At 47.0% G+C, this 69,989-nt stretch overlaps 3 protein-coding genes across 8 annotated transcripts in view; 2 read left to right on the top strand and 1 right to left on the bottom strand.

Annotated features, from left to right (window-relative positions):
- The first annotated feature begins 3,218 nt into the window (after positions 1 to 3,218).
- C24H6orf89 (chromosome 24 C6orf89 homolog) lies at positions 3,219 to 28,268 on the top strand. Of its 3 annotated transcripts, none has more exons than XM_050715276.1 (8): positions 3,219 to 3,353; positions 7,395 to 7,602; positions 8,908 to 9,073; positions 20,291 to 20,445; positions 20,789 to 20,928; positions 22,304 to 22,430; positions 23,077 to 23,200; positions 23,607 to 28,268. In XM_050715276.1, the coding sequence occupies exons 1-8, from the start codon at positions 3,229 to 3,231 to the stop codon at positions 23,690 to 23,692; spliced, it is 1,131 nt and encodes a 376-aa protein (XP_050571233.1). In that variant the 5' UTR covers positions 3,219 to 3,228; the 3' UTR covers positions 23,693 to 28,268. The 3 variants fall into 3 exon arrangements, with proteins under 3 accessions (XP_050571233.1, XP_035426469.1, XP_035426470.1); XM_035570576.1 differs by lacking the exon at positions 3,219 to 3,353 and adding an exon at positions 3,602 to 3,681; XM_035570577.2 differs by lacking the exon at positions 3,219 to 3,353 and adding an exon at positions 5,569 to 5,648.
- On the top strand, positions 23,818 to 39,588 carry PI16 (peptidase inhibitor 16). Its single transcript, XM_035570578.2, has 7 exons — positions 23,818 to 23,918; positions 30,536 to 30,781; positions 33,284 to 33,502; positions 34,148 to 34,257; positions 35,067 to 35,155; positions 35,933 to 37,996; positions 39,578 to 39,588. Exons 2-7 carry the CDS (start codon positions 30,626 to 30,628, stop codon positions 39,586 to 39,588), a joined length of 2,649 nt encoding a protein of 882 aa, XP_035426471.2. The 5' UTR covers positions 23,818 to 23,918; positions 30,536 to 30,625.
- Positions 39,589 to 65,881: 26,293 nt separating this feature from the next.
- The window catches only part of MTCH1 (mitochondrial carrier 1), a 12,660-nt gene continuing 8,552 nt past the window's right edge, over positions 65,882 to 69,989 (bottom strand). For 3 of the 4 annotated variants that reach the window (XM_050715371.1, XM_050715370.1, XM_035570609.2), the window contains 4 exons: positions 69,774 to 69,821; positions 69,511 to 69,578; positions 67,885 to 67,960; positions 65,882 to 67,279 (listed from right to left, as the gene is read on the bottom strand). In XM_050715371.1, the coding sequence (XP_050571328.1) occupies positions 67,025 to 67,279; positions 67,885 to 67,960; positions 69,511 to 69,578; positions 69,774 to 69,821 (447 nt within the window). In that variant the 3' untranslated portion in view covers positions 65,882 to 67,024. Of the gene's footprint in view, positions 67,457 to 67,884; positions 67,961 to 69,510; positions 69,579 to 69,773; positions 69,822 to 69,989 lie in introns of all 4 variants that reach the window. The other variant, XM_050715372.1, reaches the window with a different exon arrangement.

Genomic DNA, 69,989 nt, shown 5'->3' on the forward strand with positions numbered 1-69,989 from the left:
CTACACAAACGTTTTTATCTGCCACATAAATGTGAGGAGTTGAGGCCGCCGAGGCTAAATTCTCCCATTAGATGGCAGCAAATACAGCAATACCTTCAAATCGTGCAACTTTGCTGCTCCAGGGAAAGAACAGAGGGCTTGAACAGGGCCCAAAACAGTGATCTGCAAAAGAAAAGGCTTCACAGAGCAGCAAATAGAAAGAAATGTCTGTTCTATTTCACTGGAAATATGTCTATAAAAGAGGATTGACTTTGTGCCCAAAGGTGTTGCATAAAGCAAATGTTACAGCTCTCAAATCCTCCTCTTCAAACTTTGAAATGAATTTCTCATTGAGAAAAATACTAGAAAGGCATGAAATATTAATTTTGTTATCCCAGCAACATTTGATACTGTTTCCCACAGCATTCCCCTGAAGAAACTGTCTGCTCATGGCTTGGGCAGATGTACTGCTTGCTGGGTAAAAACCTGGCTGGGTGGCCAGGGCCAAAGGGTCACTGTGAATGGAGTTCCATCCACTTGGTGGCCCATCACCAGTAGTGTTCCCCAGGTCTCTGGACTGGGACCAGTTTTGTTTAGCATTTTTATCAACACTTCTGATGAGGGGATCAAGTGCACCCTCAGTCCGTTTGCAGACAACATCAGGTTGGGCAGGAGTGCTGATCTGCCTGAGGGTAGGAAGGCTCTGCAGAGGGACCTATCCAGCTGCATTGATTGGCTGAGGCTAAACGCCAGTTCTGCACTTAGGTCACAACAACTTCATGCAGCAACACAGACTTGGTTAAGAGTGCCTGGAAAGCTGCCCAGCAGAAAAGGAGCTGGGGGTACTGGTCAGCAGCTGGCTGAACAAGAGACAACAGTGTGCTCAGGTGGCCAAGAAGGCCAAGGGCTTCCTGGCCTGCATCAGAAATAGTGTGGCCATCAGGACTAGGACTCCCCTTGTCCTTGCCCCCTTGTACACAGCACTGGTGAGACCGCACCTCAAGTACTGTGTTCAGTTTTGGGCACTCACTGCGAGAAAGTTATTGAGTTGCTGGAACACATTCAGAGAAGACCAACATCTGGGAAGGAATTAGAAGATGAGTTATGAGGAGTGTCTGAGGGGGCTGGGGTTGTTTAGTCTGGAGGCTGAGGGAAGACCTCATCGCTCTCTACAACTACCTAAAAGGAGGTTGCAGCAAGGTCTCTTTCCTCAGGTGACAAGTGGTACGACACAAGACAATGGCCTCAAGTTGCACTGGGGAGGTTTAGATTGAATATCAGGAAGAATTTATTTGTGGAAAGTGTGTTTCAACATTGGAACAAGCTGCCTAGGGAAGTGGTGGAGTCTTAAATACCTGTAGGTATTTAAGAAATGTGTGGGTGTGATGCTTAGGGAGATGGTTTAGTGGTGGACTTGTAATGTTAGATGGATGGTTGGACTTGATCTTAAGGGTCTTTTCCAACCTAAATGATTCTATTCTATGCTTTTCGTGCCTGAATCAAAAGGATGGCTCATTTGCTAACACATGCATGAGTATTTGGAGGAGGATCAAAGTCTAAAAAATTAATAGCAACAGGGAAATACACATTTGTTTGAACCACAGGAATATTTTTAAATCAGGTTGTTTCCCTTTGAGCATAATTCCCATAATTCCTCAAGGCACCTCACCAGAAATAGAGGAGCCACCCAAGTTAAATTAATAATGCAGATCTCATTCACCAGCCCCAAGTCATCAGGCATCTACCACAATGTCGCTTTGTTGTGTGCACCTTGAAAGCAGAGAAACATGATGCGATCCTGACAAGCTGGGACAAATTGGCATAAACTTTTGGTGCACCAGTTGCCAGGTTTAGCTGGCCCCTTGCCAAATTATCTGTTTGCCGTTGTTTTGTGTCGACAAGTTGTTGTATTCTGGTTTGCAGATAAAAACTAGACCAAAACAGGAAAAGTGGCAAACTCAAAATAGCAGCTTCTCTTCTCTTCTCTTCTCTTCTCTTCTCTTCTCTTCTCTTCTCTTCTCTTCTCTTCTCTCCTCTCCTCTCCTCTCCTCTCCTCTCCTCTCCTCTCCTCTCCTCTCCTCTCCTCTCTTCTCTTCTCTTCTCTTCTCTTCTCTTCTCTTCTCTTCTCTTCTCTTCTCTTCTCTTCTCTTCTCTCTTCTCTTCTCTTCTCTTCTCTTCTCTTCTCTTCTCTTCTCTTCTCTTCTCTTCTCTTCTCTTCTCTTTCCTCTTCTCTTTCCTCTCCTCTCCTCTCCTCTCCTCTCCTCTCCTCTCCTCTCCTCTCCTCTCCTCTCCTCTCCTCTCCTCTCCTCTCCTCTCCTCTCCTCTCGCCCTGCCCTTCCCCACCCCTCCCCTCCCTTCTCTTCATGGCTGAAAGCCTCAAAACTCTTTCTAAAAGAGGTTCACAACTTCACTCTTGTGGATGGGGAAACTGAGGCAAGCAAAAACAGCATTTGCTTGCCCATGCCTGGCAGCATCCCCAAGAATTTCACTCTAGTCCTTTTGAAATCTGGATGTGGAGACCTTCCCACTTTACAAGCTGGGATTGGAAAGGCAGGAAATTCAAACCTGATAAGAGGATGTCCTTCTTCTCACAATGTTTAATTAAACTGCAGAATTCATCACTGCAGGAAGTTGTTGAGGCCAAGAACTTAAACAAGACTGAAAAGGGACCAGAGAGCTACAGAGATACCAAAATCACTTGTCACAGCCACATCCAGGAAATGGTTCTGAAACTGCATTCAGTCACGGTTGAGGACTGAAGCTTGCACCTGTGAAGCTCACAGGGTGAGGCTGAAATCCCTTTCTCCCACTTTTTTCCAAGCTTTTGATGCTGGGGATGGCACTGGGGACCTCTGCTTGCTCTGTGTCCCAGCCCTTTACTCCTTGAAGCCTTTCCCACAAATATTAGGGCAATAGCATCATTCTGCCCCCCCGTCTGGGATTAACACCCCTTGCTTTAGCTGCAGGGATGGACAAGGCTATACAGCCCCTAACACGCACGGTATTTGCCATCCAACAAGAGGACACCACGGGCATCTGTGTCCCTATAGGGGTAGGTGGGGCACACGGGGGCACTGGATGCATCCCCACGGGAAGCATGGAAGCAGCCCAGCAGGAGGAGGAGGCGAACGGGGACTGACGGGACTGATTTCAGCAGGGCCTGGGGCTGCTGGGGAGGTGTTTTGGGTGGCTGTGAGGACGACGTCGCAGTGGGTGCTGAGAAGGCAGGGTTTAAAGCAGGGATCAGAGATGCTTGGGGTTGGAGGAGGGTCTTGGGAGTGCTGCAACATCAGGCGGAGGAACGCAAAGGGGGTGATTGGGATTTCCGGGCAGGTTGTTGGCGGTGGCGTGTCTCGGGGGTGCTGCGAAGTCCGGTGGGTGCTGGGAAGGTCTTAAGATCGTTGGGGGTTCTCAGTGTGCTGGGGCGGCCTCAGGGTGGTTTTGGTCTCAAGTGGGTGCTGAGTGGGCGGTCTCAGGGGGAACTGGGCCCCGGTGGGTGCTGGGGACTGTTCTGAGGTGCCTCGGGGCCCTCAGCGCGCCGTGGGCTCTGACTGGCGCTGGGGGCCCGGGGCAGCCAGACGGGCTCCCCCCGGCGGTGCTGGGCCGAGCCGGAAGCAGGAAGCAGCGGCCCGGCCCCTCGGCCCGCCTCCACCGCGGGCGGGAGGAGCCCGGAGCCGGGCGGCGGAGCGGGACAGCCGCCGGGTGAGGCAGGGGGCGGCAGGCGGGGTGGGCAGTGGGGTGCCAGGAGCTCTGGGGCAAGGGCCCTGCGCTGGGCGAGTGGGCCCTCAGCCCCCTCCGGTGGTCGTGGCCCGGGCGGGCCGGAGGGGGCTCCCCTGGGCCCGAGAGGCTAGCCTGAGGCGCGAAGGCGTCCCCCCGCCCCCCGGCTCCCGGTTGTGGGGATTGGGGTGATTTCTGCTTCTGTTTGTTTATTTGTTAAAACCTGGACGGAGGTTCTTAGAAATAAATAAGGGCGATAACGTATTACCGTGGCGGTGGGATGCAGGCTCCTTCCCGGAGAGGGCGGGGAGCTTGTAGGCCAAGGCTCCCCACCGCCCCCTCCCCTTCCCCCCTGTACAGGGGGCAGCAGAAATGGTGTTAAAGCAGATTAAAATTTTTCTCGTATATTGCTGTTTGAGGTTTACCAGATGGCATTAGCAATGCAAACAGCTGTTCCCATTTAAAGACTTCTCTAATAGCATTTCTTTCTAAATATTTGTCTTTTTAAAGCCTCAGTCCAAACACTCCGGTGTATGCCATGGAGGCAGAGCATATTCTCTGCAAAGCCCTGCATAGAGTTTGCTGCTCAGACCGGGTGCATGAATGGAAACCTTTCAGGCCAAGATCTGCTGCTAATTCTGTTTCAGGATTGGCCAGCAGAGAGGGGCTGCTTATTCCTCTTGAGTTGGTGGAGTTCATAAAAAATAGCACTAACCGTATGGGTTCTCTAGCTTAAAATGCCTGCCTCTGAGAGGTTGCTGTGTGGAACGACTCATTGTGTAACATCTAAGTGGTACAGTAGTCTCTTGTTATTATTTTGTTAGTCTTATTGTGCTGATGGGAAGGAATATAATGTATTGTTATTATTATTATTATTATTGAAGCCATCTGTTCTCAAAGCAGTGTCTTAGGATAATGCCTTATTTCCTAGCTGAGAACGTGTATTACTGTTGAATCTGTCAACAAACTATACAGGGTTTTTTAAATGACTGCCTGTGACTTACAGGCATTGTCCTCAAACATACTTGCTCAGAGCTGAATACATCTTAGTTCTCCCCACCTCTACATTTGTGTCTCAGCATTTTAGTATAGTAGGATGCTTCTGCTATTTGGAAAGGGGGAAACCATCATGTTTGACAGCATGTCTGTAGGGATAATAGTTTTAAGTGACTCAGGAGAGATTCTGCACACAGAGGAAGCTCACTGGATCTGCTGGAATTCAGCATGGGAAAGCTTCACATGCAAAAAAGCTTTGGCACATGGGAGTGAAAGAGGAAGCTAGGTAACCTTTCAGGCCATTTAGCACACCAATTGTAGTGTCAAGGCAACCAGTGTAATTCTAAAAGCTGGAAAAAAAAAAAGGGGGATTTAATATCATGCAGATGTGCTGGCTCTTGCTTCTTTTATGAATTGGGGTATTACATAAATGAAAGAGTTAGTAAAGCAATGTATTGTTTTTATAGAACCAAGTGCATGCCAGGTGCTTTACAGACCAGAAGAAAAGGTCCCTGCCTTGGAGAGCTTATGTTCCATAATGAGATATTAATCAAACCTGCCTTGGAATAGCTTTGCCAGCCCATGAAGCTGCTTGGGTAGTAAAATCTGGGACAAATATTTGCATAGAATGCTAGGAAAGGTGGCAGAACAGGGCCAAGAACTAATTAACCTGGCAGCGTAGTGCAACGTGTTCTCCTTGCATGCTTGGTGTTTGGTTTCAAATTGACATTTTACTCTTTTGTTGTTTCTAGGGCTGAAATCAGATATATGACACTAATGTTAAAGTAACATCTGACATTAACTACTTGAGTTGGATGATTAGGCAGTTGCTGACTAAACAAATGTGGGTTGTTTTTCAGCCAGATAATTTTCCTGATTCACCGTGTGACCACATAAATGTACAAAGAGCAGAACAGGGACTTGATCCTGGGAGAAAGAAGTAGTTGCTGAAGCTGGTAGTAATGTTGAAATTTTTTTTTTCTTCCCCCCCCCTCCCCCCCCCCGCAAACTACACCTTACCATTGCAGAAAATCATTAGAAATGTCATTGCTTGAGTTCTGACTTTTAGAAACCCAGGGTTTAGGGGGAGAACTGTCAGCCAATTCTTGAAAGGCAAATCAGATTTCAAGTTTGGTTGCCAACAAGATGATCTTACTTCATGGTATATACATACATACATTTACGGTTGATTTGTCCTGTGGGTGCAGCCAGGATGGATTACAGCAGAACCAGTCTAAGTTTAAATAACATGTTTCTCACTGCTTGTCAGCTTGTTCTCAAGTGAGCAAAATGGACCCGTGTTTTTAAAATGCAGGAAGTACTGTGAGGCACATGCAGAGAAAACCTGTGTGAAGTTAGGTGATTATTGCAGTACAGCAACAGACTTAGCAGGGCAAGGTGATGCACTGGGTGAAGCAGCGCACTGGGTGAAGCAGCACACTGGATTTGTGAGCTGTTACTGATGTCAGGTAGTACATAAAGCAAAAGGGGGTTGGGGGCCTGATTTCCATTTTCAGCTGTGAGCTGGATATATTGGTCGAGCTCCTTGAGTTTCTCTGTGATGGTTCTCAGCCTGTGCTTTCAGGGCAATGCCCTAAATGCCCTAAACTGTGACTCTCGAGGAGAAGTGTTGGTTTGATCCAGGTTAGAGTTTTCCCATCTCAGAAACAAGAGGCAAAGCGAGACCTCACAGAAAGAGAAGTACTCTTTCCCTCAGCAGTGTTTTGTCAAGGCTAAATGTCTGGAACAATGGGATTCTCACACTGCCTGCTATTTCCTTGTTCTGCTATTTCTTTGTATCTTTTCTTCAGCACGATCTGCTGCTCTTGATATTGTAAGGCTCGTCCTTTGTGGCAGGCAGGGGGAGTGGTAGAAGAACCACTTTTTTGGTGTTTTAATGTTGATTGCTTATAGGTGTGTTCTTACAGGCTTCCCTGTTGAAACTTCAGGATGGAAAGTAATTTGCTATCAAATGCCATTTTGTCTCTGTCCTGAGTTCACAATGCAGTTCTTACTGCAGTTTTAGTTACATTGCATTTAAGTATAAGAATGACCTGAAGGCAACCTTTCAGAGGAATGCAAGAGTTTTCTTTTTGCCTGCAGACCATGCTGCTATCTTGTAACTGTTACTCAATAATCAGTTGGCCTGGACATTAGGTTGCAAAAATTTAAACAAATTGTAAACTGTCGAACTTTGCCCTGCACATACTGCTCATTTCCCTGTTCTGTACTTAGTTGCTGACAGGGGATTTAATGAAAAGAAATCTACATTAAAATAAGTGACTACAATTACAGTGCAGGAGAGCTTTGCTTGGCTACGCTGTGTGATGATCAACTTTGTCTTGCTGGCTTTCATACTTGGTGAACAACACTTTATGGGACAGATTCATTTGGAACAGATGAATAAATGAACTTTCAGTGATTTCTGGGAAGTTTTGTTCATTTACATAATGTGAATCTCTACTGTTTTTTCTGTTGTCAGGAAATTTTACATATTCTTTTGTTCCTCTGGAGATACTGCACTACCAGAGATTATTAGGATTGCAGCTAATGTTGTGTCTTTGTCAGTGAATGGGTGTGCTCCAGAGAAGCCTTCCTTCTTGTCTAGACATTCTGGTGTTCCTGGGATCTCTTTGCACATGCTGGTGTTGAGCTGAATGACTGGGGTATGTTTTCTGTTAATATATCAAATCTTTCCACAGGGATTTTTCATCAGAGGCCATGGAGCTTTCAGCCACTGACCTCAGCATCTATGACAAGCTATCAGAGACAATTGATCTAGTGAGACAGACTGGCCACCAGTGTGGGATGTCAGAAAAAGCCATTGAGAAATTCATCAAGCAGCTCTTGGAAAGAAATGAACCCCAAAGGGGACCTCCACGCTACCCTATCTTAGTGGCTGTCTACAAGGTAAGGTGTCTTTTGTGCATGCACAGGCTATTTGAGGATCTGAATTTCTCTTTTGGCACCTGAGCCTTTTGTTTCCCATTGCGTTTTCCTGATTAATTTTTCAGAGTCCTTTATTCAAAATACTGTTAAGTGTAGCTTCCTTCCTTCCTCCCAGAATTTGATTTGAAAAAAAGAAGACAGCTGACCAAGATTTGGAATTGCTCATGTGAATTGAAAGTTGAATATGTCAACACCTCCCTTTCCTTAGATTATTGAAGAACAAAGCCTTTGGATTTTTTTTTTTTCAGGCATTGATTCCAAGTGTCAGCACACACAGTGGAAATGTGAGGAAGGAAGGAGATTCTTAAAGTTCAGGGTTGACTAATGAAGACATCCAAGTTCTGTTTCTGACCCTGTCATGACCTTCCACCTATCTTTATTCTCCTTCTAGTCTATAAAATGAATCAGCTGCCATGGTGCTTGATGACAGAAAAATATTTTGAGGACCATAGCTAGAAGACATTGTAAAAAGCGTTACAGAGTGGGTAAAAGGATTCCATTCTCTTAGGTAGCTTGGAGATATTACAAGTATGTAAACCTTCCTACTGATATAATATTCCAGAGTGTTTTAGTGTTGTCTTTGCAAAATCATCACAATGGTTTCTATTCAGAAAAAAAATCCATCCCTTCTGTCTTCCCTCCGTCATATAAAAGATGTAAAAATGTGTCAGGAGAACAAGAAACTGGAAGTTTGAACTTTCAGCTTCTGTTCTTGTTTTTGCTGTTGATTCACTCTGACTTTGGCTGAGGGGGAGAAATGCATAATGTCATCTCCTTAAGGCTTATTTTTAAGGGTTTATTATTAAGGGTTCTGTTACAGGGGAGGGAGCTGGCACCAGCACTGCCGAAGTGTTTCAAGGCTTGGCGGATGTTTGCAAAAGGCTTTGAAAACCTTGTGTAAGAGGCATGGTGGAAGTGCAAGCTTTTATTTGGTTAGGTGGGAGGAATTGAAACCATCTGTAGATCATTCTTGCACTGGTGCTGGATTATTCACAGTGCTAAAATAAATGAATGGAACTGCATGGGTCTGATTTGAAGGCTGCTTTACTTCATCTTTGGAACTGCCCTAACAATGAAACTGGGTGACAACCCTCTGTGTATGTAAATAGAATTGCAGTTGAGTGAGGAGCCACAGTGAAAAATTTGAGTGTTCATCTTACAGCGCAGAGCCAAAGCTCTTTGATAACAGCCAGAAGGTGTGTCCTGTTCTGAAAACACATCGGGTCACTGCAATATAATTAATTACATGGCTATTTTCTCTCACAGGGCCTGCTCATGCTGGGATTGGTCTTGCTAACCGTTTACTTCGTGATCCAGCCGTACAGCCTGCTGCCACCTGAAGCTCCACTCTCCAGAGCCCATTCCTGGGGCTCCCTCATCGGTCACCTCCGACTGCTCTCTCTACCTATTGCTAAGAAGTACATGCCTGAGAGTAAGGAAATGATTTTTCTGCTGTAACGTAACCCTAGAAAGAAATACCAAGTTAAATACCAGCCATGCGAATCACTTGAGTGTCTCCTTAGACACCAAATAACAAATGTGGTATTGGCATGGCACCATGATTTTCTCTTCCCCTACCATGGTACTTAAAAACAGCATCCTGAATTCTAGCTAGGGTACTTTCCCTTCTATTCACTGGTGCCGAGGCATATTTTCTCTTAAATTCATCATTTTCTTCTTGCACCCTCTTCCTTGCTTTTAACACATTTTTATCTTCCACAAGAGTTCTCTTTTCTCTAAAAATCTTCGCAGTTCTGGGAACTGTAGTGTGATAGCTATGCTGGATAAATGTCACCTTTCTTTCTGAGTAAGCAGGCAAAAACAGTTTGTCTTCATATTTGTGAACAGGGTGTAGAAACCTCAACATGTGACCTAGGTTTAAGGAAAAGTGTTTTTTAAAAAGTGGCATACTAGGAAAGAACTGTGGGCTTGAGAGCCTACAGTGTTTATAGCAGTTGAAGTAATGTTAAGCGTAATGTGTGTGAGGAAGCTAGATAACTTCATAATGAGATGGTCCCATCATGGGAAAGGAACATGACAGATGTTACTAGACTGGCATAATAGAAATGGAAAGTTTGAATGTTTCTCATTCTCAGTTAATCATTTCCATTGACTTAGGCTGGCAAGTGGCATAAGCATGGGCTCTGCCTCTCTGATAAAATACAAAGACTGTCAGTAATGACAAAGCTGTGAATTATTTTGAGCAGGGATGTGGCGCAATGTTGATCGTCTGTTGGCTCACTGTAAAAACAAACTCTAGTGTCCATGCTCTTGGGTGGTTTGTATTTAACTTCTGCAGCTCATTGTGTTGTGGAGTTCTGTTATAGCTCTGACCTTCCTGCTGTAGCTAAAAAGGGCTCCCTGAAATGCCAGCACCATTCTGCATTTTCTGCATCTCCCTCTCACTTCTGCTGACATGTGATTTCTGTTGATTTGAGTTTGCATGGGTTGGTCAGGGTATCCCCCATTGTTCATTTTCTTCCTTATTCATTGGAATCTCTCACAGGGAGGAAAAAACAAAGGTGAAGGGATGGCTCTTATAGCCACTTGACTTGAGTAGCCTGCTTATCTAGTACATGCATTTCAGTGTTGGCATGAGTTTGTGAACCCTCCTATACTATGGAGAAGGAAACCAACAGAAACTTCTGTTGTATTTGTTCAGTGCAATTTTGTTCAGAAAGATGTCAGATTCTTTTTTTCAGATGCTGCAGGGTCACCTTGGATGGGGAGAGCCCAATTAGTTTCCTCAGGATAGCAGAAAGTTTTAGGATGGGGCTTTTGGAAGTCTTGAGCATGTTGCTGTGAAGATAAGAGCAGGAACAGGCCTGGGCTGATGTGAAAAACATCTGACTGGAGAGGAGATAGGGAAACATCCAAAGGGAACAAGGGAAAACAAGGGGTTCTGGGAAGGCAGGATTTGAGGTGTTGGTTTAAAACCATGTAAAATCCCTCATGCCTCCATAAGTCCTGGAAATCTTTTGAAGTGATTAGCAATACGGTGGGCAGTGAGCCAGCTCCAGGAAAGGAGGGGAGGTACAGAGGGGATGACGCAGTTCCCTCTCTGTTTCTGCAATGTGTTAGGTGGTGGTGGAAACCATGGCACATCCCAATTAACAAAATCACTAGGGATGGCTCAGGTAACTTTGATCTAGCCTCAGAGAAAGAAACTGAGTTAGAGTCTGGCTATTTGAATGAGAGAGTGTAGCACCCAGGCTGAACCCCATCTGGATTCCTGTGGAGATCCCTCATGTCCTGGCTTCTCAGAGAGCAGCTGTGGCTACCAGGCCTTTCCCAGTGCTGGCCCAGCAGTGCTTGTGTCACACTGCTTGCTGCTGGATGGAGCATGGTAAAATCATTCATGAGGGGTAGATAAAGGGAATGGCATGGGACTGGGCTGGGTGGTCTCCATCTCTCTCTCACTACTTCTTTTGCAGAATGTAATGTTTTTCCCTTCCTTTTGGCCTTATGGTCTCCTGAAGGGAGTGGGTAATGCTACCATTTGTCGTCCTGTTCGTTGACAAGAATGTGAGGATAGGAGGTCTTGTAAGCAGGTCTAGTATTTTTCATTTGCAAATAAGACACCATGCAAAGAGTCTGCGCAGCAGAATTAAAACACTAGCCAAGGGACTCAACGTACGTACTCTTCTTCCGTTCTTGTGTATATACCTGCTGGATTAATTTTTTGAGGGGGCTGAGGATGAAACTTGAAGCTTTCTGGGCTCAGACACCAGTTCAAATCCAGCCTGGGCTATTCATGTTGAAAGCCACCTGTTAGCAGTTTGGAGGCTATATTGGCCCACCAGCAGTGCTGGCAGAATTCCCCTGTCCACATTGCTTTGATGAAGCCTGGCCACAGTGTGTGTGGGTGGCTCATTTTACTTCCTCTGGGGCAGGCAGGGGCAGCCTGCCTGTGTGGGGCTGCAGTCTGGGGTTGTGCTGTCCCTGCTGGGCCTGTTCTGGAAGCATAGATTTTGGGTAAGTTTTCTTGTCTACAGGATTGCAGGTTGGAGCATCTTCCATGGCTAGATGTGGGCTGAGCAATCAGGTTTGTGGGCAGGTTTGGACACCTAGTTTTGCCAAGTGACAGATCCCCAAGCTAGGGTGGTGGAGGGGCTTTGAGACAAGCAGGGATACAGAATGCTGCTCTTCTCTCCCTCCAATTCAGGGTGACCTGCTTTCCTCCTAACCTTCATCCTGGTCCCTTCTACCCCAGGAACTGTGCTGTGGATGAGAAAGGCTGCCTGTCTGCCTTTGGATGTGGGAGGACTTTTGAGCTGTTACAACAAAGACAAGGTGAAGAGCAGTGCACACAAAGCTGCAACTATTGCATTAGGTTTGTAGGATTAGGTCCAAAGTAAATTTCCTCTTTGCCTGTCTTTCTGTTCTGTTGCTTGCTTGCTTTCTTTCTCCTCCGTATCAATTCCCATATTAAAAGTAATGTTCCCAGTCTTTGTGTCTTCAAAGGTGACTCTTAGATTCTTGGGTTTGGCCTCTGTGCCTCTTTTTCAGCTGTTTTCCCAGGGCTGGGAACCAAGGTCCCTTTGGATGGGGAAAAATTCTACGGAAATGTGGTTTGCATTTGCTCTTCCTGAACTTGTGTTTACGCAGAGCTTGTGAAAACCCCAGTGCTGGGTCATGCTGCCTGCTCTGGAAAGGGTGAATGCCTCTCATCATGTGAGCATGTTTCTTTTGGCTGGATAACTTGGCACTTCACGTTGCACTGCTCCCCATGGAGGCTGTAGATTTGCAGACCTCTGGGCTCAACCTGTTGCATGCAACACAGAGAATTTTGATTGGGCCAGTGGGTTAGCACAAAACTTCCTAGGAGAGAAAGTGGAGCCTGTGTAATCTGGATTCATTTCTCTTTTCTGAATAGGTTGGGATGGACAAGTCAATCCCTCTGTGTTTCTGTTCTGTGCCTGCAAAATAAGGCTACAAGTACTTCCCTCTCTCCTGCAAATGTTAGGAGGAAAGATGAAAGTGGAGCTTTTGGAGCATATAGTAATATGAGCCAAATGAAAAGGGATTTTCTTTCTTTAACAGAAGTTTTAAAACCATAACGGGGAACACTCTACATATTTATTAGTGGTTCTTCCTTTTGTGACAGTATGACATCTTTATAGCTTTGTTGATATCTAAATATTAATTTTGATGTCATGTTGGTAACTGTTCCCTGCCAACCGCACAGAGCATTGATGAGGATTTATGTTGCTCTTACATTAACTCATATGTCTGCCTATGATAAGTACAGTAAGTCCTTGCAGCTCAAAAACCTCCACAAAGCATGTTGGTCAATGATGAATGAACTGGCTTTCATCAAACAACTTGACAATTCATGTTCTGATAATAACCCCTGTAATGACCTAAAGGAAAATCCACTTTGCTTCAGTAATGAGACCCAACCCTTACCAAATACACAGCTTAAAATCAACTGGATCAGTAGCTGCTCAGCACCCCAAAAATCAGATGCAAGCACACACACCTATAAAAGTGATCCTGTACAAGTTACCCCCAGTTCAGAGAAGAGTTATGTTAAAAGCTCCCTTCTGTATAGACCAGAATGGCTAAAAAACATGTTTCTTGGTTTTTATACAGAACCTATTTTAGAGAAGTGAACCCTGCTGGAGGAGTTGTGTTTAAGCAACACCTTGTAAATGGCATGTCACTGACATCCTGGGGCCTGTCATGTGCCTCTGAGAGCTATTTGTGGGGATGGGTCACAGCAGGCTGGGTTACTGGAGCTGCTCAGCTGGGAGAAGACAGCAGCCTCTGCCTCTTGGCTGGCCACCTTCAATTTAGCTTGAGGCTTGCCTTGGTGCCTGGCCAGGCTCTGGCTTCTTTTTGCAGTTAACCTTTTGCAGGCAGCCTGTGATGGGCCGGCTGCTGCCAGATTTCTCTCTGTTTCATGTTCATTGCCACCCCTCTTATTGTAGCCCTGAAGTATGTTTATCCTTGGCTCAGCTCTGTGCAGAAAGGGAGCATCCAGTGTGCCTTTTTTTTTTTTTTCCCACCTGAGGGGGGATCTTCTGCTTCCTGAGCTCCCTGTGGGCTAAGCATCTTAGTATTCAGACTGCTTTTCCCAGCAGGTTTTGCAGCCCATGCTGCATCTGACCTGCTGGGTTCACTGATGTATGAGCCCAAGGAACATGGGTCTTCTCTGAATTAAAGGTTTGAACAAGAAAGCTGCTTGGGGCATAACTCAAGGTCTGATTTCCAACTTCTTGCACATTTTAGTGGTCTAATCACTAACCTGACCTTTTTTCCTGCCTCCAGCATAGCCTTCCCCTCTTGCTTACAATGGATCTTGCTTTTTTTCCTAAACCAAATGCATTTTGGCCTATTCAAGCTGTTTTGCTCTTGTGTTTTTACATACTCTCATGTTTCCACTTCAGGGGCTTGAGCATTTTGAGGTGTGACATGGGTTGCAGACAGGGCTCCCTCTCATCCCCATGCAGCTACTAATTTATCTGATTTGTGTGTGTGTGTAAACAACCCTTAATAATGTAACGTGAGACTGACCGACAGACACCTGTGTCACTCATTCAAAGGGGGGGGAAAAAAAAAGGCTGATATTGTTGTGTAGGGTGGTGCCAAACTGTTTTCAAATACTGCTTTACTTTGGTCTTCATTCAGCCAGTGGACTGTTTATTTGGATTTGCTAACAGTAAACTAGCTCAAAATAATTGCGGTACTCCAGAACCTTAAAAACTCTTCCTTTTATATTTGGATGTCTCCAGAATTTGTTTACTCATTAGCAGAGCAAGTGATTTCTCATTTTGGTTTGCTTCCCTGGAAAGAGTGATTGTGCCATATGTGACCTCTTGCAGAGGCAGAGCTCTGCAGACTAGCAGAACTCTGTTTGCACTAGTAATATGGGCGTGTCAGACCTCTTGCAGACTCAAGTCACTGTCAGGCAAGTGAAAGAAACTGAGAGGGATTTGCTTCAAATGCATGCTGTTCCTCCAAGCCACATTGCTCACGTAGACACTGCCAGAGCAGCACAGGCTGCCTTCTAGGGCATGTAACCAGAGGTGCAGGCTGGAGTGGACTTCGAAGGATTTCCTGACAGCTTAATGCCTGCCTTCAGTTGTGCAGATTTCTCCTGGAAGTAATGCTCTTTTGTCCCAGTGGTCTGAGAGTTTCTCTTGGGCTAGGCTGAGCAGACTTGATTTCACAATGTCTTGTTGGATCAAAGTCATTTTTGTGCTTTGCTAGAGATTGACTAATCATCCTTTGGTTGTTTGACCAGCCGTTACCCATTAGTGAAATGAGCGAGTAGTTATTTGAGCTGTTGACTTTTTACCCAGAACAAAAATAAGTGTTTATTGATGGGCTTACTTGTAGTTGTTATTTTGTTGCTAGCTTTTCCTACAAATGCTCTGAAGCCAACTGAGAGGTACTTCTACAGGCATAAATACGTTAAGAAAAGTCAGAGCTACAGACGTGTTCAATATGAAAAAGAGGTGAGGGTCTTGTGCGGAACAGAAACTCTCTGTGTGGTATATTATTCATAACCCACTGTGCTGCTTTCCTTAATCGGGATTTCCACACTGTAATTAATAAGCACTCCTGATTGTTGCTTTCTGACTTACTGAGGAACCTGTTGGTTTAGCCTGAATTTGACTTGACATGTAATCGTGAATTGATATCTGTAAATGGCTTTGAGTTCTTAAAACACAGTTTTATCTTTCCATAAAGTCCGGGAAGGAGGCACAATGATAAGTTTATAGTATATCTGCTACAATGACATAGCTCAACAACATGCAAACTATTTACCTGAGGAGTGTAGTATCTGTAAGCCTGCAGTGGTCCCAAAGCAACAAGAGGCTAGTTGTATCTCAGGAGCAAGGATGACCTGGCCTGTAATATTCTTTGGCTGCCAAAGCAATAACAGTACATTATGAGCTGCAACTTCACTTTAAGGTTAAGGGCTAGACCTTGCAAATCCCTGTCCTAAAAATAATGGAAAGCAGCATTGTAAAATCCAGCATCTGGAAGCTAGATATTTCCAAATGGAGGAAGAGCTGCAGCTTTTCTGTAGTGGTAGTAATTGGAAATCAGAGCACTGAGGATCTCATGGGCCCTACATCACTTGGAATTTTACAACTGGGATTGAATGTCTTTTAAAAAGCTCTGCCCTGCGTCAGCAGTAAGAACTAACTCGTGGTTGGGCCTTAGCTACAAAAATGAATGGAGGAGGTATCTTTCTGTCAGGTGCGTATCCATAAAGGGTCTTTTTAGCCAAGGGCAAAAGTATGGTCACAGCAGAGGGTAGACTGAGGTCTTAACCGCTTCCTTTTTAAGGGTCTTTTCAGATCCGCATTGAAAATCCCTTGATTTTGACAAATGTGAGGATACATGGCAAATGTGGAGATCAGCATCTTCTCGTTGTTGCATCTAGCACATAGGAACAAGACTGTGGCTGAAGTGCAGCATCATCAATGAGGCAGTGGGCCAGGCCCAGGTGAGTCCACCCCCATCCTGAGCCTACCTTTCAATTCTCCAATGTTAGTCATGCTTTTTCTGAACCCTTGGGTTTGCCTGCTCACCCACCCTGCTTACAGGTGTAGTTCTTGATGGTATGTTGGATCCTGTGAGGGGTGGTCTGAAATAGTTGTGGGTGTTAATGGAATATTCGCAGCCATACAGTACAGCCAAGCTGTACAGTAGACTTACAATAAAGAATAGAGAAATGTCTTATGACAGTTCAATGTATAGACCAGTGTATAGTCTTTTCTTGAGAGTCCTGAATTCATTCTAGGCTTGTTAGAGTTGTTCATATATTCCTGGAACTGGTCTCCAGCGAATTATGTTGGAGGTCTAGGGAACTGTGTCAGGCTGAGAAAGATGAATTGAGGATTTGGAAGCAACCTTTGCAAGTTGTGGAGCTGCTTAGTACATTAGACAGTCCTCTGGGAAGCTTTCTTTTGTAGGTGATGGTGGCAGAAGATCTAGGGTGGCTGCGAATTCTTGGGAGAGGCCCCCATCCCTTGGAACAGATCTTCCTGTGCAAATTTAGCTGTCACTTGCCTAGTAGAGATTTCTTCAGCCTGAGTGCTGTGAAGCAAACCAGCTTGTTGGAGAGCCAGCAAGCTGCTTCCACACCTGTAATTCTGCAATTTTGTTTCCAGCACTTTGTTGGGGTCAGGAAGAGCCCTTGACTTCCTGCGTCATGCTGGAGCAAAAGGTTTCCTTGCTAGATGGCTTCCCTCTGAACTTCTTGCACTGGCATCAGACTGATACTTAGCCCTCTATAAGGTCCGTTAAGAGACCTGGCCCTTCTCCTGGTCTCACGTCAATGTGGGCAAGTTTCTGTAAGTTTTACTGCTTCACTGCAGCTGGTAAAAGCAGGGCCTGGTCTTCTCAGTAACCTCTTAGCCTCCCATCTGATTGTACACGCCCAGCATCTCTGGGGCTGTGTGCACACACCCCTCTGTAGATCTGGGGACAGCCAAGAAGCTTGGGAGATCCTCTGTGAAAATGGCCAAATAGGGTGGGGTACTCATTTTAAACTAATTGTAAATTGAAAATTATTTCCCTACACAATGGAAAGTACAGCTATAAACTCCTGCCAGCATTACTCAGAGATGCATTTTAAGGAAAGTTTTCATCTCTTTGTTTGTGCTACATTAGAAGCTGGAAGTCCCCAGCCCTGGTTCTGCTAGGAGCTATCCAAACACAAGGAAGAAGACATCTCTTGTTCCGTAGAGCTAATAACGTATAAAAGCAAGCATTAGGTGAGTGTGATCAACAGAGAACAGGTTCTGTGTAACAAAGTGAAGGCTGCTCCTCAAAGAGGGGTGAGAAAGCACAGGCGTGTAGGAGAGGTTCATTGGGTCTGGCCCACACTTCTGTCACGTAATGAATAGTTGTACGTGTCAGTACTACAGCTGCTTTCCTGCAGTCAAACTCCACAGGGATAATTGCACACGCCCAACAATTTAACATTTGAATGTGAGTGGATAGAACCATCGTGTGACAGTTGCATGTGATAGTTGCACTGAGATGAAGCGTGCATCTTTCTTTTCAATATCCAAGCAAACTATGCGTGCGCACAGTGTGCATGACTTAAACCAAAATAATCCCCCAGGGTGTCTGGGCAGGGTGGTAATGTAAAAGGAATGCAGGGAGTGTAATCAAAAGAGAGAATAAGCATCCTTGGTAAAACTCCTGCTCTGGTCCCCAATGTGCGGTTACATGCCCTCTGCTCTGTGTGCAGTCTCACCTCCCTCCCTCCCTGGTAAGGGCAGGCCCTTCTCACTGCCTGTACTTGTCATGCCAGTCACACACATGCTGGTGCACAGACTGACACCCTCAACAATAAATCTAAAAGATTAATTACAAAAAAAAAATAAAATCCCACAGTCTCACTTGCGGCATTTGAAATGCGTCTCAACTGTGCTCTGCTTGGGTTATTCATAGGGAAAAGAAATAACCTCCTGAATCAAGCAATTGAGAATGCAAATATACCAGCCTAGCTCAAAAGAGAAATCAAGCTCTATACTGTCAAAGCTGATTAGCATCCAGTTATGGGGTACTGCCCTGAGCCCAGAGAGAAAATGTAGGGACAACTGGGCTTAACACTGTGGGATGAACTTTCTAAATTTTGCACAGAAAGAAATTTTAGTAATGTTGCTCTCTGTATCATGACAGACCATAAGATATTTTTTCTTGTTCTCTTCATGGTGACTGCCCCTCCTCTGGAGAGATCTTTCAGCCTTTTGTTTCCTGTTGCTGACCAGCTGTTTTTTGTGCGTTGAGTTTTTTTGTTGTAAAATTGAAGCTTTCTGCAGACAGTGGAACAAAGATTTTCTTTTTTCTCTTGTGAACAGGGAGGGAAAGTGCGTTGGAGCAGTTTCTCATGGGACTTCTGCTTGCAATAAGGATTTTCCACTTTGTTTTACCTTTTTACCCGTTTCCTCAAAAACAGGGATGCTTTTTCCAGGAAGACTAGGAATTACGTCCTGATCCCTTTCAGTCCATATCCCAGCAGTAGGGTGGGAAATGCAGTATTTGTGAGTTGATTGGATGTATTCAGAGGAAAAAAAGCAAAACAAATCCCTATCTGCTCTCTGTTGTTATGTCCTGATGAACCTAAAACCCTCTATAATGTTACTCTTTGTATGTTGCAGATGCCAGATGGGAAAAATGAAACAAATGCTTTCCTGTTAAGTGGTGTTCATCAGTTATGACCCATGAGCAGGAGCGTCAGTGTGGCTGGAAACCATGATCGTAGTAACACAAAGGCTGCATGCCTGAAGAGCTGCTCTGTATCATGGTTTCCCAACTATTTTTCATACAGGCATCACTGTCCCTTCTTTCTCTTCTTTCCCATTCACTCTATTTCCCAAATGGGTGGCCTGCACAAATGCCCAGGAGACCTGAGCTGTTTTGACACTTGCTGGCTGTGCTGGCTCTGGACAGGATGGGTGAGCCTGTTATGAGGGAAGATTTCTGGATGTCTCATGTGAGGTGTGGCCAGGGCCTTGGGTTCCTAACCCACTCTGACAGATCAGGTGTTTGGGTGGGTTTGTTGCCACTGCCCAAGTTAAACGTCTTCCCATAGGATTAAGGCTATTACTGCCACTAAATCACAGCCAAGTCCTTTTAGTCTGGTGGCTGCAGGTGCCTTAACATAGAAATACATGGGATATTCAGCATTGTCTTCTCTTGTCCTGTTTGTTCAGTGCAGGAACAAGTCAATTCGGTTACTGTTTGCTTACTCTTCTGTGCTGGGAGAGCTGCAAGTTGGAGGGGGGAGGCAGGATATAGGCATCAAGTAATTGTTTCACGTAAAACTCATATTCTTGAAGTAGTAGATGTATGCAATGTTCACCGTAGTCCTGTTTAGCCGATGGTGGTGTAACAATGATTTCTGGAACTTAAGAAAGATATAGGTGTGGTTCAGGAGGAAGGTGGGGGGACTGTGTATCAAGTTAATAAGCTACATATATTGCAAAGTTTTTCCTCATGTTGGGACTTTTCTTCCCAGTTTATCTTCAAGTCAATGCATGAGATGAAGGAATAATATATCAGCACCACATCTTGGTGAAAACCCACATTTCCCAGCATCATCTGCACATCAGGGACTGGGCAAACTTTGCCCAGGACAGAGTCTTTCTAAGTTAATGCAGGTAGAAAAGGGAGGGTAGTGATTTCAGGGATGTCTTAGCAGGGCTCATGGCACCAGTACTAACCACATTAGAGTTACTATTTTCAACTTGGAGATACTTTTTTTTTCTTAAAGTAATTTTGTCTTCTGGATGTCTCAGTCATAAATGCTCTTTGAATTGCTCTATTGCTTGTGGAGTTGTTTCAACTTATTTGCACTATATATGGTGGTTGCCTTCCTCATATTGATAGTGAAAGGGTAACTTGGCCTGTATGCCTTATACATACAGAGAAGTGGAGTTTATATACAGCTCTCCCATTTCTCCGAACCATGAGCCAATTCTCCAACATCTTCAACCTGTGCTGGAAATGTTCCCTACCCCAGTGAAGCTTGCTTTTTTTGAGTAACTTACAGCCATTGGAAGCTATAAGTAATCTCAGTGTTTCATGTTGGGGATAATGAATTTATGTTTGAGTCTGTCTCCTTTCCATTTCGTTTTTGGTCTTATTAAACACATTTCTCTTGTTTCCTCCCAAGAATGCCGGGACTGGTGGGCAGCAGGTTGTAGACAAAACACTTCTACACTGTCTGCAAGTTGCACAGCATGTTCTTCTGTGAAAAGCCTTCAGATTGTGACAGACTTTGGAGATCTATCAGAAGAACTCCAGAGGTCTCAGCCTTTTCTAATCAAGGTAATGTCTGGATTCATAAGGCTGGATGCTTAGTCCAAGCTCTTGAATAACACCAGCTGAAGAACGCTGCCTTGTATTTTCAACCACAAACTCAGATTGTTTATACAGGTGGAACATATATCTAAGAATACATTTAGCCCCATTTTAAAGATATCAGGGGGTGGAGAGCTCTCTGCAACCTTAGCAAGTCGTTCCTCTGAGTAATAATCATTGTGGTTGAAAACTTAGCAGTCTAGATGGCTGTCACTCTTGGATGTTCTTCAGTTGGATGGAAATGGGAGAGGGGAGAAACCCCAGGTGCACAGCTTTTTTTTTGTTTTGTTGTTGTTCTGTGCTGTTTAAGACAGGACAGCATCTCTCTTATGAAGAACTAAAGCACTTTCAGTCCCAGGATCCAGAACTGGCAGAGGTTGTAATAGAAGAAAATTCATCTGAACTGTGGAGCTGCCTCCCGAGACAGAGCTTCCCATTTTTCTTTCCCTGGTGAGTCAAAGATAAAGGATGTGATGGATGTATATATCCTGTCTTCAGGGGTACCCAGGCTTTGCCTGTGTGTGTTAGCAGGAGCTTGCAAGTTGCACATTTACTGGAGTGAAGGGGAAAAGGTGTGGGTTACAGGTGCTGTCCACCTGCTGACGCTGACTGGATCTGAGCAGAATACTTGTGCACTAAAAATGGAGTGTTATGCGCTGGGACTTCATGTGTTGCTCCCCTTTCAAGACAAAAATATCCCAGTGACTGCTCGGTCCTGTTCTTTAGGCCATATATTAATCATCTGGGCTGTGGTCTGATCACCTGTGGCAACTGGTTTACATTTCTAGTAACCTCTGGAAAATTTTCCACCCTTAATATCAACTGAGAAAAGGTACCATGAGTTTTGCGAAACACTGAGAAGTAGCAGAACACAAACGGATCCTGCAATTTGTGTTTGGTCTTATTCAGGAAAAACAGCCTGGCCTAATCCTGGACCTCTGTTAACTGTGGTACAGCTTTTAGAGTGACTACAAGACATCTGAACAATTCAGAACTCTCTAAGGTTGTGGAGCAACCCTGCATGTTAGCAAAGTCTTTTCATGTGGATAAGAAGTAACATGGGAAGGTGCCACATGTAGTGGAGCAGACTGCTCCTTTGCTGATACGAATGTGCCAGGTAGCGTCCTGTTTGGTTTGTGCAGACAGACTTGGAGAAGAAGGGCATGATGGATTTTGCATTTTTGAAATGCTTAGGTGGGATCTACCCACCGGACTTCTTGATCACAGCAATGGTAGTCAGACAATCAAAGTATAGCAGTATTAATCATGTCAAGCCACTTGACAGAACAGTAAAAATAACAGACCCCACCCTGCCTTTTCCAGCTACATTGCCTGGCCTAGAGGATATGCTTGGACATGCCACCTCCACTGTCACCCCCACTGCCTTGCCATGTGGTCTCAGTTATGGTTGCATACAATGCCACCTCTCTGCATTTTTGTAATTATTGGAGCTGATTGACAATTTGGATCATTTTGAGGGAAGGAGAGGAGGAGAGTTCTTAGGTATCCAAGGCAATGTGTTTGTTCCTTGTTTATATGGCCCTGCTGCAGGTACTAAAAGGAAGATATGAAGGAGCACAGGTTCATCGGCTGAAAAGTCCAATAGTGCTCTTAGGAGTGATGTTTGTGTTCTTTTAGCTTCTCTAGTCTCTGCCTCAGTCTCCCCCTCCAAAAAGGGGCTAGTGTATCAGCATTCATGTTTATCAAGCATAAATGTTTGTGAACAATTTTGATCTTGGATGTAGACTTAAATATAAGCATTGTCATAACGTGATCTTTCTCTAATACGGGTTGTTTTATTCTTGTTGGATTTTTTATTTTTTAGGAGGAAATCTGTAAACGGAACTCAGATTCTGCAGGAATTTTTCCCCACTTCCTCTTCATTGTCTTTCCACAAGACAGTGTCCCTAGAGAGTTGCTTTCTCATACGCCATCCAGATTTGGGGAATAAGGTGAGAAATTCATCCCTATCACATTATTTCCCTGTCTGTGAGTTGTCATCCATAAGCTTCACACCTTTAGGGGATTTGCAGGACATGTTCAGTGGATACAGAGTTGTAGCGGTTCTTCCCATCCCTGTGTAACATGGCATCTCAGAGTTGCTGCACCATCCAGAAGGAGGGAGGAGGTGTGTTGTGTATAGTTTTGTGCTGCTAGTATACTGTGTCCATCTCCCTTGGCAGTTAGAAATACCCATGGGATGTCCCAGCTCCACTCATATTTATGTCCTGGCCTTGCTCTGTAGTGGTGAAGGGATGGAATTTGTATGTGCAATGGGGCACAATTCACTTGAGAAGTGCTTTTTTGGAGCAGTTCCTAGCAGTAAGTTCCATCCATTCTGAGATACCTGCCATGGAGACACATCACTGAAATGGGTGCTTCTAGCCTGATCTCCTTTGTTTTCATGTGAGTTTTGTGGGTGTGGAGGGCCTGCATTGCCTTGGAGAGTTTTGCCATGATCTACTGGTAGCTGGGGGGAGCAGCAAACCTGTGATTTGTGCTGTCTCACCTTGTTTCAGGGCAGTGATTTGCTCTCAATTAGACAGACTCGAGAAAAGGGTCTGGCAAGGCTTCTGAAATATTCTGCTCTCATCCTAGAGCTACAGCTTGCATGGCCTCTTTGCTGTTGGAAGCGGACAGCTCACCCTGACTGTTGTACCTCTGGACAAGTGCAGAGGACACTGTGAGATGTTCAAGGTAGAGCTGGAAGCTGGAGATTTGGGTGAGTATCTGCACTGTAGTATGCAGGGTATGGGAGATCCGTTAAAGCCAGGAGACTTCCTCCAGCTGGGTCTTTCGTAGCTGACACCTGAGAAGGTGGTGTGTGCCTTCAGTGTTTGCAGCAAGATATAAATGTGATTATTCTGAATGTGGGAATTCATGGTCTGGAACACAAACAACTGGATACTGTGAGATGCTGAATGGGTAGTTGGGGTTACTCAGAGATGCCAAGCACTGGGCAGTTGGGGTTAAACAAGACGGTGCTCTGCGAGGTGTTACAAACCCGGTGTGGCACAGAGGGCAGGCTCTTCACAAAGAGCATCTGCATACCCCCACCACTTCATGGGAAATGTGAGCAGTGATTAGGCATTGATTCATCTAATGTGTCTTCATTGCTTCTCCCAAAGGTTATGCCTCCACAGATTACTGGATGATGAGCTTCATGGCCAAAGGGACAGAGCCGGTGGTTGTTTGTTATGGAGCTGCTAGCTAAGGACAGTGGGTGGGAAAACAGAACTACTTCCAGGACAAGAAGATTTTCAGCTTTGAAGCCAAGGCAACATCTTGAAAGCGATAGACCTGGGGCAACTGTGGCAGGCAGCTTTGCCACCTTGCATGTTTACAGTGTTAAAAAATGACTCTTTTCCTGACCCTTTGACCTTCCTCAGATGTATTTTGGGAGAAGCTCAAGCTATTCATGACCTTCCCTGTCCCCTCAGGTAAGCCTTGGGCTGGCAGCAAAGGCTTTTTCCAGGAGCACCAGAGGGGTTTCTCAGGATGAGATTCACCTTTGTGGATTATGGCACTTCTGAATCTTCGTGGGAGGAGGTTGGGAGTGGAGGGGTGCGTGTGACATTTCTGTATACGTTCCTCCTGGGGAGGAGGCCTGAAGCCTGTGTTGGCAGGCCAGCTCTATAAAGGGAATTGATATGTCCCACCTCCGCTCCATCTCTCCATCACGTTCATGGCTGTGTGCCTCAACAGTGTGCCCTGCAAAGCCAGCCTCAGCTCTGTGCTTCAGGGTTGACACGAGCCTCCCAGCCTAGTGGCAGGGGCACTCACCCACAGCATTGTTCTTGTACCAAATTAATCTGTTCAGGCCTCTTTGTGTCTTGTGATCGCTCTTCTACTGTTCTCTATCAGCAGATTGTAGTTGAGTCAAATAGTAACTGTGCTTTTTTTCCCCTACTTCCTTTCCTATAAAAACACCGATGCAAGTTTTTGTTGTCATGGTGCCAAGAGTGCAGTAGTTCTGGATGGAGGTGGAGCTGGGTGCAAAGTAGCTTTCTGTAAGTTCATGTTCTGATTGTGCACCTAAGATACTGGGGTTGCATGACTGTTTTCAGATATATTCGTTGCTTTGAGAAGTACTGCCTGTGTTCCTGGCTCGGGGTACCTGCGGGAGCACCAGAAAATCTCCTTGTCGCTGGCTTTTTTGCACCAACTTCTTCGAGATCTGATACATTGTATTCAGAATGAATTTTGATTTTTTCCTGAGTTCCTTCCAAGCTGCCTTTGCATGCTTCCTGTTGCTTGAGCACTGCATTATCCAGTGTCCTGAGAGAGACTTGGTTTCAGTATTTGCAGGCTGTGGATGCTGCAGTCCCTTCCAAGTTTGATCCTTTGGGTCTGTTCCTGCTGTTGAAGATCATTTACAGATGTGTAAAGCTGAACTCATAGGCCAGGGCTGGGGTTCAGGACATACTCTCACACTTGTTACTGTGAAATTGGAATGGGTTTCGTTTGAAAGCAAGTTAACTCTGTTCTCAGGAGCAAGAACCTTTTTCTCTGTAAATATTTTAGGTACACTTAAAATGACTGATTGGAAAAATGTCTACCCAGCCTTTGCTTTCAAGCAAAAGCAGGCGAATGGGAGCAAATGTCTTACTAATCATATTAAGGACTGACAAAAGTTGCCAAGTTGGATGACCATGTCTGGCTCCTGCAGAAGGATAAGGCAGAGGACAGTTCTTGCTCCAAAGAATTTAGCCTGAGAGAGTTTAGTCTGCGTTACAAACATTTCTATGCATAACGCTTGTTTTTCTCCTGTAAGCTAATGAGAACAACCTCAGCACCTGTGTCAGTGTGTTTGGCCCTTGACACTGAACCAACATACATCAGATATAGTAGAACCAAAGAGGGAGAGACTGAAAAAGAACAGAAGATGACATTTAATTTGTAGCAAAGCTGTTAAAGGGAATTGGATTAATAAGAGTTTTATGTTAGTATTGTTAATGCTTGGGGTGTGTTTTAGACTTGTGACACTACACACAGTCCTGTACATGCCAAGACACACGCACCACCCCTCTCGCTCTTCTTAAAGCCTGGGTCTTAGTTAATGGAAATTTGGGAGTTCAGTGATGGCAGAATCATCAGAGGGCCCACATTAGTGACTGTTGCTATTTACGCTTTGGCAGCTTCTCAAGTCAAAAAGTCAAAGACTGACAAGGTTACTTCACCTCTTACTGTTTTTGTACCGGATCCATTTCATTTGGTTGGAGATGTATACGGAAAGAACCTGCTTGGACCCTTTGTTGCTGAGATTATAGGTGGTTTGGTGATGCTGTTACTTCTAAGTGTCCTTGAATGAAACTTGTAAAAGAGCTGCAGAGACAATTCTCAAGTGTCTGTGAAATGTCTGCTTTTTGTGAGTCATACTTAAGCCATTGTGGCTGTCTGGCTCCTTTGGGAAATAGCAGAGGAAATGGATCTATTTAAGGCTGCTGTTTAGGTTGGGGGTGGGGGGGCACTAGAGCAAGTTTGTGCCTGATAAGCAAAAGTGCTTTTAGATATTGCTTCTCCCCTCCTCAGAGTGTTACAGCTGGTTGGACAGATGGTGGTGAATCTGGACTGTTTGTACATCAGCTTTCCAAGTGCACTTTATGGTGTCTTCATAAGTTTCCAGATCTGTGTCTAGGTGATATATTGCATATGTCCCAACCTTACTCCCTTTGGAGTTTACATCATTTGTTTTTAAACTTCCAGTATATTTTCTCTTCTTCTTCTAAGGGCTGTAAGGAATTGGATGCTACACTGAAACAGGAGGGCAATTATTTGCTGGTAAAGAGCTGATTTTGGCCATAGCTGCTGCTGTCAAGTGTGGAGCCTCGATCTGTAGTGCAGCATGTTGAGTAGCTCCTGTGATCAGCTGCCAGAAAGGTAATGCTAATGCCTTCTGCATTATGACATGGGTAAGGAACTGGGTATGGACAACTCAGAGGTGAGGCCAAAGTGGGAAAACTAAGATTAAAAAAAAGAGGTTTTGACATCTTGGTCAAGTGGCTGCAAGTGAGTCCTGGCCATCTTCCTCATCAGGGGCTTCAGCTTCACACAACCTTACCAAAGGCTGTGGCCTCCCTAGAGAACTAGGCAACTCCTAATGAGCTGCTCAGTCTTGAGTAGAACTGGGGGGAATGTGTCTAGTTTCTCAGCTATCGAGGCATTGTGGCAACAAACATGATCTGGATGAGTCACAGAGGGTGTGTGTCCCGTCACAGTCTCCCTTGCCACTAGCTTCACTTTGGCACTTGTGTATCCAAGTGTGTGTGCTGTTTTGCATAATACCCCCCTTTACGTGCTGACCAGCTCAGAGGGGTGCCCAGTAAATGCGTGCATCCTCATTTTAAAATTCTATTTAAATGCTTCAGAGCGCTTTACCTCTAAGCTGGGAGAAGGATGTCTGCACACCTGACATCCCACAGACTGCAAAGCTGCTCTGAAATCACACTAGTGAGACCCTGAAACTGGTGCTACCCAAGAACCTAGTGGGTGGAGATGTGGAGGGGTCATTCTTCTGCTTGTCAAGCTAGAGAGATGGGCTGCCACCCGTGATCTGGACCTCAGGAGGATCGTGTTTTAAAGCTAGTTTCCAAAAGCAGGGGTCATTGACCATTGCTCTTAGTCAGTCCTGAACTCAGGGTAACTAAAAGGAGGAGAAAGGAGTATTGTTTTCTTCAGTACCAGGAAATCAGCATCCCCTGTGGGGGGCAAGCTGCCAGTTTCTGTTGATTCTTTTTTGTCTTTATTCCTCTCCCCATTGCCATTGTGCACACACATTCCTGTGAGGCAGCTCTGCAGATCCCAGCCCCAAACTCCCTTTGCAGTGCTCTGGAGAGCTTTCTAGGGTCAAGTTTCCTGTGTATCCTGGGCCGTTAACTTCCCCTGCTAGTCTTCTTGTTGTAATAGTCTGTCAGGGAAGCTGGTTTTACTGCAAGGAACAGGACTGGATCAAAGCACCTCCCTTCTCTTCTGGCTTGGCCTCCCTGACTTTCCAGCAGCAAGCCTTGCACGCCTTTCTCAGCAGTCCTGCTCACAGCGTGGGAACTCCCTGAGTGAGATGAGGTGGAGAGCGGCAAAGCACATTCCTAGAGGTGTGAATGCCAGCATCTCAGCAAGGTGATGCTCCTGCTCGCACCAGTAATGCTACTCTGGAGTGTGAAGTCTGCAGGATCTGTCCAATCCTGGGCTCAGTGGTCCAGGTTCTCTGGCTCCCACTTGGTTCCCTTGGGAGCCACAGAGCTGAGCACTTTCTGGGGCCAGATCATTTTGGTGGGCCTTGCGGTGGGTGTGCGGAGAACTTTTACTTCTGGGAAACCAAACTTTCTCCTCTTCCTAAATTTTATACGTAGAGTTATATATTCTCGTCTTCAGGAAACTACTTCTCGTAAAGGATATATTTAATGTCCTGCTGAGTTAAACAAGGGAGATGCTGGTCTTCCCCTTTCCTTTGAAGATTCAGACAAATGACAGGTGATTTATTTTTAGCATTCTCTTTGTCTATGGGGAGAGGAGGCATATTATATGCTCAGGGGTGCTAGGAAGTAAAGCTATATATGCATAAAGACTGTTTCAATGCTGTACACTATAAATTCAGTGGTGGATTAAAAAAAAGAATGTAAATATGCAATTAATGCAGAATTTTATGGATGGTCGTAATTTAATATATTGCAAACTTTGTAAATACTTGGGAAAAGCCTGTAAAGTGTGTAAATAAATGAGATTTGTATGTAGGGAAGAAGAATAAAAAGTTTTTACTTTTTGCAATTAAATGCAAGTGTTAATGCACCTTTTCCCTCTTCTGATTTTTGTCATGTTGTGTGTCAGCTGTTGAGGGGTTATTTAACTTCTTTTTAGGGCACTTTGTGGAAATGTCATTTTAACTTAAAAGTTGGAGCAATTTTGTTTGGAAAATGTCAAAAGAAATGCTTTAAAAACAGTTCGCCAGTTTTAACCTGATTCCCTAAGCAAAGGTGATGCAACAGCTACGTCTGTCCTTCCTTTCTCCTAGCTAACAGCCTCTGTCACTCCTTCACAATTCAGCTTATTTCAGCCAAACCTTGACAGAGAGTTAGAAGATGATGATAATCTCTTCCAGATCTGATAAAAGCAGGCAAGTAGAAGAGAAAGATCCCACTTCTACCAGGATAATGTGCTAGCTTTGTTAGACACCCAAGAAGCCATGCTGAAGACCCTCAGGATGTGAATCAGTAGGAAACCAGGCTTCATTTCTTCTGCAGTGCCTTTTTGGAGTCCACCAGTGTTGAGCTGAGCCCTTTACACCCCATCAGGTATCAGCGCATAGCTCCTGTCTTGTGCTGAGGCTGTTGGCTCCCGGGGGTGCAGTGGACTGGCTGTTCCTTGAGTGAGCAGTAGGAAATCTGCATTCTTCCTGCACTTACCTAATGGTGTCTGGACACGAGCTTGTCAGCTCCAGGGTGGGGCTTGGACCATTTGCTGTTAATCTCCATGTTTCAGATGCTGGCCTCGAAAAGAGCCGGTGGGGCAGATTGGGAAGTTGGGAATTGTTTCCCCATAAGCCACATGCCCTGGTTGTGACTCTTCCAGGCCTGTTTTCTCAGAGAGCACTGTGTCCCCTGATTTTTTTTTATTCCTTGTTGCTATGCTATATTCTGTAAGGCCTAGTCAGTGTGCTATAGTGCCAGGGACTACTTGCTGCTTGGCCCTTCATCTCTGCATCACTTGGAGACAATAGCAAGTTCATTGGCATCTTAGCACTGCCTTGTTCCTCATAGACAGGTCATAGTGAGCTCGCTGGTAGTAGAGGGGATCCAGTGTTTTTCCTTTCTAGCTGTTTCTCCAGAGATGCAGCAGCAGAGCTGCTGAGATGTCTTGTGGTGGAGACAGGTTTGCCTTTTTGCCTTGACCCAGACTCCAGGCCTGTAGTTGACCTTAGCAATAAATGTGAACCTCTCATTTGAACAAATGAGTTGAAGCCTCAGACCCTTCTTGCGGAAATTGTTGGGCTACTGAGAGCATGGTAAACCCTGGACCTAATGAAGGAGAAGGTAATGCACAGAGGTAAGAGATCTGGGGGGGCAGTAGGGAGAGCAATTGTGGCAAGAGAGGTGATCAGAGCGGTGCAAAGCAGGACGGGAGGGAGAGGCAGAGCAGACTGCGTGATTAACTTGGCTCTGCTAGCTAGGGCTGCTCACTCGCTGATCCTTTCTAATAGCCTGTGATCCCCAAAGACAGATCCAGGAGCAGAGCTGGAGTGATTGCACAATCGCAGATGGGGAGGAAGAGGTGGCAGGCATGTGGGATGGTCTCTGCCAGACAGTCTCCAAGGCAGGTGGTGTGGCATGCATTTTTGCAGTTTGAGACACCTCAGCTTGAGCCCTCCACGTGTCTGGCTAGGCATGGAGCAGTCTGTCCCTGCAGAGAAAATGGTCTGGTATTCCAGCCAGACCTGGAGCCTGCTAACTCCCCTTCTGGGGGCAATTTCAGCTCCACATCCTGTTCTTCCTTCCCTCATCTTCCTGATGGCATGGGGAAGGGGCATCAGCTCTCTGCTACCCCCTGCCTTCCTAATGGGCTGGGAGAGCCTAGGGGCTGTTTTCCAGCTGCCTGCTGCTTTCCCGTGGCATGATCAGTGTACAGATGCAGGGACTGGACAAGGTGGGGTCTGACTCCCAGCCTGGGGGTTACAGTGCTGCAAACCGTTCTCAGCAGTTGCATCTCATTGCCTTCTTTTCTAGAAATGGCTGAGTCCCAGTGACAGGGGAAGACCCTTGTGTAAAATGGAACTTTGCATTTATTTGCTAGTTGCTTGGGAATTATTGCAGTTTAGGAGAAAACATGGAAAAGGAACCCTATAACTGATGGTTAAGGCAATGTCTGAGACTTGGAGTAGCAGAGGCTTGGATGAAAACGCCAGTGCAGGGAATTACGATTCACGCACAGGGTCTGTCTCAGGGAGTGGACCCTGCGAGCTCATTGGCACTAGACATTGCTGCTTCTCTATCAAGTTTGATATGTGAGATGGGTGTGTTCCATGTGGCTCTGAAATCCTCCTCTAATAAATACATTTCCTCCCCAGTCTTCAAGCTGTTGGGTGTTCCTTGCTTTTGGGAGGTGCTTTAAATCTGACTGCCAGAGCCGTGGGCTGCTAAGAGCAGAAGCTGGCTGCATGATGCTGAGCACAGGTTTTCCTCCTGTTTTCCTGTTGCTCACTGCACTGGAGCTAAGCTGGTCCCTGACTGATGAAGAAAAGACGATAATCTTGGATGGGCATAATAAATACCGCTCCCAGGTCTCTCCTCCTGCTATGGATATGCTGAAGATGGTAAGTGGCTTTTATTGTGGGGGGGATTTCAGAGGGAGTTTGTGTAGTGCAAGCTTCAATCTTAATGCTAGCAGGGATTTGGGAGGCAGAGCAATTATTGTGTAGGGTTGCAACTTGGTATCAATGGAGAGGTTCCCTAAACTGCCTCTAAAGAGATGAGTTTCCTTTCACTTACAGAGTTGACTTTGATGATTTTTGGAAGCTCCTGAGTGTGATCTGAGTCCCCTGATGCTCTGTGAGAGCAATGCAGCTTTCACAAGGAGCTGGAGCTCCTTGTGATGGATAGGAAAGGCACATGCTTGCACTGACCTTGCAATGAGTGGGGCCCTGCAGCTGGAGGAGGAATCCTGCTCCACCACCTGTGTGAAGCATCACCTAGTGTGCTTTATTTACCTTTGCAGGTGATTGGGTTGTAATTTATGAGAGGGAATATCAAATTCAAGCATGACTACCAGGTCAGTTTGCGCTCTCCATCGCGCTCCTACTTCCTACCATGACCTGTGCGTGATGACATGGAGGTGAAGGATCTCCCATTTTTCTGTAAGAAACTGAGTCAGGTGCCCACCAATGCTTGTGGCTGCAATGGAAGCAAAAATGACCTCCTGAGCCGGTGCTGGTTTTTGTCTTATTTGGCCCCTTTATCCTGTACCCGGTTATTTTCCTTGCTGTTTACAACACATGCAGAGGACCAAGAGAGCTGTTCATCACAGCTATTTGGAGTGTTGTGCTCTTTTGGTCACAGTGTAGTCAGAGGAGACCTTCTTGTCTGGCCTTGAAGTTGCACCACTTGAATTAAATGTTCGTGGGCTGGTAAGTGGGAGCTTGCTGAGCAAATGAAGAAAGAAGCGATGTTAAGGCATGATGGGGGGCTAACAAGAGACTTTGGGTTCAGAGAGAATAGTGTGAAGACCCTAAGCACCACAATTTCCATGGACGCCCACCACAGCAAGGCACAGAAAAATCAGGAAATATGGGCTTCGGAGCCAAACTCTTAGGGAAAGCGTGAGGGAAACAATCTCTCAGGTGCCTAAAATGTGGGTCAAGGTCCTTAAGTTGGTGGCAATTCTGATCTGCTGAGTGCTGCTGCTGGCTGTAGGAGTGATGGCAGATCACATGCTTTGAGATGCTCCCCTCTGCAAGGCTGTGTTGTCTCTTAGTCTAATATGATTTGTTTAAACACAAGACCTACTGATACTGCAGAGCAGAAGGCTTTCTTTGAAGCACAATAAATGTTTATCATAAAGCAGCCCTAACAATTTCTTATTAGAGGCTTTCTACATAAGAGCCATTCTTGCCTTCCTCCCTGGGACTTTGCTTGTGCTGTGTTTGTCTCTGAGGTCGCCTGCTGCTGTGGCACCATGCCTGGCTGATGTCACCCTGTGTTTCTGTTTGGGACATGGGTCTTGTTGCTGTGGAAATAGTTAGGCATTGGGGGGGATTCATAGCCTAAAGACACTTCTTTTTTAAAAATGAGGCAAATCCTGCAGGTGCGAGCCTGCTGTTTATGGAGCCCAGCTCTGTGCCAGAGGAAGATGGGTGAGCATTTCCCCAGCAGGGTTTCCAGCCATCACTCTCAGCCTGGCTTGGGGCCATGATGCAAGGTCAACTAGCTCTCTATGCCCCCACTGAGATATTTCAGTGTTTCCTTCACCTACAGTGCTACTGCTTGGGGGCCAGTCCATGTCCCCTTGACACCCCAGTGGCAATGCCCTGTAACAGAGCTGTGCTCTGTCCCCCTCCAGATCCAGCTCTGGCTCCAGCCAGGAAGGTCCCATTGAGGACCTGTTGTTTGCTGGGCTGCCTTCCAACGTGCTACAGAAGCAAAGCTGCTGTCTCCATCAAATGGTGTTAGGATAGTCCAAGCAGCTGTGGTGTAGGGTTCCTCATATGCCTCCTTGCAAGGCGTAGCAGCATGGTCACTAGGGCCTGGGGGCTCAGCTGGCAGTTGGGCCACTGCTGCTCCCTGTGCTGGAAGGGGGCTCTTGGGAGGCAGACAGCTGCTGCGTTTTGGGTCCAGGGGATCAGATTATGTCTTTTAGGAGCATGTGCTTCCAGGACCTGTGCAGCTGCCGGGGGAGACGTGTCCTGCTCTCCTCCCATCCCCACCCTGGTCAGAGGGATATCCCCTGCTTTCTTCCTGTGTGACCCAGTGTGAGCGTCCTCCCTTCCTCCATCTTCACTGCTTCTTCATTGCTTTTCCACACTGAGTTGAGGATGCTGATGTTATGGGTGCTTCAGGCAAGGTTGTGAGGGTTATGCTGCAGCACTGACCTACGTGTTTGATCTGTAAGTTGAGGTTTGTTTTGTGCTGAGATAGACTGAGGAGCTCCCATCTCCTGAGGACTTCTCAGAGTGCACTCAGGGATACCCGTGTATTGAGTAGCAATTTTAGTTTTACTCATAAATGGGGAATTGCAACTAGGGAGCCCAGGGGCACATGTCCTCGTGCATGTTGGAGAGCCCAGTGTCCCTCTCTGTATGCTGACACTGAGGTCCTTTCAGAGTTGGGACACAGAGCTGGAGGCCTTTGCCCAAGCCTATGCGGAGAAATGCATCTGGGACCACAACAAGGAGAGGGGCCGACGGGGAGAAAACCTCTTTGCTATGGCTCCGACACTGGATCTGGAATTTGCCGTGGAGGACTGGAACGGGGAAGAGAAATACTATAACCTGACGACTTCCATGTGTGTCCCTGGGCAGATGTGTGGTCACTACACCCAGGTACTGGCCTGCTGGGGCAGAGGGAGAGGGTTGTCAGGAAAGGAGCAGTACCAGAGCCCTGGGTCCTCTCAGAGTCGTTGCAAAGAGATGGGGAACCAATGCTGGGCACCATATAGGAATCACTGATACAGGGGAATCTGGGCATGGTGCCAAACATAACCAGCATTTTAGATAAGACCTCTCTTGAAAAAATGCTCTGCACCCCTTTTTGGCTACACAGCAGAGCCAGGTGCTGGCTTGTCTTAGGCAGACATGAGATGTGAGTGTGTCTTTGCAGCTTGGGTGGATGGGTGAGAGTGGAGAAGAGTATAGATGGTGGTGGTAAATATCAGGATGGATCTGTGGAGGTCCTCAGGACCAAAACAGAGGTAATGATGCTCTACTTGGGTGAAGTATAGGGTAGAAAAGCTGTGGCACTTGGGTATGTGGGCTGTGGCTCTACGTTGGGAAGGTGGTCCAGACAGAGGCAAGTAGCGGGATTCTGAATGTGAAAGCAACATGGGCATGTGGGATCTGGGGCACACACTGAGACAAGGGGGGTGTTGGTGTGATGACGGAGCAGCCTTCAAGGCCAGGGCATGGGTTGCCAACAGGGCGTCTGCCTTCATCCAATCACCTCACCTTCACCCCTGGTCTTTGTCTTAGGTGGTGTGGGCAAGCACACATCGTATTGGCTGTGGGGCAAAGTTTTGTGAGAAGATTGATGGAATCGAAACAGAGGACATGTACCTGCTTGTTTGCAACTATTATCCTCCGTAAGTCCTATGCCTTGCATGACTTGGTTCATTTTGATGGGGTTTCTGCAATGGAAATGCCCTTCCTTCAATCCCTATAACAGCAGGAAAAGCTTTTGGTGTTGCTCAGAAAAAGCAAGGCAATTTCAAGAAAGGCCTTTATTATCTTGGATTGGTCACAAAGGAAGGAAGGGTTGTCTGTTGATCCTTGCCCATGAGGATTCCTGAGGTCTGGTTCAGCTCCTGCCACAGACTCCTGGGGAACTCCCCCAGAGTGCTGCCCAAGGTTGATGTCGCAGTAACTAAGGGTACAAACATCACCTACCTGCTCTGTGCCTTGTTCTTCCCCAATAGCAGCAGTGATGGCCTGGGAAGGGGTCAGGAAGCATGTATTGTACCAGCAGGATGGGTTACACATGGGAGGAGAGGTGGGTGCCTGCTTGTGAAACCCTGGGGCTAGCCTTGGGGACCACTCACTTGGAGATGGAGAGCAACAGCAGACCTTCTTAGGGTTGTTTAGTAGAGGGGAGACAAAAATCATGTGTCCAAATGTCCACCAACTGCTCTTTTCTAGGAGGTAGTGAAGGACCTGGTCCATGGAACTTTCTTCCCTGGTTTTAGCCACCTTAGTGTCAGGCCACTGAGTAAATGGCATTGAAGGTGTGTGGCAGGAGACCAAGACCTGTGTGGTTTTTTTTTTTTTTTTTTTTACATTAATTCTGAGTTTTGTCTTGGCTGGGATATTCCAGTTGAATCAAACCCCACTCTTTGGGGTTGGCATTTCCCCTCTTTCCTTACACTTTCTTTTTCTTGGTGTCTTCTGCTTCCAGGGGTAATGTGAAAGGCCGAAAGCCATACAAAGAAGGACCTTCTTGCTCACAGTGTCCCGAAGGCAGAGTGTGTGTCAAGTCCTTGTGTGGTAAGTGAAGCAAAGCAGTGTATGTGCCTTGACAGGCTATTGGGACAGAGACCCCTGGGTTGGGGTCCAAACTCTGAACCTGGACCAGCAGCTCCAGGCCTGGACTATGAGGCATCGCATGGGATGGAAGCCCTTGAGACTGGTCAGCTGCCACTAGATGAGGATTGGACACAGACCTCATAACCCCCTTAGCCAGCAGTTGTTGCCTCATCCCCAAGGGGCAGGAGGTTGTGTGAGGGAGATGAGATGTCTCCAGGTTGGGAACCCAAGAGTGGGAGATGGCCCAGAGTGACCTAAGTTTGCAGCTAACACCAAGCTGGGGGGAAGTGTTGATCTGCCGGAGGGTAGGAAGGCAGAGGGACCTGGACAGGATGGGTAGATGGGCAAAGGCCAGTGGGGTGAGGTTCAATATGGCTAAGTGCTGGGTCCTGCACTTTGGCCACAACAACCCCATGCAGCACTACAGACTTGGGGCAGAGTGGCTCAAAAGCTGTGCAGAGGAAAATGACCTGGGGGTATTGATTGACGCTTGCCTGAACATGAGCCAGCAGTGTGCCCAGGTGGCCAAGAAGGCCAACAGCATCCTGGCTTGTATCAGGAATAGTGCAGCCAGCAGGACCAGGGAGGTGATCATCCCCTTGTATTCTGCTCTGGTGAGGCCGCTCCTTGAGTACTGTGTTTAGTTTTGGGCCCCTCAGTACAGGGACATAGAGGCTTGGACAGCAACGGGTAAGTTGACCCCAGTGCTAACCCATGGTGTTTTTCATCTATTACCAGAATCCACTGTAGAAGAGACCACTCCAATCTCTCTGACAACAAAGAAAAGCCCATCCACCACAACCACACTAGAACCTACTACAACATCACCCACCATGGCCACAGCGAAGTCAGAACTCACAACCATACCCCCAACTCAGACACAAGTACCCACCACATCCATGGCAAAGCCAAAACCTACTGTGCCAGAACCCACCGTAGCTACAGGCAAGCCAAAGCCCATCACACTAACAACTGCCATGCCAAAACCTAACACAACCACTACGGCCAAGCCAGCACCCACCACGCCAAAACCCACAACCTCTACGGCCAAGCCAGCACCCACCATGCCAAAACCTAACACAACCTCTACGGCCAAGCCAGCACCCACCACGCCAAAACCCACAACCTCTACGGCCAAGCCAGCACCCACCACGCCAAAACCCACAACCTCTACAGCCAAGTCAGCACCCACCACACCAAAACCCACAACCTCTACAGCCAAGCCAGCACCCACCACGCCAAAACCCATCACAACCACCACTACGGCTAAGCCATCACCCATCATGCCACAACCCACCACAACCACCACGACAGCCAAGTCAGCACCCACCACACCAAAACCCACCACAAACACCACTACAGCTAAGCCAGCACCCCCCACCATGCCACAACCCACCACAACCACTACTATGGCTAAGCCAGCACCCACCGCAACTACCGCTCTGGCCAAGGCAGCACCCACAACATCTAAACCCACAATGACTGCAGCCAAGACAGTACCCACCACACCAAGGCCCACCACCACTATGGCTAAGCCAGCACCCACCACGCCAAAACCCACCACAAACACCACTACAGCTAAGCCAGCACCCACTACCATGCCACAACCCACCACAACCACCACTACAGCCAAGTCAGCACCCACTACCATGCCACAACCCACCACAACCACCACTACAGCCAAGTCAGCACCAACCATGCTACAACCCACCACAACTGTCACTATGGCCAAGGCAGCACCCACCACGTCAAAACCCACAATGACTACAGCCAAGACAGTACCCACCATGCCAAGACCCACCACTGCTATGGCTAAGCCAGCACCCACCACGCCAAAACCCCCCACAAACACTACTATGGTTAAGCCAGCACCCAACACCATGCCACAACCCATCACAACCACCACTGCGGCTAAGCCAGCACCAACCATGCCACAACCCACCACAACTACCACAATGACCAAGACAGCACCCACCATGTCAAAACCAACAACCACTACAGCCAAGTCAGCACCCACCATGCCAAAACCCACCACAAACACCACTACGGCTAAGCCAGCACCTGCCACCACACCACAACCCATCACAACCACCACTGTGGCTAAGCCATCACCAACCACACCACAACCCACCACAACTATCACTATGGCTAAGTCAGCACCTACCATGCCAAAACCCACCACCACTATGGCCAAGCCAGCACCCACCACAACTATGGCCAAGACAAAACCTTCTACAGCCAAGCCAGCAACCACCTCACCAACATTTACCACCATTTTAACCAAGCCAACACACACTTATACGACTTCAACAAAGCCAAATCTCACCACCTCAACAGCAAAGATGATAACAAAACCTACCACAACCACAAAGCCAGAACACACTGAAACAGAAAGACCCAATCCAACTGAGGCAACTGGGCTCATGCTTTCCTTTGAGCCCACATTAGACGTGGATTATAAAATATTTTCAGATGTAGAGTTAGACACTGGAGAGCCCATTGGCTTAACTACAGAGGATCCTACCTTATTAGAAAGTATTGGCACAGCCTTCAGCCCCAAATCAATCCCAGAAACAAATAAAGGTGTGAAAGAGGATGGGGGAGAGAAATCATTCTTCTTTTCCAGTCCACCTCCATCCTTCAGCAAAGTTATTCCAGAGATCAAGTTAGGTTTCAATAAAACTGAGCGCATAACCTCCTCAAAGTCAGTGGTCTTCAGTCCTGAAGAACCCACCTTCTTGCGTTTAACATCGTCTTCCAAAGAAAAGGGTCAGAGCCCTGCTTTCCAGTCCTCCCTCTCAGGTAAGGTAATTGTGGAGTCGGTCCTGGCATGGACATGTAGATGTTGAATGATCCCCAAGCAGCATGGGGCATGGTTTGGGAGGAACTAGTATCAGACTGGTCCTCTGGATCCTCATTTCATGTGTGGCACCAACCCTTTTCCTCACTCTTTCCCCTAACACTGAAAGGGGCAGATTGGATGTCTGGTTCATGAAGCATGATTTTGTTTACTCACTAACACCCACCACCTGTGCCGTGCCTTTGCTGGATCTGTGCACTGCTGTCCCTTGCACCTTGGGGTGTCTTGGTGCACATCACTGAAGGACCTGCATGAATTGGAGTTTCTCTTTTGCTCAGATCTTTCCCTCTAACTCCTGGTTTTCTGTTGTTCTGCCAGCAGATACTCTGGCCATTGAAGAACGGGAGACAAACTCAGACCAGAAAAGCATGGATCAACCCACAGCTGGAGCCCCCCGTACCTGCTGGGGCCTTTCACTCTTCCTACCCAGTGTCATCTTGATGGGCCTTCTGCTTTGAACAGTCTTTCTCAGCTGTCCCTGCACCAGTCACCAAGCCTTTCTTCAGCATTGGTTGTCCCACAACCCTGGTAGACTTGGGAGACACTGTGGACAGTTCAGGTTGACACACTCGCTTCTTACACTGACTGGCTCTGATGTACCAAGGGCAACTGTCCATCCCGTGTCCCTCAGTCCCCTTCTGAGGAGACCCAAGGGCAGGAGGGTGTCTGCCATAACGCCGGTGAACTTGGACACCAATGCTTCTCCTTTCTTCCCAGAAAGCCTGGGCTTCTGGTCTCTTTCCAAACAGGAAATGATAAGGTGTCTCATCCCCCTGTGCAGCTGGCAGGTCCTGCCGCACTGTGTCTCTAGGGAAAGCAGAATGCCTTGGAAACCAGAACGGCAATGAGACATGGTTGTTGGCTTTGGTGTTTGTCTGTAGACAACACATGGTTGATGGGTTTGGTGTCTGCCTACCAGAAAGTGTTTCTAACAAAAATGCTCTTTTCTCCTCTCGATGTGCCTATTTGTCTCAATTTTGGGCTTATCACCTCTTCCTTCCTTTTCCAAAAGAGTGGCGTTTTTTTTTTCTACAGAAGAGGATTTATATTTCCTTCCTGCTTCTGGTATAGCTATGGCCAGTACCTATATGTACTCCTTTCTCCTTCTCACATCTGCAACCTTTGCTTTCTTCCTCACTTCCTGTACCCATTCCACAGTTACTTCATTGGCATGGCTTTATTTTACGCATGTGCCTGCACAGAAGACAAACCTTCAGCTCTAGAGAGGAGTTATAGGCTTCTTCATACAGCTTTCTTCTGCATGGCTTCCTTCTTTGCATAACTTAAGTGTACGATGTATTTGAAATTAGATACAGATCCCAGCTAACATATATTTTGTGGTTGGTGGAACCTGGTCCAGAAGAAAAAAAAATAATCAGGTGTGCTGGTACAATTTCAGCTTGAGAGAGCCAATTGAATGATGTTAGAGGTCCGATGGTTCCAGGCCTTGTTGCAGGATGGTATTCATTCTCCGGAGCACTGTGTGTTTTAGCCCTCCATGTTTCTGCTCTGTTCACCTGAAGATTCCCAGTAAGGTGGGTTAAATAAGTGACAAGTTTTGCAGACCAGCAGAAGGGACTAGAAGATCCAGTCCCTTCTCTAGTTGTTGCATCATTTGGTTTCGTAAATAGATGAGGTGGAGAAAGACCTTAAGTCCAATATTTGTCTATCCCCCCAGGATGCTGTGTCCTGTGCATCCCCAGAGCATGCACTGAATAAATCTTGTTCTGAAAGTCTGCACTGTCTTTCTGGGGTATCCAAGACCAGCTTATATCTGTAAAACAATCTTGCTTGTGTGTTTAAGTAGAATTGCTAAAAGACAGTGTAGCTCCTGTGGAGTGCTGAATGTTTTCTTGACTTTCCTAAAGCATCTGGGTGCTGATTTCTGTAAAGTTGCAATTTTATGTTTTTAAGCTTTTGTAAAAGCAGCAGAAGGAGGAGATGTAGCATGACGTAGGAAATATTCCCCTAGCTCCCAGATGCGTGCAGAGCAAAAAAATTTGTCCCCAAATTTTTGAGCAAGAGGAAGAGAGCTCAGAGAAAAACAAACAAACAAACAAATAAATACCAAAAGCCTAGGGCTAGAGTGCTTCTGGTTCTGCATTTAGAGAGGCCCAACAGTCAGCTTCTTCCCACCCCCAAACACACACTGTTTCATCTTTGCAGTAAAGAAAAAAGTTAAATCCAAGTGTCCTCCCCTGCTTTTTCCTCAGACTCTGCATTTCTGCAGTGTTTTCACTGCAGAACATCACCCAGCCACAAAGAGCGTGCGAAGAATGGAGTTCTTATTGTGAGGAGTAAACCTGCTGCACAGGAGCAATGGTGACACTGGACCTTTGCTTTTTGCTTTTCCCTATTCTTGCACCCCTGCCTTGCCTGGCAAGGCTGCCCTGCGGTTCTGTGTTTCACCTCTTCCTGCAGTCCTGGTTCAGGAGCCCAGCAGCACCAGATCCCTTACAGGAAACCAGCTGCCTGTGGGGTGTTTTTAGGTCATGGTCACCATTAGCCCTGCTGAACGGTGGCCAGCAGATGGCAGTGGGAGAGTCACCACGGAGAACTGAGCAGTTTCAACTTCACTGCACAGCCCTCTGGAGAGTCTAGTGCTCAATTTAATCACAAGCATCAGATGTAGTTAAGAATCAGATTAAAAATAGCCTCCTGCTCAGGTGCCATGGTTTTCACATGGTCTTGTTGCAGGCTGAGCTTTTGCAAGCTGCTGCGGAGCTGCTTCTGGGAGAAAAAAATCCAGCCTGGGTCTGGATGGTCACTAGACCAATGATAGAAGTACAGCCAGAGCAGCTGCTGTTCACCTGTCGTAAGGGGCTGCAGCCTCATGAAGGGTAAGGCAGAGACAGAGCATTTCAGGCCTGTAACTGTTTTTCCATTTGGGTAAAGGAGAGTGCAGCATTAATTCCCAACAAACAATTAAAAGAGCAGAAAAGCATTTCTCTTTCCAGCAAAATCAAGATATTGGGTCAACACCTGTGTTTTTTCGCAAAGCTGGGTACTTCACCATCCCCTGCCTTGGGATCCATTATGGAACTGGACATCATAGTGCTGCTGGCAATAGCACTGGCATGAGCCTATGAAAATAATTCTACAATTTAAGTATTTTATCATGGTTTTGAGGCTGCTGATTTCTGTAAACTGTTGAGTTTTGTTTTTGTTAAGGTTTTGACTTCTGTAGTAATGCAATCGTGCAAAGACCTATTTATAGAGTTATTTCTAACAGAAAATTCAAAAAACAGAAGAAAATTCCCGTTCTTCTTCCCCATGTTCCCTGACTGAGACCTGCCAGCAAGGGGATTTGGAGTGGTTTGGTTTGATCCCAAATTAGGAGGATTTAGGGAAGGAGAGAACGTGACTGTATGGTAAAGGTGGGCCACGGTTATGGTGGGGTATGCCGGAAAGACGCAAAACATTCAAGGGAGACTTTTGCCACATTTCCACCCCATTTCTGGGGTTGATATGAAGGATGCTCTGGCATTGAGGTGAATTGGTGGGAGATTCCAGGGTACGGGGGGAAGGAGCCAAGCACCTGTCAAAGATACTGCTGGTGCTTGGCAGTCCCACAGTTGTGTGTGGCAGAAGTGGCAGGTTTGTATATGGCTATCCTTTCAATGGTGAAGAGGACCATGCTAGAAAAGGACTGTGCTTCATGTTCTTGCTGTCTGGCCCCCCCATGTGACCAAAGTCCTTGGGGAAAATGTAGGTATTTTAGGGTAGCAGATGGCATTTGCCATGACAACTGAAGGAAAACAGCAGCTACCAGGCCATAGTGGAGCCTGCTGAGGGTGGCCAGGCCCTGCTTATGGACAACTTGCCATCATCGCCTCACAACACCACTGAAGGATGCCCCATGACACTGGGTTGATGGTTTTGATGTTTGTCTGACCATGGGCTACATGGCAGCAGGCTATGAGGTGGCAGGAAACAAATTCCTGAGCCATGGGGGCCCATCACCATGGCAACACAGCACCACAATTTTCCATCCCACAGGCTCTGAGCTCACTGACATAGTGTCTCAGCATGCTTTAAGGCATTTAACCATCAGTTTTGGCCAGTTGGGTTGAAATCAGGGGATTTGTGGTGTTTACAAGATCTGGCTGCTGCATGAACTCCACCTGCACATTTCCATGAAGCCCCAGGACCTGTGTTCCAGTGGGGAGGTGGATGTGCTCACTGCAGGTTGGGGGAGAGAAGGTCATCTGGATTTAGCTCCTGAAGCTCCCCTGAAGATGGTGAATCGGAAGGGTGGGTGGCAGCATATGTGCTGTCCTCGGGAATTTACAGTATGGGCCATGACACCAGCTATGAAATGGCCACTGCCCTGCTAGTGTGGTGGGGACCTCAGTTTATGGATAATTGGTATATCTGGAAATCTGTATCGGATTTACAAATGTGCTTATAACAATGGCTGTCCAAAGCAGAGAGGAGCCGAGCTACAGCCCCGGAGCTTTGCAGTGGGATTCAGCTAGAGAGCACTGACAGAAAGACCTACGGTCTCAGCTGCATGGCCAATCCCATCTGCCCCACACCCTTATAATGTCCTGGCTGTGGTTTCCCCTTCCTGCTCAGGGGTTCGGTCACATGGAGAATTTGGTTGGGAACACACAGTCAGGAGCACTGGCCAGCCCTAGTCCCAGTTCATCAGCTGTGCTCATTTCAAGGCGGTAAAAAGACAGTATTTTTTTTTTTAAAGAAAAGTCAAAACAAGTTTATTTTTACAAGAGAGTATCTCTACTAATAATATTTTATTGTTGGCTTCCACCTTAAGAAGGTGGCTTCCACCTTAAGAAGGTGGCTTCCACCTTGCTGCTTAAGATTCTCCACATTAACATCAACGCAATGGATGGAGCTGAACTGATTCAATTTGGGACACAAAGGATTAATTCTTCTCTAGGGGATACCTCTTAAATATTAAGTTGATGTGCTGCTCTATTCTTCTTTGGTACCTTCTGAGCAATCTTGGGGGTAGAAAAGGCCTGCCCCTTAGCAAGCAGCTAGAGGATAATAATGTGTAGAAGAGGAGCAAGCTGTAGTTTTGTGTGGCAGGTCCCCAGGACTGCTCAAAAGCCAGATTTATGGAGAGAGGCCTGCATTCCTCTGATGCTAGACACTGCAGCATCCCCACCCACCAGCTGTTGCCCAGCCTGCAAAAATCACATCTCAGCCTTACTGCAGCTACACCCCATCCCAAGAAGCAGAAGACCCTTAAACAAACTGCTTCACTTCTGGGAGTCCCATAGCCCAAGCAGCCAGGTCTCATTCTCCCTGTCTCTCACTTCCAGGCTGAAATTTGAGGGCTCTAACATCTTTTTGCATCTCTCATTCTCCCACTTCATCTGCAAAGGTGTCCTCAGTTTGCCCTTGCTCCCCAGTGTCTCAGATCTCACATTTCCCTGATAGTGTGATGCCAGTGATAATCTCCTGGGACATCCCTCAATCTTGAAGAACTGGTGTAGCCCTGATCATATTACAGTCCCACTCATGATCTTGGTCCTATTTACTTTGGAATATGGCAGAGGGATAGTTCCAACTGCTTCTTGGAAAGGGAAAAACCTGTTCCCTGTCTGTTGTCAAGTGCTAGAGCTCTGTAGTGTGCTGTCTTCTCATTTGTCTACTGTCAGATGTCAGTGCTTCCTACCTGGGAGAACCCAGAAGTGTTAAGACTTGCTGCCTTCGCCTCACGTCTCTTCTTCACCTGTCTCCCATCTAGGACAGGGTGTTAGTATAAATTGCTGGCTTATTCTAGGTAAATACACGAGCCCTAATCTCCTCGCTAGGGTTTGCATATCAGTGAGTTCGGCTGATATAGATTATCAAATTAGAAAGAAATACCCTCTAACTTTATAACAGGGTAGAGCTGGGAACTTGTCCAAAACCTGAATGCACTTACTGAGCAGAGGCCAACCAGCCAAAATCTATCAGCTCGCGGGGCTTTGAGTCCACAGGCTAAACTTACTCTTGGATCTAGTTCTTAATCCAAACTTCAGAACTGAGTTCAACAAACTTAAATCACAAGTACAGATCTATCCTCTTTGTACCAAAAAGTACAAATACACTTCCCTCCACATTTGAGAATAGACCGGAAAGAACAACACGCTTAAACCCTTCACAACTTGAGCTCATCTCCAGAAAAATAAAAGGGGGTGGGGGTGGGGAGGGATAGAACTGAACACCAGGAGCTGAGGCACCAGCTCATTCCTTGTTTGTCTTGCACCCATTAAACAGAGGGACACATTTTTTTTTTTTAAATATATAGTGGCTCCCTGTTCATATGACTTAAGCATGGAGCAGTCCCTGGAATAATGCAATCCTGGATGCTGTAAGAGAAAACCCATTGAGTTGGTCAGCAATGCCCTGCTCTGGGTTTGGATCCTCAACGGAAAGAAATGACACCTCTGGACCTCTGTGGCTGAGCCAGTTCTCCAGTGGTTTTGCTGCTCTTTAAGGAAGGCAATAGACTGTATAGTTATCACCTGAAATGGGATAAAATCCCTCCCACCAAACTATACAACCTACTACCTCACCTCCACAGAGCAGTACAGAGGTCTTGTGTGATTCACAGCCACATTACTGGCTTTCTGTAAGAACAGGATTACTTGTACCATCCGTCTCCATGCTTGGTGTTGAAGTAGATGATGAGAACTGAAGACCTGACTGTCTCCTTAGGAAAGACAGTAGATTGTATAGTTAGCTCAAAGGGAGGATAGGACTCCACAACTATTCAATCTACTACCTCAGCCTCAAGGACAGCTTGGGACCATGGTGATCTAAGGCAATGAGATGACCCTTATCCAGGAATTGGCTGCTCTGTGGCTCCTGTAAAGAGAAATGCATGAAAATTCATCAGACTTTATGATGTTAGGGGAACTGAGCCTCATACCCAACTTTGCCCTGTAGCTCTCTTTCCTCCTTTAAACCCCTTTCTGTCCACTTTCACTATAATGTATCCTTGGCAATCACACTGGCTGCAAATTTTATGCACCCAAGTCCTTATGGAAGCAGCAGCCCTACCCTTTGAACCCAGGGCCATGCATGCAGTTAGTAAAGCCTCCTGAAACTGCAGTAATGCCAAATAACATACAGGCAGGCTGACCTCACCCCTTGAACACAAAGCATATCTAGAACAAACCTGACAGACCATATAAAATAATTCATTAATTTAGCTGCTATGCACTCCAGGGAACTGAGCAGATCAGAAATAAATGAGTACAAGGAAGCTTTTAGGCTGCAAATGTAATGGTATTGAGTACATTAAGGCAGATCTCATTTCCTAAACAAACGAGTACAACATGCAGGCTTGGTGTCCCTTTAATGCTATAGCACAGCCAGGCAATATTAGCATGGATCTGAGACAGACTGGCTTCTCCCCAAGCCCTTGTCTCACCTTCTGAGAATTTTTCATTCTTTGTACACCTAAACACAGATGCAAGGTATTAAGTTGGCCATTTAAAAGAATCATTTGAGGTTCCTCTTGAAATGAGAAAGGGTTCTCCTAAAATATTAAAGAACGATATAACAAAAAGGAAGCCACTAGTAGCACAATAAAGGGGCTGCATGTGCAGCACAGCAGAGACCCAAAGGAGGACTTCCCATGGGAACTCAGCACCTTGGGGCAAGAGGGGTCCCCAGCCTCCCTGAACATCTGCTAACTGCTGCGGTGGGATATGCTGGGGCTAAGGCAGAAGTTTTCAAAAGGACAAAGGCTGTGCTTTGTGCTTCCACAGCTAACAGGCAATAGCCCAAATGAGTGAGATTCTGAAAGGTCTGTTTTAGATGGAATTCTTAAGGTGAGAGTTTAGGATGAGTAGGTACAAGGATATTTCTGCAGTGATGCTTGTGAAGTGCCCCTGTTCCTTTGCAGAGATGTCCAGAAGTCATTCTCACTGGCAGTCAACACAGTCCAGGTACTTCCCTTAATTTCTCTTGACAAATTCAGCCTTGCCAGGCCTCTCCTAGTATGATTAGATGTAAATAATGTCAGAAAACCAGTGTTGCAGGACTGATTCGTATAGCATTTAAGTACCCAGCCCATCCACAGTGCCAAGTACTTTGAATCCCAAATAGCCTTCTGATGGGAAATATTATTCTTCCAGTTTTATTGGCATAGAAAGCGATGCACCAAGGTTAAATAAGCCTCTTTAGTGCATGCAACACCAGTCAGAGCTTCATAGCAGTTACAAACAGGAACAGGGGTATTAGTTTAGATTAAAGTCAGAAGTTTAGCAGTTGGACTTGATCCTTGCGGGTATCTTTCAAATTGAGATTTTCTATTCTAAAGTGTTTCAGCTTCTCAAAGATTAAGCTAGTGCCACAGACAGCAACCAGAGGGATTGTGGTGGCAAGAAAGCCATAAGGTGTTGCAGTGGTTGTGTACTGAGGAGGTGAAGGGCCCCAGATGATCACATCAGGTAATGTCCATTGCAAAGGATGCTCACCTTCTCCCATGAGGCCCTTAACAAGTGAATTAGAGAAACAATCATTTCCTGATTCCCATTATGGTGTTTTTTGTATTATTTTAAACATATAAACGTTGTACAGGCCATGCATTTAAAAGGTCACTTTTGGTACCATTGCAGGGAATAGGAGTTCGGGCCAATATCAAACTGTGGATGGGAAATTACATTAAGTAACTCCTAGTTTACATAGATCTAATTATACATGGAGAGGAAAAAAAATCCCTTCTGACTTATACAAGCAATCCTGAAAACAGGAGATTTAATTATGATAATTGTCTTAATGAGTACAGGTTTTGGGAATACTGAGCTGCTGACACTACAATCCTGATCTTGCCAGGGCTCATGAAGAAAGCAGTCAAACAGGAAGATTTAGAAGTGCTATGGTCAGTAAGGATCAGTATGACTATTCCAGCCTTTGTATCACTGTCACACTTGATTGTTCAAGCTGCTATACAAATTGTAAGGCTAGCTAGCCCCTCTCCTGGATTATTTATGGTTTAAATCATGAAGTCCAAAGATGGGGAAAGAAGAAACAAGAGAGGTGACCAAATTTGCCAAAGATCACACAGCAAGTCCATACTAAAGCTGATACTGGAACCGTCATTGTCAAGTCCTGCTCTAGTCTCTGGTCACACTGCCACAGAGATGGCTTGCCTGGGCTGGCCTAACCAGGACAGGATAGGTTGATATCCACCTCTACCAACAGTATTTCACAGAGATAGAAAAAGTCGTGCTCCATTCTAATATTTGCAGGAGAATCACAGATCCTGGGAGAGAGAATACTACACACGTATTTGAAAAAAGCTCAGTAAAATAGAAATGAATGCTCACAAGCTTTGTGAAACCTGCTGGGATTTCACAAAGAGGCATATCAATATATGCATATGCATATATGCATACAGCCATAAGATTTGTGCAAACTCTTTCTGCTGAGATTCTCAGCAAAATCCCAGGGCAGTCACCAAAGTGAACTGTGTTCAAGTTCTGCCCTGGTTTCCAGACATGAAGACTTCCCTTCCAGCACACTGCTGCATTAGATGTACAAGTGCCTAAATGTGATGCAGCTATGTAAAATTCTGCATAAAATATCCAAAAGGGTCTGTAAGAGTCAGGAGCCCATAACCCTAAGCCACTCACTAAGTTCTAGTTATTTAAGCCCAGAGTTTCTGAAGATTTTTAGATACTTCACTGTGAAGAGCTGGGCCACTTTGAAAAATACCATTTTCTGTGCACAAAGTTTAAGGGAGTGGTACCACTGTTTTCCCCTTCCAGATCCACATGAGTTCTTAAAAATTAGCCAAATTCTTTTTTTTTTTCTGGAAAAAGCTCAGTCAGCTTCTCAGAAAGACTGCAAGAACATCCCCATCCTCAGAGTATGCCACAGCATGGTCCTACTGTCTAGGTGTCTTTGGAGGGGTGAGGGGAAATTGGCAGGTAAAGGATTAATATATTTCTTCACAGCAAGATCCTTTACGCTGAAAAAAAAATTGGCATCTCCCGTCCAGCTTTCCTACTAATTTCTGGGAGGGAGAGGTGACCTAAAACACTGCTTTTCAGTTACCTGGGCTCATGATGAACTAGCTGATCAGACCCCCCAGGAGACAACTCATGCTGGCATCCCCCAACTTTTGATCCATCTGCAGAAAAGCGATGCCTGAGCAGGGCCAACTCTGCCTTTAAAATACTGATAGCATGGATAGGAATGGAGCTTGCCTCAGAGCCTCGGAAAGTAGCTGGAACAGCTCTGAAGCGTTGAGGTGCTGATCTGGCTTATTAAGGAGAACTGAATGAAATGGAGGAAGGGGGAGGAAACCATGAAAGAACAAAGTCACTCCTTTAAAAGCAGACTCTGCTTTCAGCCTTTGTATAGATGCAGTCCAGTGCTTTGGTGCCAAAATGTGCCGGGGACAGGCAGGACTTCCTAGTGGGAAATCATGGCCCTGAATCTCTGAAAGCCTTTTCAGCCTCTTGGAGTCACAGCTGAACTGGGGCAGAACCAGCCCTGATGAACACAAAACCTACATTAAGCCATCTGCCTGCACTGACACAAAATGGCTGACTGTCAGCCATTTTCTTTCCTTAGCTTTTCCAGTGGGGAAGCCTGTAGTAACTTCATGTCCTTGCCTTGCCACCTTGCCAGGGTGGGAAAATGAAAACCAAGTGGACAAAAAGAAAAAGAAAAAGAAAAAAAAGGAAAAAGAAAAAAAAGGAAAAAAAAAAAAAAAGGAGGTGGGGAAAGTTTTCACTAGCTCCCTAATGTTGCTGGAATGCAGCAATGCTGTGTGCCTGCACCAGTTCTTTTGCCTTGTTCGCTTCCTTTAGACACAGTATTGCTGTAAATGTATTTGGATTTGCTCTGGACTGGATGGAAACACTGCCCTGGAGCATGCACCCACACTGCCAGCAGCAAGGAATAGGCAAAGCAGCAGTGGTCCAGAAAAATCTCTTGAAGCGCTCAGTGCCACCAGAAGGCAGAAAATACACTTGCCGAACTAGCCATCCTGACAAGTTTATTTTAACATCACACAAACTATGTGGACCTGTCAGAAAAGCAAGACAATCCAACTGCTCAGACACCTGACCCTGGAGTTGATTGTAAAACACCACTCTGCAGAAGAGTTAATCAAAGGTGCTATAAATCAGCACAGTGGAAAAGGGAAATGGAAGCAAAAATATTTAAAATTCTTTCAGCAACCCCATGTTTCAGTAATGCTTTTTCTCCGTGATGTTTTAATGATGTAGATAGCATTTCATATCAATGTTGCAGCATTTGTTTATAAAGAATTATTAAACAATTAACAATTAATGAATATCTACTTGTGCTAGGGCTTGTCTCAATTCCTATCAGATGCTTCTAAATTTCCGGATCTTCATTAATCAATCCAGTATTGTTATCTCCAATATATGCATCTGTAACATGCTTGTTGCACTATTTATGTTTTATTAACCCTTTATAAATCCATTATTAGAGTTGGCCACAAAGGTAATACTTTTTCTAAACGTAAATATATTTTCATTGTCAATTAGCCTACAATTAATACTTTCCTGAAACAAAAAAAAATAACACACATTTTTTGTCATAAAATTAAAAACAAATGTTATTGATGTTTCATGATTTCTTAAAAATAATTAAAATCAAGAGATATAAGAGAAAAAAAATGTTTATTTTTTTAACTGCTCTGTATTCAAGTCTATAGGAAAACCCAAAAATCTGAAGAAAGAAGATAATGTAATATCTTCCTGTAATATTCTATAAACTCTTCCATCCATACTGCTTTCCTTCATGATTTTCACTTCAAAAACTGCTCACAAAAGGTACACAGGTAATGTCCACCCCTAACATATATTTTGACCAAAATATTTAATTTGCTACACAAACCACCTGCCCAGTGTCCACACACACAGCACCAGCTCTGAGACCACCGTTTCCAGTGCAACTGCCTGCAATGTCCTTTTGTAAAAAAGCCAAGCAGATATGGAGACAAATACCTTTTCTATCTAAGAACAGCAATTCCCAACTTTCTGTTCTCTTTCCCAGCTTCTCTCTGCATTTCTCCAGATGCCTGAGCAGTCCCTCCAGGAAAAGTGAGACTATCACCCCACTGACACATTATCAAAGCCCAATCCCCCTATGCCACCGGACAGAAAGCTGTTCCTCCAAGTGTCCGGGAACAAAGAGTCATGACTACTAACTGAGAAGATATCCTAGCTACTGAGGGTAATGCAGAATCACTTAAAGTAAAACAAACAAACAAACAAAAAAAAAACTTTGGCACATGTTCTGGTATTTTTGCCATGCTTCTGTGCAACATTGTATGGTAATGCCACCAAGTTCCCTTAAACTTTCAAGGCACCTTACTGTTCATGGTGTATCTGATGTGTACCACACCTTAATGCGTGCAGACAGTGGTGCAGTAAACAGCTTGTTATCATAGCATTGCACGATCCAGGCAAGAAAAGCAAGTGCTTAAAAAGCCAGGAGCATCTATTTCTTTTAATATTTAAATTAATATTTTTATTCCCAAGATGAAAGCTTTTAAGGCAGTAAACAAAACAAAAATACCTAAAAAAAATCCTCCAGATCCCGTTAGCTAAATTCAGGCACTGCCAGATCAGTGGTCAAACCCTGTATTCACCAAAAACAAGAGGACACACAACAGGTTAAAATGCTACTGTCCGGCAATGACTGGCTCTAATCATACCAAGCCGATGTGTAAAACCATCCGCCTGTCCAAAAACAAATTAGACAACAGTGCTCACTGGTACTTTATAAATACACAAGAAAGGAGGGCTGTTTTATTGAATATAGTGAACAAACCTTTCCATCCAGCTATACCGTGCAGCCCCACGACTCTGCATGCACCGAGTAGCCTTACTCTGCTAATACAAAAGCTCAATTTGGCAATTCCAGGCATTTTCAGTGCTCAACATATGCCAAAACTACCCACTCTCTGTCTCTGACTTTGGTCTCATTCCAGAAGGTCCTTTTTTTCCCCCGCTACAGCCGGTGCCACGTCGAGAAGGGAGAGTTGGGTTCTAACATGGCTGCAGCCTCCAAAAAAGAGCCAAGTCCCAGTGTTCTTGCTTCCCCCTTCCAGGCAGAAAACAAAATGGCCCTGCAGCAGCCATTTTGTTTGCTGGGAATGGGAGGGAGAAGGGAAGGGAGGGGAGACGCAGGCCGGGAAGGACGGGGAGGGGAGAGGGAGGGAAAGGGGAGGGTGTGGATTCAACAGGAACTGCAACACTTGGCAAGGATGCCTGGTTGCGTCCTGCCTGCCTCCTGCTGCAGACTGAGCGGCCCTGTCCAGCCCTGTAGCAAGACCAACGTGGCAGGACAGACGTGGGTTGGGACTTTGAGCTCACCCAAGCCACTTGAGGTCAAATTGCCTGTCCTGAAAGGATTTACGCAATGTTCCTAGGCCTGGTGGGCACCTCCTTTCCAGCAGGCTCCAGTCCCACCATAGCCAGCACCGTGGGGCTTGTTCTCTGATAAAGCTCCCAAAGGGAACAGGGCAGGAGAACGGAAACCAACTCAATAATGTCAAACTCCTGAACTTCCCTGGACAGTAAATAGTGTAAATAATGTGATATGCTCCTTTCCCAATAACAAAGCTAGATCTGCTATGCAGCACCCTCCTGGTGGGCCAGAGCTGGAGAGAGTGGATTATAGACATGCTATGGGACTGGGATTATTGAAGACATTTATAGCCTCCAAAAAACTGTGCATAACTCTTCAGCACTTGTTGCTTATTCAATATAACTTAGTCAAATGGGTGTACAAGGAGTGAGAGATGGGAATAAGAAATTAAGAGTAAACAAGAGGGTGTGCTCACTTGGTCTTTGGAGGCTTATTAGCATGGGGAGAGAGGAGGGTAATCTGACCATGTAAGCAAGGGAAGGAGATCATGAATGCATAGGTTTTGTGTACATGAGCTACTGAGAGAATTGGGATGTTGTTTTCTATTAGGAGAGGGGGGCCATGAATGCCATTAAAATGCTTGACATTGCTGTTCATTCATTCAGTGTTATTAAGGGTTTACTACCTGGGCAAAGGCTGGTCAAAAACCAGGAGCACATCACTGGTAAGTCATGTGGGACCATACTCAGGCCCCAGGAGACTCTCTTCCTCAGGAAAATAATCACTGAATGCAGGAGTTGGTGCTCATTCTTCAATGCATGTTTACTTGCTGCCCAGGAGGGTCATTGGGTGGTAGATAGAGCAAAGAATGCTGTCTATCTTTGGATCAGACCTGGGTAGGGAGAAAAAGACTGCCAATTTCTGTTTGTAACTGGGGCTCTTGAGACAGGAACTGTGATACTGCCATGGGTCTTGCAATCCAAAGAACTCTATCTTTGTGCTTTAGCTCTGTTTGGTGTTGTTGTTTTGTTGTTGTTGTTTTGTTTTGTTTTGTTTTTCCTTTTTTCCCTACCATGTTGTAAAGCTGTGGAAATCAGCTGCTCGTCATTATGGGAGACCTTATTGCTCTCTACAACTACCTGAAAGGAAGTTGTGGGGAGCTGGGGGTTGACCTCTTCTCAGCTGTAACTAGCAATAGGACTAGAGGGAATGGTCTCAAGTTGCACCAGGGGAGGTTCAGTTTGGAATTTAGGAGACATTTCTTCTCAGAAAGAGTAGTCAGGCATTGGAATGGGTTGCTCAGGGAGGTGGAGGAATCACTGTCCCTGGGGGTGTTCAAGGAAAGGTTGGACCTGGTGCACGGTTTAGTGGGTGACATTGGTAGTAGGGTGATAGTTGGACCAGGTGATCTTGAAGGTCTTTTCCAACCTTAATGATTCTATGATTTCTGTGATCCCACAAACCAGACCATTTAGTATGTTGGCCAGTCCTAAGCTCATCCAAAGACCATTTTAAGCATCTTCAAGCACCTTCTGTGTCTGTTGAGGCAACTGAACATTGAAGTTGAATCCCACAACAGAGGCTGTAACCTAGTTCTGAAAGTTCCTAACAAAGATGTAACCACTGGTGCTGATGGAGGTTGTTTGCCTTCCTTAGATATGAACACAGCAATCCATTTAGACTCTGCACTTCATCAGGATGCCAAAAGTTACCCATTTTGAGTGAGACTCCCTCCAGGCCATCCTGTGTGGGCTGGATGGAAAAGAAATTGTGACAGTTTTGATTGCTCAAGGAACTGAGGTCAAGTTTGATTTGCAAATCTGAGATTAAGTTCTTTCCACATCATCCTGCAAGCTCTGAAACTTTGTAGGTTTAGCTGTGTTCCTTTCCATCTGGCAAAGAGAACACAAGGTAGTGTCACACACAGCCTTGAGGGCTGAGTTTTCAGAGCTGCATTTTCAGAAATGAACTGTTGCTGAAAGCTGGCCCTCTAAAATAAGCAGTATTAGCAAATGTTCCCACCTCCAGCAGTTCTGACAGTGACACCAACAGACAGATCTTCAGCACCCATTTGGCAGAGCCCTTCTGGAACCATGGACATATTTTCTATAGAGTTCTTTACAAAACTCCCCTTTTCCAACACAGAAACTATACAGATTCCTAATTGCAGCCAAGTTTGACCACAGATACTGTAACACAAATCCATTTCTCTTTCCTCTTTATCGATGCAAAAATGCCTTGGAGAAATAATATCAGTATGCCTTTGCTAATTGATGGTGTTGTGTTGGCTTTGACCCATCAGTTGATTGGCCATCCTCAATTGCTATTTCCTAGAAGCAGTATTTTTCTGGTTGTTTATCTTCCCTGGCCTTGTTTTTACTCAGCCACCACCCCAAACCCCCTCTCTGTCCAGGGAGTAGGATTTATTGGTTCTGTTTGAGTAGCAGCACAACACAGAACAATGTAGGGCCTATGCAAGCAAGTGCTGCTGTTTTCTTTTGCTTTTCCATTATTCCTTATTGGTAAATCAGTGCATTGGAAAACAAATAAAAATCAGAAGATTTAGGACCCAAATTGCAATCCTGAACAACATAATAGAGGATGACAATAGGTTGCATTTAGAAGTTAAGCAACAAGTGCCCCTTGAAAGCAAATTAGATGTTTAATCCTGTGATGCATACTTCAAATTGTTTCTGGCTGGTAAAGATGTTTTGTCTCTCTGTGCAAGTGGCAGAAGTTTAGGTGCCTGTATCACTTAATACACAGGAGAGATCTGAGCTGACTGTGTAAGCTGCTTCAGGTTGGGACCATCTTTATTTTCTGTGTGGACAGCACTTCGTACAGTGGATTGATCCCTCAAGACACTCTGATGACAAAATGCGACACAAGCAAGAGCTAATATAAGAGCAAGTTCATACAGTTTGAGGATACAGGACACCAGAACCACAGACACCTGAACCAGTACTCAGGATCCCATGTGATGAACACAACTTTACAAGCTCAGTGTGGCACCTGAACGTAATCTACCGTTACCTGCTTACAATAAGGTTGAGCTCAGGGGAGTAGGCAGTGTCTGGAAAACTGAAGTTATCAGTACATTACAAAGATCACTCCAGAAAGTGTAAAGCACTTTGGAGAAGACACCCACCCACCATCCTCTTGGAGAGCCTTTTCCTGTGCTTGATCCTCCCATTTGCGGTGATCGCAGCTGGTTTGTTGTCCATAGCTCTCCCAGAGATCCTGCTGAGCCTGGAGGGCAGAGGGAACAGGTGCAGTTGTTGGATCCATGGCTCAGAGCGAGCCTTGTCCTTGGGCTACCTGGAGCATCCACAGCAAATGCAGATAACAACAGTGCCTGGGAGATATCTGCCTGCAGTGGGGTGTGCACTGCTGATGCACAGGGATAGACAGATGGGTTGACTACACAGGGAGAAATGGACTCTAATTGTATCCAGATTGACCAGCTGCAGGATTTCCTCTTCAGCTCTGAAGGACAGAAAGCTTTTACCTGCTTCTTTAACATATCTGTGTTCATTAGCCCTTTTCCTCTGCTCTGGGAACCACATCTCAGCTAATCCCCTAGGCCCAGACTGCAAAGCTGACATCCAGATGGGAACTCCCACAGTGCTGCTGTGGCTGGATCCAGGCCCAGGCCAGGGGCCGATCCTGGCTGTCAGCTCCGGCATAGCCAGCCATACGTTTCTCTGCTTGGGGAGCTCATTGCAGGACTCTTCCTCCACTGCCTCTTTGAAGAGCAGGGAAGAATTCAGGTCAAACAAGAGCAAGCTGTGCAACAAAGATTGTGTTGGGGATAAGTACATTATATTCCACCATGTCCTCCACTGAGATGCAGCCACTTCTGAGGTGATGTCCAGTGTGTGAATGGCACATATCCAGTGAAGCCAGGGAATAAAGGTGTTTTAGTAGACTTAAAACATCAGAAGTAATCCCCTAGCAGGCTGTCTGATGACTTGTCAGACTGAACTGGGTGATGATGTTGGAGAATTTAACTGCAATCTTATTTCTGTGGGATTGAAGGATCTTGAGTGGTCAGGTTTCATAGCCTGCTTATCTTAGCAGCACCACCTTGAAGAAAGGAGTAAAAACCTCCTTGACCCCTTTATCTTTGTCCCTCTGCATCCATCCCAGCTCTCTTCAACCACACTGGCATGCTCCCAAGGCAGCACGGCTGCAGGGATGGTCTCAGGTGTCCTCCCTGTGGGTCAGTCAGGTCTCAGGGCCTCAACTCAATCCTTCTCCCACAAACAGGAACCCTGGGAGCAGAGGCACAGATATTCAAGCTGTTGATCATGTTGTTATCAGCACCTGCCTTCATTTTTGGTGGTGTGCATGAGGAGTGTAGCCTGCTTGAGAAATGTTACAACCCAAACTGTTGCTCTGAGTGGGGCTTTTGGGGACCCTCTATCCTTGCATGCTGTGGGTGACTCCACTCTTAGCCCTCAGACTTGTGTTGTCAAACTCAGTACAAGCAAATCAGCCAGCTCCCAAGCCATCTTGGCTTTGTTCACAGGTATGCTACACAGTTCTCCTGTGACCTCTTCTCAGCAGAGCTGGTGCACAGTGCTGAGCAAGCCAAGACTGAAGGAAAGGAGAACCACTCCATGCATTCTTGGTGTAGATCCCAGAACCTCCCTGCCCATGCAGAGCTGCTTCAGGTCACCATAAACATCGCACAAAAACATCAGCACAGGCCATCCTGCGAGTTTAAATTATAACCTAGAAATGCTGGCTGAGCAGTCAACCAAGTTGAATGTGGCCACAGCTGCTGCACAGACCCCTTCAGCCAGGAGGAGGAGGAAGGAGGAAGCACAACAGGTGCTTGCAGGTGAGGAGAAACCTCCTGCCCTGTCTCCCATGGGCAGGGGTTGCCCTGCAGGGTATGGACAGCTCTCTTGAGCTATTCCTCTGTCCCTCTGCCCAGCAGCACAGTGACTCTGATGTGCTGGCAGCAGCCACAGTACACAACAGCACGGTTGGGCATGACCGGGGGAGATGCTCGTGAAGCTGCCACCCTGCTGCCTGGTACAGACCTCACCAAACCATGGGGTGTTACATACGGGGTGACTTGTCATTGTTATCGTCACAATAATGTAATACTTAACTCTTAGTCTCCACAAACCTCACTTTATGCGGCATGCATATTATGACCATATCCTTTGCTGGACTGCCTCTTCTCTTACATGTTCTGCAGCTGGCAGTAACTCATGAGCGATCTTATGGTGCCAAACGCTGCCTATCTCACTAGCTTTCCAACTGCAGACCCAGACAACACAACTTGTAAGCAGCCCTACAAAAACAAACCATATGCCTCTTTTTGTCCTCCTAGACCTCACCTTTCACAGCAGCCAAGTAACATCAAAGAGAAACAGAAGCCATGAGCAACACCACAGTAACAACCCAGAACTACAGAAAATGTGGAGGGAAAATAGGGAATGAAAGAGGTGACAGAGAGTAAAATCTGCAGCAAGGAAGATAAATGACATTGATTCTTCAAAGGACCAGATGTGGGGTGGTACAGGGGTGAACCAGCATTGAGTACCTCTGGGTAGTCCGTGTTCCCCGATGGTGCATGAAGCATCTTTCCCTTGGATGTGTTTCTACCAGGATCCCATTAGGCTTGTGCCCCACAGACCCATTGGAACAAGCTGGCAATTAGTGGAAAGTCTGAGGATGAAGTCCACAAAGACCTAATTCAGTCTCCCTGCCTTTTACACCCTTTTTCTTCATCAGAAGTGGTCACTGGAGGGGTGAAGCGGGTTGCATGGATGGTGCAAACTGCGGGATGTTGGTCCCCACAGGGCCGGCCTGTGCACAAACAGAGCACAGCACTGTCTGCAACTGCAGATTGGGCAATTTTCACCTGTGCAAGTTTTGCTCCAAGATAAGAAAAATAATTAAAAAAAAAAAAAAGAGGAGGGGAAGAAGAAGAAAAAGAAAAGGAAAACACAGTCCAAACTCTGCTTTGGCCAAACCTAGCCCTTTTAAGGAAAGAAAATTTCCCAGAGCCACACTTGACAAACCTGGAGGCCTGATCCTGCTCTCAGGAATGTCAATGCAAATCCAGAGCAGCTCTGCTGGCTGTTGGGGGGGCGTTTATAGAAGCCAAGAGAGGCTTGAGCTTTGCAGAAAAGCTCCTGGTCTCCCCCCTGAGATGGCACAGAGCTCAAGCCAGAAGAGCTAGTGAGCAAGCTCCAGATTCAAAGGCAATAGTGGCAGAAAGATCCACCTCCCAGTTTCAAGAATTTGTCCTTTTTGCTGAGCCATGTTCTGGAAGCCTGAGCCCTATTTTTCTGCAAGCCATGTGGAACAAAACAGCTGCGTCCCTTGGCTGGATGGCTCTTACAGAGGTGCCAGATGTTTTGCTTAGGACACATCAGAAGTGTCCTTCCTGAGTTCAGACTTTCTGTGCTCTAAGGCTGCCCACTGCAGTCACTGGAGTCACATCATCGGCTTTGGCAATTTTCTTTCTTTCTTTTTTTTTTTTTTTTTTGGTAGCAGCCCGCTGCCAGCAACTCCACCTGAAGCAATAGAGATTGTGGGCAAAGAGAAGAGAAGGAAAGAAAGGTCTGCTTCTACCCCAGCCCCTATTTATGTAAATAATATGCAAGGAGAAAGCTGTACTGATGAGCAAAAAAGTGTTCCTGTCTCATTAGCGTTAAAGGTCTGGATGTAAACTGTTGTGTAAGTGAGCTCCACTGCAGTTGGCATCCTGAAACATTTTGGGGCCAGATCCCAAGAATGACTGACTGCCCTGAGCTTTTGCTAATGGCAATGTGGGCGTTTCAACTCCCAAACCAACTGCTGTGCATCATGAGAGCCACGGACACATAAGAAGTGGCCTCACAAATGAGATCTGCAGGCAAGGGCCCCAACACTGGTCTGCAACTCGCAGAGGCGTTGTGGGGCTGCACTCACCCCAGAAGGTCTTCAGTAACTGCTTTCAAAACCCCTGTCAGCATCTTCCTACATCTGCTCTGGCCCATTGCATGCTTTGCCTTAGAGCCACACTATGGCTGTGTCAAATGGCAAGTGAATGGGAAGTTTCAGAACTGCACCCAAGCATCCCAACGTCCAAACCCCCGTGCACAGGGCCACAAAGATTGCTGCTAGGCCCACAAGACACCCAACAGCCGGAGAAGCATCTCTAGGAGGTGAGTGGTAACTGAGACAATCTTGGGGATGTTCCCTGGAGCATGGCTGAAACAGCAGCTCATGGAGGCAAAGCTGAGTTCAAAGGCTTTGCTGTAGAGCTGCATGTCACTTGCTGAAAGAGTTTTTTTTTTTTTTTTTTTTTTTGGACAAGGGAGGAGAGGGAGGAAACCAGGAGCAAGGAAGGAGGAGGAAAAATTTGGTGAAAGAGGAGGGATGGTTTCCATGGCTCCCAAGCACCTGTGTAGTGTGTAGCAGCTGTGGAGGAGGCAGGGGAACTCTGACCTGCAAACAAGCTGCTTTTGTTGCATCCCAAATAGGCCTAAATTAAGTTTGACAGAAAGAGGGCAGATTCACACTCACTATGCACAAGCCCCCAAGCTCAGGCAGACCTGGAGAGCTTTGCTGCAGCAGTGCAGAACCTTTCTGGGCAACCAAGGAGAGGTATGAAGCCCTGTGAGGGTGCATGTGGTCAAGCAAATTGCCCTCTCCAACCACCCCGTGCCTTTGCCAAGCAGCTCCTTCCCAAGGGTGCCCAGCTGAAGCCATCTCCAAAGCCTGAAGGCCACCATCACTGCATGACAAACAGCCTCCCTGCAGAGAACACTGGAGCACTACTTCATCCATCTTTACCCACTGGAGCCACTGGAGCCTCACACCCCACTCCTGGGTTTGCCCTGGCCGTGCGCCCAGACCAGCGCACTGTGCCAGCGGAAAAAAAAAAACGAGCTGGCTGCTAAACGGTTAACACTGACAAAACCAGATTGCAGGGGTTCCCTCATTCCCAGATCACTCCTGGTTTAATTCACCACCCACAAGAAAAAAATAAAAAAATCTTCTCCTCCACCCCAGCCTGGGCACCCACCCGGCTCTTTCTTCCTGTGCCAATTGCCTGCCTGGTGTGGCCAGCACAAAACACCCATGCCTGCTGGGGCTCAGTGCACAGGCTCCTACCACGTTTGCTGCGGCTGCCATGTTGAATTGCAAATCCGACATGATTCAACATATTTTTTTCCCCCCCTCGGTGGTTTGGAAGCACAAAGCATTCGCGTGACACACACCCAGCTCTGAGTGGCTCTTGGGGATGCCCGTGTCCCAGGCAGTAGGGTTAGGGTGGCAGGAAAAAACACCTCGAGTCCTGCTCCAAGCACTGCCCATAGGTGGATGCATGTCTGCTATACATCCCTCTTTCTAGATCGATTTAATAGTCAGATGTTTTAGCACCAAGGGCTGGGGGACTCAAAGGAAAGGGGTTTCGGGGAGAAGACAGGTTAACAGCAACAACAAAACGACTGAGTGGCTGGAGGAATTAAATATTATTTCAAATCAAAGGCAAAAGAACCCCAACCAACCAACCCACCAACCAAAAAAAAAACAAAAGCAAACCAAACCAAACCAAAAACAAATCAAAAGTGAGGTTCGATTTCGTACCAAGGCAGCAAGAGAGACGCACCGTGGAAGAGAGTGGTTTTGTTGTGGAGTGGCTGCTGGATTTAGCTCTGCTTATCCGGACAATCATCGGGGAAGGATCCTTTTCCGAGAAAGGCCAGTTTGAGTGAGACAGCTTTTTTTTTTTTTTTTTTTTTTTTTTTTCTCTTCTCTTGCTCGCTCTCTCCCCTTTCCTTCTCCTCTCAGCTCAACGCCAAGAAATGGGCGGTGCCTGGATGCCAGGCTCCATCCGAACAAGACACCAAAGGCCAGGCTGGCACAAAGGCAAACTGGCAGGAATTCCTGCACTTGGCGCCACACACCCACTTGCCTGCCACTCCGAAAAATTGCTGACGACACTGCCCACCCTGAAAAGTTGCCCTGTTTGGTTTCAAAATGCCCCAAGGGGCACAAGGACGAAAAAAAAGCTAAGACCTTCCTTCATGTCGATGCAGGTTAAACAAAAGGCCTGGGGATGTGGATATAATTCCTAGCTCCCCTCCCCCCCGCCAACCCAATCCTCCTGCCTCATGCTCTCCGTCGCCAGCTCCCTTACCCGCCGACCCACATCCACACAGCTTAAGCCCTGGGCGCCCTTCTGCCCAGGTTTGGCATGATGGGAGGCAATGGGTGCTTGAACAGGGACTCGAACACCCAACGTGAGAGAGACCCAGTGCAGGAGAAAAAAATAAAATAGCAAAAAAAAGAAAATAGATAACAACCCACCCACTACAGAGGAAGCCTGGGAGCAGTTGCCTTCAGGGGGGCAGACTGTGGGTAGTTTGGGTTGCAGGGGATATTTTTGTGCCTTTTTTTGCTGCTGTGAGCACATGGGTTGTGCTGATTACAAAAAGGGAGTCACAGTGGGTCGGGTAAGGCAGTGGGGAGGTGGGACAGACAGGTTGGTAGCACTACTGGGGAGATGCCAAAAACACAAAACAAAACACGTTTTCATTTTGCCTGCATCAGCCTGGCGGTAGAGGGGCAAGCGGCAGATGCACACTGCTGAGCAGCCACTGTGCTCCCCAGTGGGCCTGCAGCCCCAGCCCTCTGCGGCTGCCTCGGCTGCGTCCCCGCGCCCTCCTGGCTGGGCATGCCTGCCAAGTCCGTCTTGGCACGGCTCCCCCGGCTGCTCCGAACAAAGCCGTCACCCATCCCTGAGCAGGCGCTGACAGTAAGCAAAGTGACAGGCACATCTTCTGCATGTTAATCCAAACGGCAAGAAGGCAAGTGAGCAGCGCCAGCCCCCCCACACAACCACCCCCGGCCTGTACACCCCACCCTTGGCACCCATCGGCCTTGCACAGGGCTGGTGAGGCCCCCGGGTGTGCCAAAGCCTCCCTTCGGCATGTTTAAATCAAAACAAACGGCTGAGCCACCCCAGTCGGCGGGCAAACAAGGCCACTCAGCTTCCGCGGTACCTGTTCCCGCTGTCTTCATCTTGCCTTGGACGTGTGACAAGAGCCAACTCGCCTCTGGTGGGCTCTCCGAGCTGCGGGTCTGTAACCCTTTGCAGGAAGTTGGCACCGATCCCAGGTAGGACTCGACTCCCACATTGCTTCCCCTGCTGCTGCTGCCGCCACTCCCGTCCCTCCCTCCACTCCCCCACCCATCCTGCCCCCAAGGCCCAGCGCGCCCCCAGACCCGTGCGTCCCACTCGCCTCTTCCGCGTCGTGCCGGGTGCCCACGGGGCCGCTGGCCAAGACACGCATGCACGCCCGCTCTTGCACACATACCCTTTAAGGATGACCTGGGCAACACTGAGAACAACAACTTCCTGCTCCGGCTCCCTAAAATGCCTGTTTCCATGCAGTGCGCTGAGACGGGGGGGAGCTGGGAGGAGGTTTGGGGGTTTGTCGTCATTGAATCATGCTTTTTTTTGTGACCATGTATTTTTTTGCCCAGCAGCCTGGACCCAACATGAGGGGAAGGGGGGGAAGAAATCAAATGGGAAGAGAATAGCTTCACATCGGCAGGACAATGCATGGGAAACGGGGAGATTAGCGTAGCTCTCAAAATCCATCTTGCCCGCCCTGTTTCTGAACCATTCGCCCCTGCGCCTCATCTTTTTAATACTCTCAGCTCCTGAATTATTCCAGTCCATGAACGGGAGGGAGCACACAGTCCAGAGTCCCTCAGAGCTGCCAAGAGCATTGCAACAGAAAAGAAAGAAAGCGCGAGGGGGAGAGCGAGGCAGAATCCTCACAATTGAGCAGCGAGAAGAGCAAAGAGAAATTAACATCCAATTACTGCCATGTTTAACAAGGGAGACAGAGGCAGCTGTTGTTTTATTGCCCTTTTCTTTTCAAGCACATCTGACAGGCAGCAGGAAAGGCACCCCTGCTCGAAGTGACGTCATCATATATATGTATTTTTCCTTTTCCCCTGTCTTTCCTCTTCCAAGTTTCACGGCAAGGTCTTTGCAACTTGGCCAGGGCAATTTGGGACTTTCTCACACTGGAGCTGCTGGCTCCCCCCTCTACCTCTGGCCTCCTTTCCCCCTCCCCAGCACAGGCTCTGGAAAACAAACACACCAACCGAGCCCAAAGTCTTTGTTCTTCCAAAAAAAAGAAAAAAAAAAACACAAAACATTCAGATAAACCCAGAGGGAGCCCAGAGGAGGTTTCTCGGCATGCACGGCTGAGCGTCTGTGTATGTCCGTCTCTCTCGCGTTCCTCTTCCGAGACAGCTCGCTTGGCTTGTAAAACTTTGCGGCATGTGACGCTGCTCCCAGCCTCCTTTGGCAGCGTGACAAGAACCACGCTGCTGGATCGGAGAGCACAGGCGGCTTTTAAGGAAGAAACTCAATTCACCAAGATTAGAGAATTAGGATGTTTTAATCAAGGGACTACAAGGGGCTGCCAGTGGGTGGCTGGGAGGGACAGCGCCCGTGCAAGCGGCTGCATGGACGGCGGTGCCATCACCCCACTGTGGGGCCATACTGGGGGGAGAGGAGCTGAATCAAAACCGGGAAAGACTTTAACAATCTCAGCTCACCAAGTGCCCCTCCTCCCCCTGGGGCGGGGGGGCCACAGCACCATGTAAGCAGGGTGGGAGGAAGGCACGTGGATCCAGGCAGCTGCGGAAAAAGGCGTCTTGTCTGCGCAGGCAAGCCTTTGCCACTGCTGCCAGCTCCAGGCCTCTTCCTCTGAGACCCAGGTTCTCCTCACAGGGGATGAAACACAGCTGCAGACCTTGCATACAGGAGAGAATGGGGTGGTTTGGCTGGCCCAGTCCATGGATTTTCCCTAAAAAGGCTCTGCACAAAGCAAGAGGAAGTGTGGAAGGCAGCTCCGCACCTGCTCAGGACAGCCAAGGTTCCACATGCAGTTCCCCTCCTCTTCAAAGCTTCCAGCCATGGATGGAGACACCATGACCAGCCTGGCAGGCCAGGCCACAGCTCCAGAGATTACCTGCTTTCTTACCTAAGACTCCATCTGTGCTGTTTGTGGTCTCTTCTCCTCACTGCCTGCTGGGATTGCCCGTTACAACCTTTGCCTGCTCCACCTGCACCCTGAGCAGGACCTGGCTCCATGTTCTCTGTAACCTCCTGCTTTGGGCGAAGGCCCTGCCAGTGCTACCCTGCTTCTCCCCGTCCGCGTGCCAACCAGAGCTGAGCTAAGACAGTGGACAAGTCAGGGGCCACCATGCCACTTGCACCTGGGCTAGGTCTGAGTCCCCATAGTGAGCCTTTCCTGGCAGGACTGAGAAGCACCAGCTGGCTCTGCTGGGGTTATTATTATTATTTTTAAATAATTATTTGCCTATATGGAGCTGGCAGCCACTTTACTGACTGACACAGGGGTGAAGGGCACTGTACAGCCATTAGGAGAGGCGTGCTTGGCTGCTCTCTTCCTGGCTCCACAGTGGGAAGAGCAACACCGGGGTGGGAGCTTTGTCTTAACTGAAGGGTCTTTAGGAGAGCAGGAGAGCTCTGGAGGGGGCAAGGGAAGAAGGAAGGTAAAATCATTGCAGCTGGTCTGAACTGAGCTGCGCCATCCCTGGCTTAACTAGCACCTCACTGCTTCGCAAAGCCTGCAAGACCCACACATCCAGGCCACAAGGAGAGTTAGGGCAGCTTTCACCTGAGTTTCTCTCTCCTAGCTGTGATCCCTGCTTCCCTTCTCCCCTTGACACCTGGGAGCAGATGAGGGCAAAGTCCCGTCAATCTCCGCTTTCCACTGTTGGCTGATAAACTGCAAAGGCACAGAGAGGCTGCAACCTCCACCCATCCCCTTTCTGTGTCAATATTTAAATACAGGTTTGTTTCCTGGCTAGATAGGGGAGTGCCAGGACCATGTATGGGCAAGTGCCTGACTCCATCCTGGGTGCTGGACCCAAGCTTCTTTCCATGCCAGTTCATTTATTCTCCTGACTGCAGGTTTCACCCCTGAGCCCCTCTCCTGTAGAAGCAAGGCCCCAGTTCCTGTGAGCTGTGCTGCAGTGGCAATGGCTGCAGGGCTGGGTACCCACCAACAGGGCAGCAGTTAAAGGTGGGTGCGAGTGCCAAGCCAGAGCTTTCTCATTGCCTGCTCCTGGTACAGGCACTGTCCCTGTGGTGGGACACCTCAAACGAAGCAAAGGACAAGAAAAACTAGGGTTAGAAAGAGGAAGTAAGGAAACATTTAATCATTGTATGAATGACAGCCCTTGCTCCAAGGTAAGCCTGAGGATCTGCATTACCTCGTATGTGCTACCTTGGGCCTTTGAAACCTGGTTTTCATTTAATTGGCCAAAAGCCTTACCAAGTAAGAATTGTGTGTCCTGCAAAGGTTGTGGGGGCTCAGTGAACTGAGCAGGAATAGCAGGCTGGCTCTAGTGCAGATTTAGGTGAACTGGTTAATGGAAATCGTACTTTTCAGTGCAGTGACTGCAACCAGGCTGTGTAGGTGTAGGAGGCTTTTACAGGTTTTAGAGGTATATCATCAGCAGATGGTGGCCTTAAGTTTGAGGATAAAGGATAAAGTTCCTGAGCAGGTGTTGTGTGATCTAGGGGATGCAGTGCCCAATGTTGCAATAGGCAAGAAACCAACTAACGCATTAAGACAGGAGGGTGAGGCCCCTGTAAACAACACAGGGGAGGATAGAGGGGCTGAGCCCACCTGATGAGCTCAGACCAGGAGCAAAGGGTTTCTGTACCTTCCAGAAATGCTCAGGGACAATTTTAACTACAAACACCTGCTTTATCATGTTTCAAGTAGCCATGACAGCTAAACAGTGCAGAGCCACAAAGATGATTAAGGGAGTGGAGCATCTCCCTTAGGAGGAAAGGCTGGGGGAGTTGGGTCTCTTTAGCTTGGAGGAGACTGAGGGGTGACCTCATTAATGTTTATAAATATGGAAAGGGTGAGTGTCAGGAGGACAGAGCCAGGCTCTTCTCAGTGACACCCAATGATAGGACAAGGGGCAATGGGTGCAAGCTGGAACACAGGAGGCTCCGCTTAAATTTGAGATGAAGCTTTTTCATAGTGAGGGTGACAGAACACTGGAACAGGCTGCCCCCGGGGGTTGTGGAGTCTCCTTCGCTGGAGACATTCAAAACCCACCTGGACGCATTCCCGTGTAACCTAATCTAGGTGTTCCTGCTTTGGAAGGGGGATTGGACTAGATGATCTTTCAAGGTCCCTTTCAATCCCTAACATTCTGTCATTCTGGGAAGACTACTGCTGTCTCCACCCTTGGTCCAGGTGCACCCAATGCAGTTTGCTCAGCCTAAAATTGCTGACCTTCCATGGAGCTGAGAAGTATCAGTGGCAATCTGAGTTAGCAACAGCTGTTTCAGCCCCTACTTCTGGGGGGAGGGGAGGGGAGAGGATTGCTTATCTTAACTGGAAGCCCTTCCCAAGTGAGGGATCCTACTGTACAAAAGAAATCAACACTTCTAAAAAAGGAATCAATCAAGAAGAGATGTTTTATAGCTGTATTTTGGAGTATAGTTAAATACTCTTTGAGATGATCTCTGGTGTTAGGAGATAGGGCCATGCATTGAGTATTGTTAACGTAACACAAAACTGTACATGAGGAAGGGAGGACAGACAGGACTGAATCCACAACACCAAAGGGAGCTAGTTTGGGGACTGCAGGTCCCACATGCACTGGTGCTGGCCCTTCCTCCTGCAGGCCTCAGCTTCGAGGTACGGATCAAGCCCCTCTGATAGAGGAAAATGCCCATGCAACAGCAGGTTGACATCCTGAAGGGACCAGGGTGGGCTGCAACACCCCAGCTGCAGCAGCAGCACATGGGAGCTTGCTTAGGGCCCCAAAACCTCTTCCCAGGGAGTGCAGTAACACACTGAACTGTGCAAAAGACTGCTTCATGGGGAGCTGGAGTTGGGGAAATCCACCTGGCTGTGGTAGCAGCACAGACTGGTTAAAAAGCAACCTCCCCCCCCCCAACAAAACCTCTGAAAGGGGAGCTGAGAATGAATCTTGCGCTGCTGTCACAGGTAAACTCTGATATGCAAAGGCAAGCCCTGCATGTGCGGAGTCCATGACCCCTGACTCCTTGCAAACCTTTGTCCAGCCTCAGGTTTACTCCTTCACTCCACAGTGAAAAAAAGGCAAACCCTTACATTTGCAGCACCAGGCCAATGCCACACAGCAACCCAGTGCTATCACATGGCTCTGTGTCCACCAGAGACATGGTGATGCTCAGGTTTGGCAGGAGTCCTGCCAGCTGGAAGATGTATCCTAAATGTGCCCTACCCAAAGCAGTCAGCATGTACAGTGAACATCCCTCCCCCAGTGCCTTCTCCGTGTTCAAGTTCTGCCACTGTCCTTGAGATAAGTCATACCTGTCTCTTAAGGACTGCATTGCTCTTTGTAGTGGGGCTGTTTCTCTCTTCTGTTTTGATATTACTTCCCTTCCAGGGGTACTCCCTAGTTTTCAGATACCCTCAACACCTTAAGTATGGGTTTCAGGGTTGACCTTGCCCAGCATAAGCTACCTGCCAAACAAATAATTGCCCTCTCCAGAAGAGATGAGACAGGAGGCTGGCTGTGCTGTTGTTGCCTTCTCAGCAAGGCAGCCTTTGATCTCTTGCTGCTTCTCAGCTCAGGCAGAACAAAGCAGTCTTTTGTCCCAGCATCTCAGGCTCATTTAGTACCTGGGCATTTTCTGGTTTCCCAGACTTCCTCAGTGACTCCAGACTCACAGCCCAGACCAAACAAACAACTCTTCTATGCGCCCTGGTCAAGGCAGCCATGAGGATGGGACTTTGATCAAGCTGGAGCCTGAAGCCAGATCTCTGCAGGTCAACTTGTTGCAGGCCTTGCTGAAGAGTGTCTTGTTCTGGCACCACAGCCTTTGGATCAAAAAGAACAAATATATATATATATATATATATGGAAAAATCTTAGGGTCTTTTGAGGAATCCAGGTTCATCGCCTCTCCCTGCAAGCTGGAGTCAGTCGACGGGGAAGCAGGCTGCTTGCACAGGCGCTCTGCGGAATAGCAGGCTGGAGCCACGGAACAGCTGCCCCTGAGGAGGAGAGCGCTGGGGTTAGGGCAGCCGCAGCGTCGCCTGACTGCTAGACTAGCAGGGACAGAGTTGTGCCTGCTGCATGGCTGCAAACCCTTAGCACCCCTGGTTGCTAAGAAGGAGAAAGTGGGCCTTCAGCCTCATGAGCACTGAGGTCAGGTACTTCCAGCAAGGATGGCTGATGGAGAGGGGCAGAGCCATGGGGCTTTGCTGTGTGCAATGCCTTTGCTAAAAGATTGCAGGCTGCAAGCTCAGGTAACACAGGCACACTAAGTGCTGTCACGCCTGGTACCAGAGCCATAACTGGAGGGATGGAGATAGTTACCAAGCACATAAAGGGTGCAGCACAGGTACTCATTGGGCAGTGCCAGAGCCCTCAGGAAAGAGCAGAGGGAGTCCAAAGCCTTGTGTGTACCCCACTCCCTCACCTGGGCACTGAGATACCTCCAGCAATGGATCCAGGACGTGAACACGGGAGCGTAGGGAGGGAGGCCAGCACGCAACCTGCATGGCAAAGAGAAATAGCCAAGATGGTCTGTACAGATGTCACGTTATCCAGACAGAGATAAAACAAGCAGTGATGAATGTAAATGAGTACACAGTGTCTGCACTGGGCTGAAGGCCAGATCATCAGCTTGTTACTTATACTGCAGCAGATCATGTCATTTATGGTCCCCCTGCCATCCAGCAGGACCTAGACAGGCTGGAGAGTTGGGCAGGGAGAAATTTAATAAAATATAATGAGGGCAAGTGTAGAGTCCTGCATCTGGGCAAGAACAACTTCAGACACCAGTATAAGTTGGGGACTGCCCTGCTGGAGAGCACTGTAGGGGAAAGGGACCTGGGGGTCTCGGCAGACAGCGGGACGACCATGAGCCAGCACCGTGCCCTTGTGGCCAAGAAGGCCAGTGGCATCCTGGGGTGTATCAGAAGGGGTGTGGTTAGTAGGTAGAGAGAGGTTCTCCTCCCCCTCTACTCTGTGCTGGTGAGACCACATCTGGGATATTGTGTCCAGTTCTGGGCCACTCAGTTCAAAAAGGACAGGGAACTGCTTGAGAGAGTCCAGTGCAGAGCCACAAAGATGATTAAGGGAGTGGAGCATCTCCCTTAGGAGGAAAGGCTGGGGGAGTTGGGTCTCTTTAGCTTGGAGGAGACTGAGGGGTGACCTCATTAATGTTTATAAATATGGAAAGGGTGAGTGTCAGGAGGACAGAGCCAGGCTCTTCTCAGTGACATCTAATGATAGGACAAGGGGCAATGGGTGCAAGCTGGAACACAGGAGGTTCCGCTTAAATTTGAGATGAAGCTTTTTCATAGTGAGGGTGACACTGGAACAGGCTGCCCCCGGGGGTTGTGGAGTCTCCTTCTCTGGAGACATTCAAAACCCACCTGGACGCATTCCTGTGTGACCTGATGTAGGTGTCCCTGCTCCATCAGGGGGATTGGACTAGATGATCTTTCAAGGTCCCTTTCAATCCCTAACATTTCGTGATTCTGTAATTTAATTACCCCTGGAGTGTACAAACAAGGTGCATTACCTGGATACATTAAGAGTGCAGGACTATGGGCTGTATCTATACCTTCAAGAAGGAGCAGATATCAAGACAGCCTTATTCCAGTGGGTCAGATCCAGTCCCATTCCCATAAGCACATACATAGGAAGACACAAGCAGCAGTGGAATTGGGAAAGCAAGCTGGGTGAAGGAGGTATTACTGTCTGGTCCTGCCCCACCTGTGCCTGTCTTCCCTTGCTGCATTAAGAGTTTTGTTTTTCCTCATGCTGCTCCCTGGAGTCAGCATCCTCTCTTTGATCCCTTCTGCCTCTGGTCTAGTTTAGATCAGGCTGCACCACCAGAACTCTCCCTATTCCTCTCCATTTGTGCTTTTATCCTGCTCTTGTCTGTGCCCTCTGATCTAAAATTTTAAGTAATCTGAGACAGGAAACCATATAGTTTATGGTTCTGCATGAAAGCTTTACAATCATTAGCAGAGGCTTCAGACAACAAGGGGCTGAAAGGAAGGGATAGAGTTAGATCTCAGTGTGACAGACATACCCACAGTTGTTCACTGCCATGAGGTCTCCCACGAGAAGGAACGGGTATGTCAGCATGCTCATAGCAATCTGAAAGCACAAAAAAACTGGTAGCATCTCTACATGTTCATGCCAAAAACAGTAGTTCTACCTTTTGTGTGTTAGCAAAGTTATCCTGGATACAAAGTACAGACTTCAAACGCACCTGCCTTTGTCCTCAGACCATGAGCTCTCACCCCACAGATAGCAGGAAGCAAAGCAATGACATGGCAGTTGCCTACATACCCCCATCACAAATTTAGTGTAGCTCCGGATCACCGATGCCTGGCTGAACTGGAAAGAGAAACAAAAGCATTGTGGAGGAGGCAGATGCCACCAAGCTGTCCCCGTCGCTATGAGACATCTCTGTGAGCCTGAGATGATGAGCCTGGGGCATAGGAACAAGACAGAAAGCAATGGGGTAACCACACTACATCCCTGTTGAGACTCAGGGAAGACATT

The sequence above is a fragment of the Cygnus atratus genome, chromosome 24 (assembly GCF_013377495.2).
Source record: "Cygnus atratus isolate AKBS03 ecotype Queensland, Australia chromosome 24, CAtr_DNAZoo_HiC_assembly, whole genome shotgun sequence".
Lineage (NCBI taxonomy): Eukaryota > Metazoa > Chordata > Aves > Anseriformes > Anatidae > Cygnus > Cygnus atratus.

Excerpts from the sequence above, each read along its gene's own strand:
- C24H6orf89 (XM_050715276.1), top strand. The coding sequence starts at position 3,229 with ATGCTTGGGGTTGGAGGAGGGTCTTGGGAGTGCTGCAACATCAGGCGG. Across the intron at positions 20,446-20,788 it reads CTCAGCCTTTTCTAATCAAG|ACAGGACAGCATCTCTCTTA; the intron begins GTAATGTCTGGA and ends GTGCTGTTTAAG. Across the intron at positions 22,431-23,076 it reads ATCCAGATTTGGGGAATAAG|AGCTACAGCTTGCATGGCCT; the intron begins GTGAGAAATTCA and ends CTCTCATCCTAG.
- PI16 (XM_035570578.2), top strand. The coding sequence starts at position 30,626 with ATGATGCTGAGCACAGGTTTTCCTCCTGTTTTCCTGTTGCTCACTGCA. Across the intron at positions 34,258-35,066 it reads GTTTGCAACTATTATCCTCC|GGGTAATGTGAAAGGCCGAA; the intron begins GTAAGTCCTATG and ends TTCTGCTTCCAG. Across the intron at positions 35,156-35,932 it reads GTGTGTCAAGTCCTTGTGTG|AATCCACTGTAGAAGAGACC; the intron begins GTAAGTGAAGCA and ends ATCTATTACCAG.